The sequence below is a fragment of the Peromyscus californicus genome, unplaced genomic scaffold (genome assembly GCF_007827085.1).
Source record: "Peromyscus californicus insignis strain IS unplaced genomic scaffold, ASM782708v3 Scaffold_3__1_contigs__length_106647218, whole genome shotgun sequence".
NCBI classification, from domain to species: domain Eukaryota; kingdom Metazoa; phylum Chordata; class Mammalia; order Rodentia; family Cricetidae; genus Peromyscus; species Peromyscus californicus.
In genome coordinates, this window is record NW_026294551.1 from 39,338,194 (window position 1) to 39,399,141 (window position 60,948).

At 45.0% G+C, this 60,948-nt stretch overlaps 3 protein-coding genes across 3 annotated transcripts; all 3 read left to right on the top strand.

The window, feature by feature from the left end:
* Positions 1-17,503: 17,503 nt before the first annotated feature.
* On the top strand, positions 17,504-22,860 carry LOC128122424 (C-C motif chemokine 6-like). The gene is made up of 4 exons (XM_052757984.1): positions 17,504-17,692; positions 21,486-21,548; positions 21,853-21,961; positions 22,293-22,860. The coding sequence occupies exons 1-4, from the start codon at positions 17,617-17,619 to the stop codon at positions 22,405-22,407; spliced, it is 363 nt and encodes a 120-aa protein (XP_052613944.1). The 5' UTR covers positions 17,504-17,616; the 3' UTR covers positions 22,408-22,860.
* Positions 22,861-24,886: 2,026 nt separating this feature from the next.
* On the top strand, positions 24,887-30,259 carry LOC128122548 (C-C motif chemokine 9-like). Its single transcript, XM_052758203.1, has 5 exons — positions 24,887-25,052; positions 26,664-26,696; positions 28,807-28,869; positions 29,306-29,414; positions 29,741-30,259. The coding sequence occupies exons 1-5, from the start codon at positions 24,887-24,889 to the stop codon at positions 29,853-29,855; spliced, it is 486 nt and encodes a 161-aa protein (XP_052614163.1). The 3' UTR covers positions 29,856-30,259.
* A 7,756-nt stretch (positions 30,260-38,015) lies between these two features.
* Ccl16 (C-C motif chemokine ligand 16) lies at positions 38,016-41,746 on the top strand. The gene is made up of 3 exons (XM_052759546.1): positions 38,016-38,091; positions 41,123-41,243; positions 41,635-41,746. Exons 1-3 carry the CDS (start codon positions 38,016-38,018, stop codon positions 41,744-41,746), a joined length of 309 nt encoding a protein of 102 aa, XP_052615506.1.
* Positions 41,747-60,948: the final 19,202 nt, after the last annotated feature.

The window sequence follows — 60,948 nt, forward strand, 5'->3', positions numbered from 1 at the left end:
TTCCGCTTTCTGCCGCCTGACCCGGTCTCCTCAGCCCAAGAGAGCGCTGGCTGGCATGTCTCCTGGCTGCTCCCTTCTTCATATCAGTATACTCAGTCTGATTACCCCGCCTAACTTTATCCTGCCTTGCTATGGACTAATCAGCTTCTTTATTAACCAATGATAGCAACGCGTATTCACAATGTACAGAAGGATTATTCCACAGCAAAAATGGATGAATATTCCTACAGGAATTGGTGTTTCCTTTTGCCTCAAGTTCTTGTACGGCTCAGAATAGAACTGCTAGTGATTCACTCTTACCTTAAAACTTTGTTCATTATTTAAATTATTTATTTTTATTATTTAAATAATTTAAAAGTTCATTATTTGCCGGGCAGCGGTGGCACACACCTTTAATCCCAGCACTCGAGAGGCATAGCCAGGCAGATCTCTGTGAGTTCGAGGCCAGCCTGGTCTACAGAGTGAGATCCAGGACAGGCTCCAAAACTACACATAGAAACCCTGTCTCGAAAAAACAAAAAACAAAAAAAGTTCATTATTTAACAAAATATTAAACTATTTAAATATTTTGTTCACCATGAATTTATAGCAATGATTTTTATACTTTTAAAATGTTGCATTTAATTATCACTTTGCAATAAACTATTGCTTATCTGGATTACCAATAATCTGTTTTATTTTTGTTTTGTTTTTTGGTTTTTTTTTTGTGTGTGTCCAACACTACTGATTCACACCACACCCTGGTTCTGACCTTTGCAGAGTGAGAACTTAATAAGTGACACTATCACTAAAATAATTGCTGTATCAAGAACAAGATATGATATCAGGACAATGACCGTCTTTAGAGAGGTAAGTTTGGCTTTGCAAGCTGTCCTCAGGGACTGATAAGGGACTGATAATAGGATCTGGGGACAGCAGGGAGTGCTGGGTACTTTCCAGGGGGTGTACAGACTTCTGAACACCTGTCAGGCATGGACAAAGTGAGAGGCAGGGCAGCTTTTAGCTTGGGCAAAGCCTGCATGGAGAAGAAGGGACCTGGAACCATGGCAAGGAGGGATGATGAAAAGAATGATACCGAGTTGGGTGTGTCTAGGTCCTGGGGAGCAGGGAACAGCCCTCTCAAAAGAGACCCAGTCCAAGTGGTCAATTTCCAGGACCCCTTAAGGAACATGGGAACCCTGGTGTAGTTCAACTAATCTTCTCTCACTCCGCAGCTTCATCACCCAAGACCAACACATGGACGCCTCCTCCATGGCACTTGTATCCATGACTACACATTGATCTGAAGCAGGACCCAGGGGAAAATGACAGCATGGAGCCCCCTTTCAAATACTATTAAGAATTTCAAGACAATGGTTAACCATGCTATGAAGCCGAGAGCAGAACACAGGCAGCTGCATAGCTCACATGCACACAAGTGCAACTCAAATGCCAGTAGCTACATCACAGCTGGAACCCCAGCTTAGGATGCAGCAAGAGAGGGAAACTGAGTCTCCTATCCCCACTCCTCACCTCTGTTGGACCTTGGGGATTGCCCTGCCTTGAATTTTACTCTAAACATCTCCCCTCTTTGCTCTTACCCATGTTCCTGGATTCTGTTCTCGTCTGAGCTCTGCTTTGACTTCCAACTGTCCAGAACGCAAGGAGGCCATGGGGCTCCAGGCCTCAGCATAGACTCAATATTGGAGTCTCAGAACTAATGGAAGCATCAGAACCCTGAGCAGGGACCAGGAGAGAGTCCAGGAATGGGAAACGGGAGCTCCTTGAGTTTTAATTTCATACCCCATAAAGCACCCTCAAAATGCACTAAGGGAAAAACAATTTATGGGTTCATACTCTCAGAATGACAGGGGTGTCATGGGGGTGGGAAGCTCAAGGCAAGCTCTCCATAGAACTCTGGGGTCAGCTTCGTTTGTGCATCTGTAGGTTGATCAGGATACCATCGTTATCAACAAACCTTCACTGCCTCAAACAATGCAGCTCTCCCTTTATGACAATCTGAAAAAACTACCCTCCAAAGCATCCCCTACCATCCAGCTTGGGAAGTGGGTCCACGCCACAGCAAAGAAGCAGGCATTGTGACTGGCTGGGGTGGGGCTGTGGCTTTGGAAAATAATTACTGCATGGGCAGTTTTCCTCAGGAAAGGGAACCACATCTCTTCAGAGTAAAGAGGGTACCGGAAGAAACAAACACAGACCCACCACTTCACAAAACAGCTCTTCAAGAGTTGTGATCATGTCAAGTGTTAATTGCCTTCTAAACATTTATCCCAGAGAAATGGAGGCTTGCACACACACACACACACACACACACACACACACACACACACACACACACACACACACACACACACACACACACACACACACACACGTACTGGACACAAATGCTCCCCAGTTTTGGATGCAGAGACGTCCTTTTTCCTCTCCATCTCTACCTGAATTAGAATAAAGCATCTTTGCTAACATTTGTGTGGTCCCACTGTAGCAAGCCCTGGCTTCATTTAAAGCAGAAATCGACTTCTTGAATGAGAAACCATCATTTTCGCCAACCTACAGATAAGACAAATCCATTTTCCACAGCCACCAAAGAGGATGATCAGTTCGCCGCGGCTACAAAATACATCACCTTGAAGTCTGGTGGCTTAAAGGTGATGAACATCTATTCTTCTCAGGCCAGCTCAGCCAGTGTGGGCCTTTGTTGTGAGAGTCTGCTTACATTTATTTGATTGTTTGTTGTTTGGTTTGTTTTGGCTTTAGTTTTTTTGAGGCAGGGTTGATTTCTCTGTGTAGCCCTGGCTGTCCTGGAACTCCTTCTGTAGATCAGACTGGCCCAGAACTCACAGATCTGCTTGCCTCTGCCTCCCAAGTGCTGGGATTAAAAGCAGGCACCACCACGCCCTGCTTGGATTTGTTTTGCTTCTCTCTAAGGAAGGCCTGAGCCCAGACTTACAGATAGCAAGAGAAACAAGAAGATGGCTTGATTAGCTCCATGATTCCCCTTAGTACTAAAGAAAGCTTTCCTTAGGCAACGGTCCGGTCACTTAAGATCACAGCCAAGGAAGAAATGGCACCTGATGACTTCTAACCACTAGGGTTTGTGGTAAGGACAGATGGGAAGTGGTGTGGCCCAAGGATTCTCCTCACCAGCCACCCTAACTTTATAGGTCCTGGCCAGGTCTGTTCCCATCTTTACATGGTTCAGGGCAAGAATCCATAAGGAGGCTCCCAGATTAAATGAAGCTAATGCACAATTTAAGAGCAAAAAATGATTGCTTAATATTGCGACCTCTGCATGTACATTCCTGATTTGTGAGTTTCTCTGCATAGATTGGAACACGGAAAGAAGATAACTGAGCAGAGAGCGCCCCAAGGGAACAAGTCTCCAGTGAGCAAGGAGAGACTGCGTACCTGCCTTTTGGAAGGTGAGACTTTGGCAGCTTCCTTGGCAACCTTCCCATCCCAGGTTTTCAGCTCCTCCCTACTGTAGCATGAATTGTTAGAAAGTCTTGTTAGTAAAATCAAACCTGAGGCCAGGTATTGGGGTGAAATGCTGGAAGATCAGAACAAGCCACAGCTTCCTCACCTTGCCAGTTTCTCAGCTGATCCTGTTTCCTCTGACTGGAAGCCTCCGTGTCCTCATATCCGAAAGACTCTCAGCTGAACTGTGCTGCTCAAAAGCCTGAATGCTTAACCAGCCAAATGCTTAACTAGGCCAAATGCTTCTAGTTTCTGCTCCTCACGCTTTATATACCTTTCTGCTTTCTACCACCACTCCCTGGGATTAAAGGCTCGCTTTCTGGGATTAAAGGCGTGAGTCACCAAGCTTGGCTGTATCCTTGAACAGATGGATTTCTGCCTCTGGAATGCTAGGATTAAAGGTGTGTGCTACCACTGCCTATCCTCTATGTTTAATACTGTGGCTGTTCTATCTCTGACCCCAGATAAGTTTATTAGGGTGCACAATATTTTGGGGAACGCAATACCACCACACCCTACAGCCGCACATGTAGCCATGCATCGCCACCACCCAGAAACTCTGGCAGCATCCATCAGGCATTTCCACTGATGGTCAAGGTGCTAGCATTTCCTTGTTTATCCCAGGAGAGGATGAGTGGACACTGAGCCCTGCTGTGACAGACCTGAGTGCTGGGTCCTTTGTGCTCCCTGACACATTTGTTATGCATGGGTGTGTGTGGGGGGGAGGCTATGAGGAGTCCCTCCAAAAGTTCATATGATGAAAGCTTGGTCTACAGCAAGTCATGCTGGGCACTAACCTCATCAATCATTAAAGAATTCATAGATTAATGGACAATTAGGAGGTAGGGCTTCACTGGAGGGAGTCACTGGGGTGTCTTTGAAGAGTATAGTTTGTCCTCAGGCCACTCCTCATAACCTCTCCACCTACTGTCCACCATGAGGTGAGCAGCATCCTCTGGGACATGCTTCAGCTGCCATTGATGGCCTGCTTCACCACAGACTCACAGCCATGGAGCCAGCTGAGCATGGGCTGAAGCCTATGAGACTGTGAGCCCAGGAACCTTCGCTCCTTTAAGTTGCTTTTCTCAGATACTTTGTTACAATATCTGGCTGTATGTTTGTGATAGGAGGAGTTCCCTAAGGCCTGGGGCCCAGCACAGAAGGGAACTGCAGTCTCAGGATGTCTACCCACTCTAGAATTTATAGCTGTTGGGACTGTCAAGAAAAACATTGCTTCTGCAGGCCCTGGACAGAACAGCACTTCACTCACTCGAAGACGGACAGGAGGATCAACTTCAGTAGTGAAGTTTGGTGACCCATGGCTAGTGGACCCATCTAGAAGAATAGAGGGTGATGCTCCATTCTTCCTCATCAGTAATAGACACGGTCACGGGGTTGGCCTGTTGTTGAATGACACAGGTATGTAGAAAGAACAAAGGACTAATCCTTCAGTCTGTGAGGGTTCTTCACCTGTTGGTAAGGAAGGGTTTTAGAACCAAGACCCTTATGTGTCCTGCTGTACAGAGTTCCAAAGCCTGCATGCTTATGGCTCCTTTCCCATAGAGTGTGACAATGGCTCATGGCGAGAGAGAGAGAGAGAGAGAGAGAGAGAGAGAGAGAGAGAGAGAGAGAGAGAGAGAGAGAGAGAGAGAGAGATCCTTGTCTTGTTTTGGGACAACATTCTGAGCTCAAGGGAACTTTTCTCACCAGCATTTTTGACTTCACAGCTGGAAGAATTGTTTGGGCTACAGTGTCACTGTTTAATACAGGTAATGCCTAGTAGGGAGAGCTCTTGCTACGTCATCTCAGAGGATCTGGCTTGACTTCCATCCAACTCGACCTTTCACGGGCATCTTTGGCGGCCTCTGTATAATTCCTGATTCCTCCAGTGAGCTCAGGCACCTGAAGTAGCTCCACTGGAAACTTGAGGAACAGCAGCTTATACAGGGAAGACCCAGTGCCAGCCAGCCCCTTTCCTTTGCAGGGAGCTGTACTTGTGACAGCCATTCTGGGGCTTGGTGACAAATCAGTGACACAGACACATGCTGTATGGACCAATAATAAAGGAATGAGAGGTGAAATTGAAAATAATAATATAAAGGACTAATATATATATATAAAATAAAATAATATAAAGAGGAGGCTCAGCAGTTAAGAGCACTTGTTGCTCTTGCAAGAGACCTAGGTTCGGTTCTCAGCTCCCACACAGTGACTCACAACCATCTGTAACTCCATTTCTAGGGATTTTAAGGTCTTCTTTTGACCTCCACAGGCATCAGACACACACATGGTTCACATACATACACACAAGCAAAACACTCACACACATAAATAAATCTTTTTTAGAAGAAAAATTCTAGATTAACAGCAGGTCTGACAGTAGGCTACCCAAGGAGGGGACATTTTGATTCACATACTCTGACCCTTGCCCTGTACTCCCATGCAATGTTATAAGATCACTTTCTGTGCAGGATCACGTCATGGGATGTTGTAAGGGCTATGTTGACAGGATATTTGGTATTTCTGTAAAGGCAGAAGTTGCGGGGTGTGCTAGGCAACGTTATGAAACAAGTACAGTAAACAACTAGTACTGGGATGTCTAGAAGGCCTGCAGCATCGATTCAAAGGTCCCAATGACAAGCCAAAGTACAATTCCACCACAGTTTACCCTGGGGAACCAGTGAGTTTATTGGGCTTACTCGGAAAGCAGGGGTGAGGGGTTACTGGCAGGAGTGTGGGTGACCCCAAAGCAGCCACACTGGGAAGTCTTCACTCAGCATGGATGATGGCTTCCCCACATCCTCATAGACGGATGTCCCTTCCCCTAGTCTACAGAATTGCATACAAATGGCTAAGAGGAGTATCTGGATACTCGGGTGAGGGTCCAATGACCCTCCCTGCCCCCTCCTTCTAGGAAGGAATGTTAACAGTCCACAGGTTCTGTCATGATGAAGTCTTGAAAGTAGGCACAGCTGATCTCGTAAGGATGGTGGTAGTTTGGTTGGGAGGGTAGTACCTTGCAACACAGTGTTGGTAACTTAGCTAATAACATAAGTTTCAGAATGGGAGCTTATAGTTTGGGATGCAGTACATGCTCCAAAGAAAGGCTGGCAAATTGTATTATATCTCCAATTGTTAACACACATAGGATGTAAGAGTGACATGGAATTAGCCCTTCTCTTTCCAGTGGTTGATTTGCAGTTTTTTTCCTCATGGCATTAGGTCATACTGGATTAGAGCTCTTGGGCTGGGCAGTGGACAGGCAAGTCCACTATTTGGTTCCCCCAGAACATGGTAGAACTAATGTATCCAACCTGACGGAGGCTTAGGGAAAGATCGGACATAATAAAGACGGTAACCTATCAAAGGGAAGCAGGGTGGGTTGCAGTCATGAATACCTCCCAGTTGATACCACAGCCAATGCCTCAGTCATCCGTATTCTTTGACTCAGATGACCCTCCTAGAGATGCCTTGCCTCAGCCTGTGATTCCTAACTCTTCCTTCCTGTTCCAGGGCTTCTCTGATACTGAGATATAAAACCTTCAGAAACATGCCCAACATCCATGTGTGAACAAACCAGAAGTATGGAGAACTTAAGGTGGGGGATCCGTTATCCTTCTCCACGGAACAAGTCACCCAAAGGGCAGTGGTGCCGAGCATCACCTGCTTCATTATGCTCATGCTCATCCATTCAGTGGGAAAGAAGTTCCCACAGGGCACAGCGGGATGGACCTTGTCTCTGCTTCATGATTATCGGGTCCCAACTTAAGGCACAAGTAGCAAGAAACGACTCAAATGATTGGCAACTGGAATTATCTAGACCAGTGCTGCCCAGTAAAACTTTAAGGCAAATCACACGAGTAATTGTTGTAGGTTCTTTGTGTGTGTGAGAGAGAGAAAGGTCTCATGAGTTCTGGATTGGGCTGGAATTTGTTATATAGCAGAAGCTAGCCTTGAACTTTTGATCTTCCTAACTCTACCTCCTGAGTGCCGGCACTACAGGCATGGACTACCATGTCAGTTTTACCTGATGCTGAAGTGTCAATCCTGCACATCCTACCAACTGAGCCACATACTCAGACTTCCTGCAGCTGTAGTTTAAAAAGTAAAAAGAAACAGATGAAATTCATTTTTAATAATATTGTATTTAATGTAGTGTATTCAATATATTGCCACTTCAGCATATGATCAGTGTGCCGAATTATTGAGATATTTTACATTTTACGTGAGGTACTAAGTCTTTGACACCCAGTGTGTATGTAGGTCACACTTTCAGTGAAATTTGATCTAGACTGCACCATTCAAGTGTTCAGTAGCCACATTAGGCTCCTCATCAAAATGTTGGACCTGTAGATCTAGAGTCTTCCCCACTCACAGTTTTAGAAGATAGATTGAGATGACTTGAAGGCCACATTCATTTAGAACTACCTTCTACCAAGCATGTGACTTCTCCAAGCTAGGCAGCCTCCTCGCCTAGTAGGTGAATGCATCAAAAGCGAGTATTCCAGTGACAGAGGCTGATGTTCCAGGGCTTTCTATGAATGAGCCTTAGAGGCCATGTGATATTCTCTGATGATTAAACAGGTCATAAGTCTTCTTGATTTCAAGGGGAAAGACACAAGCTCTATTGCTCAATACGAGGTGTGTCTAAGAATTTGTAGTCATACTTTACAATTTTTAAAGTATTTTATTTATTTTATGTGTGTGTGTGTGTGTGTGTGTGTGTGTGTGTGTGTGTGTGTGTGTGTATGTGTGTGTGTGTATACAAGAATGCAGTGCCAATGGAGACCAGGGGCATCAGATTCCCTGGAGCTGGAGTCACAGGCAGTTATGAACCACCCAGCATGGATGCTGGAAATCACACTAGGCACCCCTGCAAGGCTGTATGCTCTCTTACCCATGGAGCCATCTCTCTAGCCCCTGGAGCTATGTTTTTAAAGTACCACATGTGTAAAACAAAACAAAACAAACAAACAAACAAAAAGGTGCTAAATGTGTTCCTTTTCATTCTCCCAGGTGAAACTTCATAGTCCTCTTTTTAAAAACCCAGCTAGGCATGGTGGCCCCTGAGGATAGTCCCAGCACTTGGATGGCTGGTATCAGGAGGATATCAGTTCAAGTCCAGTCTGGCACAAATCCCCAAACTGGTCTAGTCCTCCATCCCTGCTCCCTGAAATATTTCCCACATCAACGAAGTGCACCTAATAGTTATTGTGCTCTGCTTTCAGGGATACCCAGAGTACAGAGAGCCAGGGGAACTGCAGAGAGTCATGCAGGAGAGGCAGCCATTAGAAGCTTCAGAAGTAAAATACGTAGCACATTAGAGAGTGTTAAATATATAGGGAAATTTGGTAGCTAGGCAGGGGAGCTGATAGTTAGATGGCTTGGTTAAGTAATGACTAACTAAAATGATGGTGAGATGAGCAGGCAAGCAGGCATGCCTGAGAGTATTTGAGAGAGAATCAAGCAATATAGCCAGGGAAAATGGAAAGTCACAGACTAGAGCAGCCTGCATGATCGGGACCCTCTGAAGGCAGGGAAGGGTGACAGGTTGTGAAAACAGACCAAACAGGGATGGCTAGGGATGTTAGCTTATCATAAAGACTGGGCTGCACAATGATGAGTGTTTTTTTGTTTTTGTTTCTTAAGTCCATTGCAGGATTTCACACAGGATTCATTTGATCTGTGACTCTAACAGGATCTCTGTGGCCACAATGCTGATAAGAGAGAAAGAAGAAGAGGTGGAGACAAGGTGGAGGACTTTTGCAATAATTCTGGTGACAGACAAGGGTGGTTCATGCCAAGGGGAGGAAGAGGCAGTGCTGAGGAGTGTGACATTATGAGCAATAAGAAATGCATATTTGGGGATTTTTTTTAGGGTGTTAATCTACTATCTTCTCAGATTGTCTGAATAAGGCACTGTTTTAAAAATATTTCTTAAATTTATGTGTGTGTATGTATGGAGGGGTGGGGTGCCACATGTATGCAGTACCCACGGAGGCCAGAAAAGGGAGTCAGATCCCCTGAAGCTAGAGTTACGGGCAGTTGTGAGCCACCGAATGTGGGTTCTGAGACCAAACTCCAGTCCTCAACAAAAGCAACAGGTACTCTTAGCGGCCGAGTCAACTCTTGAGCCCCACAAAGCACAGTTTTAAAGATTAGGTTCTTGTCTCTGTTGACTGGAATCTGCAAGTGACAGGCAGTGATGTGCTCTGGCATTCCAGTTACAGAAGAAACAGCTTTTCTTTCAAGGAGAAATAAAATTTTAGATATGTTCTTGAGGGCCAAGTCAGAATTTGTTTATGAATCAGATGTGGAATATAGACAAAAGGAGAAACAATATAATCTACAGACAGTGTGAGAAGAACCACAAGGCCAGGTCTACAAATGAGAGAGTCCCTGTGGTGGCCTCCCTAGGCGTACTGGCTGCTGGGAACGTGGGGTTGGTCAAGTCTTAAAGAAGTGAAAAGAACTACTCAGGCTAAATGAACCTCTGAGAAGGGAATCCTCCTTAAAATATCTCCTCTGCCTGTACCCATTAGGACAGTTGAGGAACTCCAAACAGACCGTCAAGTCATCTTCATACAAGCCGTGAAAGTGGAAGCCAGGGACACAAGCCTGAGTCTTCAGATGCTGACTCAGTGCGGAGGAGCGGTCTTATTGATATTTGTTCCTTTTGTTTTTTGTGTGTTTCTTTTCTTTTTGTTTTTTATTTTGTTTCTTGTTTGTTTTGAAAGAGATAGAAAAAACATAAAGTTGAATGGGTAGGAAGGTGAAGAGGATTCTGGGAGGAACTGGGGGAGGGGATAACATGGTCAAAATATATAGTGTAGATTTATTTTTTAAAAAAATGTATGGAGGAAAAAAAAGAAGTTTAACATCAATTTAAGCCTGGTTGTTAACGGGAAGATGAACATGTAGAAGGATAGTACACTCTCAAGTGTGGGCAGACACTTCTCCAGTGAGTCAGGCTTGCGTGGCTTAGAGTAGTAATGAGATGTCTATCTGTGGTAGCTTCTGAGGTTACATATCAAAGCGTTGCTAAGGAACTCCTTCTCCACTGAATGAGATCATTGGTCAGTACCTGGGGAACACTGGGTAGGATTTCAGTAGATAAAGTAAAGCTTTGGGTCACAGGGTCCGTAAGACACGTTTTTATTTGAAGTATCTCTATACACAGGGAATATTGCCTTTGTGTAGGCAGTCTTCACGACAACTTTCAATGGCGCTGGAATTCTTGCCTCTCTGCTGGCAAAAGTCTCAACCAGACTCCACCGTGAGGTTCTCTTTTCCTCTTCTATTTCTCCTTAAATTACCTTGTCTATCCTGACTCAGTTTCCCCTGTGAGACTTTGAGCTTTCAATCTTAGCAGTTGATGACAAAGAACCATTTTCCTAGCTTCTTCACTGCTGAACAGGGATGTAGAACCTGCCTATTAAGAGTTCAAAAGTCGGGGCTGGAGAGATGGCTCAGAGGTTAAGAGCACTGGCTGTTCTTCCAGAGGTCCTGAGTTCAATTCCCAGCAACCATATGGTGGCTCACAACCATCTGTAATGAGATCTGGTGCCCTCTTCTGGGCTGCAGGGATACATGCAAACAGAACACTGTATACATACTGTATACATAATAAATAAAAAATTAAAAAAAAAAAAAAAAAGCCGGGCGGTGGTGGCGCACGCCTTTAATCCCAGCACTCGGGAGGCAGAGCCAGGCGGATCTCTGTGAGTTCGAGGCCAGCCTGGTCTACAGTGCGAGATCCAGGAAAGGCGCAAAGCTACACAGGGAAACCCTGTCTCGAAAAACCAAAAAAAAAAAAAAAAAGAGTTCAAAAGTCTCAACCGGGGAGCTGGAGAGACGGCTCGGCAGTTAAGAATGCTTGCTGCTCTTCCAAAGGATGGAAGCTAGGTTCTTGGCACTCACATCAGGTGGTTCATAATCACCTGTGTCTCCAGCTCCAGGAGACACAATGACCTCTGTGAGCACAGTCATGTTCACACACACACACACACACACACACACACACACACACACACGATCTTTTTTTTAAGTCTCAGCCTGTGTGGTATAAAGTGGAAGGGAATACAGGAAGGACCTGGGCTTGCAGATTTGGATTGTCCTTCCATGGGAATCTGGAAGAGAGGGTATTAGCTGGATATCAAGCCATATAAACAATAAGTGATTGTTATGCCTGATCCCAAAATTAGCACCGAGAACAGCAGGGCCTTAATTTGAGTGTGTGAATCTCAGAGGACTGAGGACCTACTACCCCCATTATCCTGTGTTCACTATATACTGAGACACTAATACTGAGACAAGAAGGAATCCCATGGCGGGGTTGATCAAAGGGGAAAATTGTGTGAGACTGCAATCACCAAGTGTGCACTGAGCGCCTAAGAGAAAAACATCAACGTGAGTCCAAGCAACGCACAGTGAGGCTGCCGTAACAAATGGGGCTCCCTTTGCATTTAAGAGGTTAGCGTGTCTTTTTCTCTTGCTTGAGAAGAATTTTTAAGTTTCTTTGAACAGTTTTCAAGATAAGTAGCCTTATCTCCAAGACACATTTGAGACTGTGGAGACTCAATGGATTGGATTCCTTGCTAGCCTTTCAGTTCCTCACGGCTTGACGGAGGGGTGGGGTGGGGGGAGTGGGGGTTGAGGGGGTGGAGGGAAGCGCGGTAAGGCCTGTATCCAGCCTGAAAAAGCACCAGCCTCCATCAGAAGATATCTGTACCCTTGACAGGGAAGTATCTAAGTGAAATCTGCTTGTCAACCTTTTCCTTGGAATGTTCCTGTCCTCTGTCCTAGGTTATGTAAAGGTGGTAATTTTGCTTAAGCTCTTGGGTTATTAAAGAGAAGGAAAGCATAGGCCCATATGACATTTTTGGACTGTGGAATTTTGGTTTTTTTTCCTCAAAGGCACAAGTGAGTAGGACAGTTAATGACTGTCTTTTGAGATGCTATGAGTCATGAAGTCTCTCAATAGTTGTTTAGGAAGATCCTCTTGCTCTCTTAAGTGGGCCCACGAGCCATTCATAGTGAGTGGATCTCGTGTTTCCTGTTTCTGTGTTTAATGATTATGGATGAGAGGTCGCAGAACCCATGCGTGGCCCCAAAGCATAGTGCAGTTGTCACAGTTTGTAAGCATCCCAGCTACCATACAGTTTATTTGGAATTTTACATTTATTATTATTACCACTATTATTATTATGCATGTGTGTGTGTGCATTCCATGGCACATTATGTGGAGGTCAGCGGACAACTCTGTAAAATGGGTTTTCTCCTTCCAGCTTTACATGCGATCTGGGAGTCACACTCGGGTCATCAGACTGGAGTGGCAAGGGCCTCTGCCTGCTAAGCCACCTTTGCTGGCTCTGGGTGGGACTCTTAGGGGTCATGTTTTAGGGCAATCCCAAGGCCAGGACTGACACTAATGACACCTTTGACTTTGATGTCTGTCCACTGACACTAGTTACTGCACATGCTTCCTTGGGGTCCTGAGTAACAGTGGAGGGACACAACAAAGGCCAGTGTTGAAAAGAAAAATCACATTTTAATTCCATGTAGGTGGAGAGGTAAGGGCAGGTGCCCCAGACTCCAGAAGAGGGTGTCCAGTCTCTTGAAACTGGAGTGCCAGGTGGTTGTAGGGAACCAGATTCAGGTCCACGACTGAGCCACCTCTCCAACTCCAGAAAATTAATATTTTTGTCCACCGTATCAGGAGTCACCTGACGCCCCTCAGTGTTTGCTGGCAGGGGCTTGGAGAGGAATTCACTTTGGACACTTTCAGAAGGTCCACCCTCCCTTTGGGGAGTGGGACAGCCCCCTCCCTTACCATAGTTGCCTGCTTAATAGAGGAGGTAATGCCCTGGGATTCTTAGACCCTTGCAGTGCCCAGGCTAACAACAGCTGTGGCACCCATGGGTCTGTTAGAATCCTCTTGGCCTGGGGCTTCTCTAAGGGGGCAGGTTCTTATCTGCCTGGGGAAGTGTAGTATTCTCCAGGGCTAAAGCCGACAACCGGTGTGGCTGCAGTTGCTTCCCCCGGGCATTTTGCACTGCAAATAAAATTTTCTCTGTGGTTGAAAACTTCAAAAGACAAATTTAAAAGTTAATTTGGGGTCCCATTGTCTGCCTGCAGAGCAACTGACAAAATAGATTTTTTAAAAAAGGTCCTTTCATTACACTTACTTAAACTTACTTCTGCAATGTGCTTACACTTTCTGGTTTTGTCCACACTCCTTTCTATTTCATTTTGGAACAATCCTTTTATTTTAGGTCGAAGTTACTACCTAAAATCCTCGTTTACCTAAAGCATTTCCTTTTTTTTAAGGTTTCTTTACCCAACATACATTTCTAAACCTACAGCCTTCCAACTCTCTCTTTCATACTTGATAATTCTGCTTTTTTCTTTTCTTTTTACAAAGTTTAGAAAATATTTCTTTCTTAATAACTATATTTTTGTGAAAACCCATGAAGCCATATCTGTAACATAGGCAGAACGTGTTAATAACTTAAAGACACTTATGTTTTTCCTTCTAACAAATGTAAGTTAATGGATTTGTCAGGGACTTTAATGCTACTGCCACAGGCACTTAGGAACTGCTTTTGTCAAAAAGCATCAGCTTTATTTGGGCCCAGAAGGCAGCCCGCAGCAGGACAAAGCCTTCCTTTTGTGTATCTGTCCCCCTTTCTCTCTGTGACCTACTTATCTCACAGGGGAGCACCTTAACCACCCCAGGAAGACTGAAAGTACAAAGAGGAGCTATTGTTCAAAGCCTCGGATTCCAGGAAGAATAAAACCCAACAGGCCCAGCTCCAGATGAGAGCAATCATCTGTGAAAGTGGGCCACACCCTGGAGCACGAGCAATTACCCCCTGAACGCCAGCTGTCCCTCCAAGCAATAAGGAGTTATTTTAACCACACTGCAGGACCAGAACAGGGGAAAACCAACAAGGTCACAGCTTGACGGGGACTGCCGAGTTACACACACCTTTTTGTCTAGTGTTTTAATCCCTTCTCTATTTAAATCTAAAGTTCACCATAACTCATCTCTTTAACTGGTGAATGAGAAACAGTAGCCAAGCTAAACCTGCCGGGGCTGCCAAGGCCAGGACTTGTGTTCTTCTAAAAGTCCTGTCATATTACGAGCTAAAAAGAGTTTGACCTAATTGAACATTTCTGTTTACACGGACAAGCATTTATCTTCTAAGACAGTTTGGTGCCATGTAAATAATACATGAACACAGCACACACGCAGACGGCACACATGATCAGCTGTACATAAAAATAGACCAAAGATTCCGTAGCTTTCATGGACGTTTATCATCTGTGAGGTCTGATTATTTCCTCCACGGCACTAAACAGTCCTTAGTCTAAAGTCTGTGCCTCCACATGTACAACCCTTAATAACAAAAGCTAGAAAGAATGCGTCTCAATGGCATGGAGCTTGAGCTCATTACCGACGGGGCTCGGGTAGACAGCCAGTGAAAGCTAAAATGTGACACTTGAGCGGAACTTAATACCTTTTTCCTGTTCTAAATGCTGAACTACAGAGGGAGAGGTGACGCCTTTACAGCGTAAAATTTACTGAATATTATTTTGAGCCACAGTCCCCCACTTTTTAACTTACTCCGAGACTAAACTATGTCCCTGTGCTCGTGTTTCTAAAGGAAATCAGCCTGGACTGGACAGTCTAACAACCTGTCTCTCAGGGTCGTGAACAGACTAAAGCGCAGGTGAAGAATTTCTGCCCAGGCTTCCCTGGAGACCTTCTCTGAACTGTGTCTCTTCGCAGTTACATTCAACAGATGGGGTTTTAACCTTCTCAGGAAAGGAGAATTACGGAGTCTAAAATTGCCTGTTAGGGCACTGATAGGTTCTAGAAGCCTCAAAGCATCCTCTGGTGAGACTCTGGAATTAAAATGGGATCAGAATCTTCAGCAGAAGAACATTTTGGCTGTAAAACACTGGTGAGGAGATTGCCCAGTTCCCTTTATCTGAGGTGACTAGGCTCACAGAAAATAGCAACATCTGAGAGGACTAGTGGGAAGATTTCAGGATCCAAAAGAGAGGGGCTAGAGCATGTCACACACAGAAACAGCCTTTCCTGGTGTGTTTCGGATACAGCACACACTGTTTAACGAGGTTTGGGACTCTGGGTGTCACACCATGGTCAGTTCACACCAACAGGGTCTCCAATGGCTCTCCCAGAGGCCAAACAGTGGTGCAAGTTACCGGTAGAACAGTCCTTAGAGTGGTGTCCTTTTGAACCTCCCTGATTATTCCATCTGACCAGGAGAGCAGTACGGACGGTTCCTAGGAGATTCTTGTCTTCAAGGCCAGTGTTACTCATCAAACACTGTGTGAGTCTCTGGCCAGAAACAGAGAGAAAGAAATGAGAGCGATGTGTAAGCCGAAAGGGTAGAGCAGAGGAGCTAAGTGGTTGTCAAGGAAATTCACCACCACTGCTTCAGACATGGTCCCTTTGCAGTCACCAGGAAAGATGTCAGTAGCAGTAGGTAGTAGGGTATGAATTGGACACACAGCTCCCTGCTGCTACCTGTACCAGCCTGGGGAGTTTTTTGGCTCTTTTGTTTTTTGTTTGTTTTGATTTGGCTTTTTGAAACAGAGTTTCTCGATGTAACATCCCTGACTGTCCTGGAACTCACTCTGTAGACCAGGCTGGCCTCAAACTCAGAGATCCACCTGCCTCTGCCCCCCCCCCCCCCCAGTGCTGGGATTAAAGGTGTGTGCCACTACCCAGCTGTCTGGAGAGTTCTTTTTGGAGACCTTAGCACAGGAGAAGCTTAAATGCATCTCATAAAAGAATTTCAGAGGCAGGCAATATGAAGCAGAGTTGGAGGTTTGTTTTTTTTTAAGATTTGTTTACTATTATTAATCATGTATCTATATTGTGTCTTGTGTGGGTGAGGTGCACACTTGTGCAAGCTCCCACAGGGGCCAGAGGTATTAGTCAAATCCTTCTGGAGCTGGAGTTATAGGCAATTGTAAATTCCCCATTGTGGGTGCTGAGAACTGAACTCTGGTCCTCGGTAGCAGCAGTTTATGCTCTTAACAATTACGCCATCTCTCCGGCCCTAGGATTGGAGTTTATTAAGAAGAGAATTTTTTAAGCATAAACTTAAATATGAGTATGAACAGAGACACTTAGGAAATATGAGTATGAACAGTACACACTCAGGTGTAGCCTGGGCTTCCTAAGAGAGTCACCGTTAAGTTAGAGTTAAGTTATTACGACAGCCACACATAATTTTGTCGGCCTCTGAAGTTACATCCCAAAGGGCTGCTAAGAGTTTTATTTTCTCTTTTTCAGTAAATGAGATCACAGAGCGGCTCTTGGGGTACACTGGGTAGGATTGCAGCTGGTACGGTAATGCCCTAGGTCATGAGGATCTGACAAGGAAGTTAAGATACATTTTCACTATAATGAAATTTATAGTCTTATTTCTAAGATTCTCAGAAAAATTCCACATTCACATCTGAGAAGGGAATTAGTCCATACTTAAATGTCAAATATTACTGAACACAGTTCATTGCTATTTAATAAGTATATAAGCAGCATAATCCATTGCTATAGTAACATTCTTATTTAAAATATCTCTGTATACAAGGAGTGTTGTCTCTATAGGCAACTTTTTTTGTTGCTAATTATGCTGGAATTCTTGACTCTCAGCTTGTACATGCTTCACATGTTCTGGGTGGAGTTTGCAAAAACCAGAAAGATCCCAAATGATCATGTTTTTCCATACTCACTTCCAGGCTAGCTCCTACCCTGATTCCACCACTTACTAGCTGTGGTCACCAGCAGGCCTCAATCTTCAAGAAGACTTCTGAGTAAGAAGTCCCACATCCCTTTCTTTTCCCTGGCTTTCTAGCCCACCGTAACCTTTGCACCCACTTCCTGTTGCATTCTTGGTCTTCTACTTCCTGTTGCAATTTCAGTCTTGTTCCCTCTTTTAGAACTAGCATGTCGAGTATTATATAGGCAGGAACAGCATTCTCAGTTCTACCCTGGGACTTCCTGATCCTCCTAGCATATAAATACCAGGGCAGGCCAGTGCATCAGGGAGCAGTGAGCAGAAATCCTCAGAACAGCTGGGCCTGCCTTTCAGGAGGATGAGGAACTCGGCGACTGTCATTTCATTCTTTATACTTGTGGCTGTCATTGGATCCCAGGCTGGGATCATACACGGTGAGTTCATTGAGCCTGCTCACCCAGTGGGCAAGTCTGTGGGAGCTTCAGAACTGGGGAGGGGACAGAGAAGGAGACCCCTGCCCTCCTGGAAATACTTTACATCCTTGACATAGTGATGGGATTTACTTATAAACAGCATCAGGTTACAGACCTGCCTCTGTCTGCAGCCTTTAGACCCTGGAGGAAACTAGGCACAGAAGCTGGGTCTCATTTGGGGAAGCAATTATGTTTGATACGTTTCGCTAGCTGACTGTGCTAACTCCAAAGAACTGGAATGAAATTCTAAGTCTGAGGGAAGCAGACTTACAAAATAAAGTATCAGACACCACCTCCAATAACTCTATCATTTTGGAGACGTGAGATGGGCAGGTGATCAACTCTACCCCAAATCGTTTAGCCATGCTAGTCTTTTATTTGACAAATGCACATCCAGCACTTCTTGTGTGTTGGACAGCTACCGTTCTGTTTGTCTTATGGCTGTTAGCACATTGATTCCTCCTAACAAGCCTGTGGGATTAAACAATGGAAATTTGCCTTTTTCATAGGGGAAAACAGCAGACTATCGGTGATTTTATATTTTTTTCTCTATTGCTGTGACTGCTGTCACTTTATAAATGAGAAAACTGAATCATAGAAGTCAAAGCCTTAAGATGAAGGCTGGTAAGCGGTGGAACTGGAGTAGAAGCTATCCTAGAATGGGATATAAAAAGGTGGGGTCAGTCATTTAGGATCTTTCCTGGGTTTTGCAAGCTCCACCTAGAACAGGTGAAACACGTAACAATGTATCCACATGGCCTCCTTTATGTAAGCCAAGCTGACTACACCATCTCTTGGTGTCCTGGCGTCATGATTCCTCCACCCCATGTAAATATCAAAATCCACAGATTTCCTGTCCCATGCACATACTCATCTGTGCATAAAAAACTCGAGCCATTCATAAGACTTCAAACAAGTTAAATGCCAGTGAATACTCATTATATTGTTGCTTAGGGGATGATGACAAGAAGGAGTCTCTAGTGCTTCAGTTGTATTTCAGGACATTTTTCCATGGTTGACTCTGTTTCCACTCCACTCTGCTTCTGCTCCAAATGTGGTAGACCAACTCAACAAAAGGAATAAGCTAAGAACACTGGAAAACAATTGTTGGATGAGTTGCTGCCAAAAGCATTTATTTATGTTTTGATATAAGAAATGAATACCAATTTTTTAGTTAGATTTGTTTTATTTTCATGCATGTTTTATTTTGTCTGAGTGTGGGCATGCACATATGTGGGCAGATACCTTCAGAGGCTAGGTGTTGGATCCCCTGGAGTTGGAGTTACATGCAATATGAGCCCCCTGCCGTGGGTGCTGAGAACTGAACTCTGGTCCTCTGTAAAAGCAGAGGCATCTCTCCAGCCACTAAATATCAACTTTCTTTTGGAGGGGGGGGGCAACTCAAGACAGGGTTTCTCTGTGTAGCCTTGGGGGTCCTGGAACTGGCTCTGTAGACAGGCTGCCCTCGAATTCAGAGAGATCTGCCTGCCTCTGCCTCCCAAGTGCTGGGATTAAAGGTGCACACCACCACACACAGCTTAAATATCAACTTTCAAAGCTACCTTTTCGGCCAGGCATTGGTGGCGCACGCCTTTAATCCCAGCACTTGGGAGGCAGAGGCAGGAGGATCTCTGTGAGTTCAAGGCCAGCCTGGTCTACAAAGCGAGTTCCAGGAAAGGCGCAAAGCTACACAGAGAAACCCTGTTTTGAAAAACAAACAAAAGCTACCTTTTCGGCTATGATACACAGAGAAACCCTGTCTCGAAAAACAACAACAACAACAACAACAACAACAAAAAGCTACCTTTTCGGCTAGGATAACGTAACTTCAAGTTAGCAAAGAGAGCAGTGAAGGAGAGAGAAAAGAAAGGAGAAAGAAGGAGGGAGGGAGGGAAGGAGGGAGGGAGGGAGGGAGAAGAAGGCAGAAAGGGAGGAAGGAAGGGCTGGTTGAGGTGCATCTGCCTAATAAGGCAGGTTTAGAAATCTTGATCTGGAATCTCTGGCGCTACATGAGCTTTGCAATGCAGAAGTAGAGTTTTAGTAAGTTAATATAACACAACCATTTCACTTCTGGGTATTGACCAAAAAACTTCAGAGTAGATACATGGAAAAATTTTGATACACTCATGTTCATAGTGGAATTATTTACACCACACAGAAGGAGGAGCCATTCTACCTATCCATCAGCAGATGAGTGGATAAGTAAAGTGTAACTGGCATGCTTCTGCAGGGGAATATTACTCAGTGTTGAGAGGGAAGGGCATTCTGGTGTGTGCAACAAAAATGGATGAACACTGAGGAATTGGTATGGTGAGTGGAATATGCCAGTCACGAAGGGCTAGTGCTGCCTGGTTCCATTGCCATGCTTAAAGAAGCTGATTCGTAAAGACAAAAGAGGCATGGTGGTGCACGCCTGTAATTCCAGCTGCTGGGAAGCTGAGGTGGGAGGGTTGAGTTTGAGGTCAGTCTGAGCAACACAGCAACACCTGGTCTTTAAAAAAGAAATCACACAGAGCGAGTAAAGTGATGATTGCTAAGCTGAGAGGGGGAAAGATAGGAGGTAATATTTAATGGGTTCTGAATTTCAGTTTTGCAGGATGGAGAAGTTATGAGTGGGTGGGGTGGTAGTTACACACTAGTTGGAATTACTTGATACCATTAAACTGGACACTTAAAAATTATTTAAATGGTTGAAGAGAAACAGAGGAGGAGTGGATTGTGGGGGAGAGGGTAGATGGGGGAGGGTCTAGGGGAGAGGAGGGAGGGGAAACTTCAGTTGGGATATAAAAACAGGAAAATGCATAAGCAAAAATATAATTAAAAATATATATTTACATGGGGCTGGCATGATGGTTCAGTAGTAAAGAAAGCTTGATGACCTGAGTTAGACCCCAGAACCTACATAAAGGTGGAAGAAGAGAACTAATCCACGAAATTAAATTGTCTTCTGACCTCCACATGCACACCCACATCACACTCTCTCTCTCTCTCTCTCTCTCTCTCTCTCTCTCTCTCTCTCTCTCTCTCTCACACACACACACACACACACACACACACACACACACACACCTGACTGTTCCTTATCCTAGATCTGATCTAGGAAGTGTACTGTAATCAAACAAAGTAATGTTCCTATAATATATGTGTATCTTTGTACTAATGGAACAAAGTAAAAAAAAATAACAAAAAAATCCCTTCACTGCACTATAAAGGACATCATACCACCAAATGGGTTGCTAGAAAATTTGTTTCTAGAGTCCCATAGATTCCAGATGTGTAGACACATGTGACCTATCACACAATGCACTTTCAGTTAACTTACCTGTGTTAGATTTGCAGCTGGTTTTTAGGATTTCAGAATCTATAGAATGTTTTTATTTCTCAAATATTTTTGAAGGATTATAGGGCAGGGAAAAATCTCATAGCAAAAAGACACACTAGCCTGAGGCAGACCTTCAACCCAGATAGGTTAGCAGAGATCCAGTAACAGAGCCTGCCTGCCATCAGATGGGAGAAAGGGAGTAGGGCATGTTGGTACACACAGTACTCTTAGCACTCAAAAGGCCGAGTCTGTATAATTGAGGGTTCAAGGCCGCCCTGGGCAGAATGGCAAGATCATTCCTCATTCACCAAAACCTGAGGGTGGGATATGTGGTGAATGGAGGGGCTAATATAACGCTACCAACCACGAATTTCTTTCCCTCGCCTTGACCAACCACAAATTTCTTTCCCTCGCCTTGTCTGTTTCTTTCAGATACAATACTAGAAGAAGAGAGGAGTGAAATTTATCACTTTAAACCTCCAGTAATTCATCAAGGTAAATGGCCAGATATGACCAATTTTAAAGGATTGGGTGGATAGTGTACTGTAGCTTCACCTCCCCTACTGATGGAACAGGATGGAAGGGCCCTGAGGATGGCAAGCATCTCTGGGAAGAGCAGCATGGCCATGGGGACTCACTCCAGTGACGCCCTCTCTCCATATGACCTGGGTGCCCTAAGTCCAGCTGCTTAGAGCAGAAGCATGTCCTGAATCCTGGGCCTTCTCACCCTCCACAAGACCTCCACAGGACTCTCGAGAGTAACAACTTGGCTCCTGAGTGGCCCTTTGTCTTCCTACAGGCGTTCATGGCTCTTCAGACTGCTGCTTCTCCTATGTCTCACGGATCCCGTGTTCGAGATTTGTGTCCTATTTTCCAACTAGTGGTGGGTGCATCAAGCCAGGCATCATGTAAGTGTCAAACACACTGATTGTGTGGGAGGGAGAGGGGGAGCCTCCAGGATCCTAGATGACCTAGTGGATAGGCTTCCAGAAAAGACCCATCCTTGGATCTCACCAGGTAAGCGGAAGGATACTTCAGGGTGTAGAGAAGGGGACTGCCTGAGTCACTCCATTAGGGAATCTCACAGGCCTAGAAAAGACCCTGGAGAGGAGGTGGTCTGAGTCATCTCCTAGAAAGAACAGATTGTTGAGTGGAGCCTCGGAGGGTCCAGAAGATGGGGTTCCCTTCTCTATTTACTAGAGACCTCTGTTTGTAATCTATCTTCCCCTTTTTCTCCAGCTTTGTTGCCAGGAGGAGGAACCAGATCTGTGCCAACCCCAGTGATCCAAGAGTTCAGGAGTGCATAAAACGCCTGAGGCCAACCATAAGACCTGGGAACCAAGCCATTGCTTGAGAAGGAGGGCATGTATTGCCAGCCACTTTCTTCTGCCTTCCCCAGTGACCACCTAGGAGGCTCTAAGCATTTATTTTTATAGATATTTAAAGGACTTGTCCTGCTGTTCTGGTTAAAATGGCTCATGTAGTCAACAGTATTTATAGGGACTCAGCTTGGCATGGCTAGAACCATCTTGAGTTGTAACCATCATGATTGTCTTTGAGTAACTATTGAGTTTTTCCTGCATAGTTTCTCAGCAGATTATAAGTGGATAAATTATTAGAGCACTCTTTGGGGGCTTTGGAATGTGTCTGGTTCTGATACTAACTTAAGCCAGGTACATCAAGCCGAGATGAAGTCAGTTTTGCCCTAGCCCATACATATGGCCAACTTTGTGGGGACCCAGCTGTTCTTCCTACCACACTAGAGCAGTAAAGCATCACCAAAAAATAAAGTGCATCTGTGTAGCCACAGGTCTGTCAGTCTTTTTCTTCAGATTCACAGACCCACGGGGCAGTCTGAAATTGGACTACTGGGGAGAAATTATCGCACTCACTCACCTTGAATTTCCAGGGCAAGTCATGTAACTTTGGATATTTTCTTCAAAACCAAAGATATCATGGCATAATTTTTAAATTTCTAAGAACACAGTTTATTCCAATGTAGACTTCATATCAAAGAGGTATTTTACCCACTAGTGAGGGAACCATTAAATTGGCTAAAATGTCTTTGGGTTTTGTCTCTGTTTGGTGGGGTTAAGGAATGATAGGGGCCTCTGACAGGCTGAGGAACAAAGGCAACATCAGCCATGAACTCAAGCCTTCCCTTTACCTACTCTGATATTCTTTGTATTGCTACAATATTATGCTCTTATGAAATACACATTTGAGGGTAAAAATGGCTGACTAGAGGCTACCTCTGAATAAGCAAGTCAAGTGGAGGATCAGAATAAGAAAAAATACACTTTATCCCAGAAAGAAAGCTAAGAGGAGCTTCAGAACCCTGGAAGGGAGTGAAAGGAACGGGGGGGGGGGGGGGGGGGCAGAAAATAACCCCTCCCCCATGCAGGGAAGTAACTGATGAATGCAGCCTACCCCACGCTGTTCCCCAGTAGGCGGAGGGGACAGCTTCCAGTCACAGGGCAAGCCTGCACCTCTCATGAGGCTCAGATCCCGTCATAGGCTTTGCTGCGGCAGTAATTTCTCATTTGGATGGGTCAGTGGTGGAGAGAAATACCTTTTGTTCACACACCTGGGTAGAGGGGCAACAGTCAGGCGCCATCCTGAGATAAAATCCGTTATTTTAAAAACTGAGTTACGAGTTATTCAAAACTGGTAGAGGTTCCTGAGGTCAGGGAACCTCTACCAGTTGGGGAGCCATAACTTGGTTCGCCACAACCTCTCGGTGAGGGAAGTGGATGAGCTGTGGAGAGTTGGAGGGCTGGACACTAATGAGCTGAAGGGTCAAGTCACAGCAGGGTTAGCTCAGGCTCAGACGTGCATAAGAGAGATAGCCCCGCCCTCCATGACAGGGAACAGATCCCATCAACTGAGAATAACCCTGGCTTTGATAGTTCGAGCCTGAAGCAGGCGGATGGATCAAATCCTAGAGCCAGAGGTTGTTCACTGCCTCCATAGGCCCAAGGCCTCTGAAGTTCCAAGAATGTACAAAATACTGACAAAAAGCAGCATGGGGAGGGAAATGATCTAGTTTAGCTTACAACCCAAATCACAGGCCATCATAGCAGGGAAGTCGCTGTGGCAGGAGTTTGCACATCCACAGTCAAGAACGGAGAGAAATAAACACATGCGTGTTCCTTCCTCGCTTGCTTAGTTCTCAGCCAGTTTTTTCTATTCACAGTCCAGGGCTCAGTGCCTGAAACGGTGCCACCCACATTCAGGACAGGTCTTCCCACTTTAATTAACAACCAAGACAATCCCCCATACACATGCCCACAGATCAACCCTGTCTAGCTAATTCCTCTTAAGATTCTCTTCCCCAGTGATTCTAAGCTATGGCACATTGCCAGTTAAAGTAACCAACACGATACTCACAGTGGCATTCCCCCAGCAGGGTGATTCATACTCAAGAGGTCTTGAAAGTATGAAGACAGGTCCTCTGCTCAAACCAACCTCGGTGTTGCGGTTTCTTCCCACATTCCCAACACACCTGGGAAACACCCTCCAGATAAAACATAAAGCACCCCAATCTGGCAAGTCTTAGGAGGATGAAAGAATTTGCCCAGAACACAGAAGGAAACCTATGAGGCCCACAGAACCTCTGCTCTGCAACGAATGGGAACTGCAAAAGCAAAAGACCGTGCAGATGGATGTCACACACCTGTCCAGTACAGACTCAATACCAGCACAAACCATAGGAAATACAAGAGTCTACAGCTCAACTGGTCCTCTCCCATCTCTGTGCATAAAAGGAGAATCCCAAGAGAATACAAACAAACATCTGAATTAAATAAGGATAATTAAATAAATTAAATATCATGGTACATGATATGAAAGTGGAATTCAATGAGGGTATAGAAACACTAAAGAAAAACCATAGTGAGCTACTGGAGATCCAAAATATAGTGAATCAAATTAAAAGTTCTGCCGAAAGCCTCACCAGTAGAATCAGCCAATGGAAGAACAGCATATCTGAGCCTGAAGGTAAGGTATAGGGACTAGAATATGACAAGAACAAAGATGAATTCATGGAAATATATGAGTTGGACTTTCCAGCTATTCAGGACACTGGGAGAAGGTAAAATCTAAGAATCACAGGAGTAAACGAGGGTAAAGAACTCCTTTCCAAATGCATAGAAAACATCTCCAATGAAATCATAGCAGAAATTTCCCCCACACCAGGCCAAAAAAAAAAAAAATCTATTCAAACAGAGGAGGCATTTAGAACACCAAATACACAAGAGCTGAACTTCCTCTTATCATATATAATTAAACCACTAAATATTCACAACAAAAAAAAAAAAGGTGTGTGAAAAGCAGCAAGAGACAAGCACCAAGTCACACATCAGGAGAAGCCCATCAGAGTAACAGTTTTCAGCAGAAAATTTAAAGAACAGAAGAGCTCAGTATGGTGTTCTTCAAGTTTTGGGAGACATCAACCTCCAGTCCAGACCACTATCACCTGCAAAGTGCTCAGTCATAACTGAAGACGAATGGAAGAACTTCCCATGATAGGAATAGGCTTATGAACCTCAAAAGGCCAAACCTGGGTCCCCTATAAAAGCAAAAATCACTCTCAACCAATGAGCTTTCTTTCTAGGCTTCCCTTCTTGTTTTATTTGACCACATTGGAATAAAACTACAAACAAACAACAAACATTTACTAACTCACAGAGTTTAAATAACTCACTATGTGGACCAGGCTAGCCTCAAACTAACAGAGACATACCTGCCTCTGGCTCCCAAGTGCTGGAATTAAAGGTGAGCACCACCACATCCAGCCTTAGATGTTTCTCCTGATAGACATTCTAAAGAGATTTTTCTTCTTGAGTTAAAGGATATTAAAAAATATCTAAGGGGACTGAGGAGTAGGCTCAGTGGTTAAGAGCACTTGCTGCTCCTGCAGAAAACCCAGGTTCAGTTTCCAGCACCCACATGGTGGCTCACAAACATCTGTAACTCCAGTTCCAGGGGATCTAACGCCGTCTTCTGACCTCCATGAGCACTGCATGTATGTAGTACACACACATACCTGCAGGCAAAACACTCAAGAATATAGAACAAAATAAATCTCTAAAAAATAATGAAAAAGGACCTGACATCAATTTTTTATATCTCTAGTAAGACATATAAGTTTGCATTTATAATCTATATGTCTCGGTCCACTGGAAATGAGCATAAGTAAGTATCCTCCAAGTTAACCCCTCATCGGAGGTCTGGAAGGACCCCCCACTCCCACCCTGTGGTCAGTGCTGAAGAAATGAATGAATCTCTCGGGGTGGGGGGGGAATCCTCCTGGAAATATTTACTCTCTCTGACTGAATTGATTGGAACGGTTTGGAAAGCCCCGGGTCACCTTTGCCCTCTACTTCCCATTGTACTCCAAGCCTCGTTCCCTTTTCTGGAATTAGCATGTTGAGTATCGTGTAGTTAAAGAACAGCATTATGAGCCCTAACCGGGGACTTCCTGGTCCTCTCACTTTTATAAATAGCCAGGCAAGGCAGGGGACAGCGAGCAGTCTGAAGGCCAGTTGGCTCTGCCCACCGGGAGGATGAAGTCTTTTTCTACTGCTTTCTCTTTCCTCTTTCTTGCAGTTGCTCTTGGATTCCAGGCCCAGATCATACATGGTGAGTACCATGGGAACTGGAAGTCTGGGGAGAAGGGCAGCGTGGACTGCTGTGAATAATCTCTATCCCCGACAGAGCAATGGCGTTTACTTAGAAACTGCACCAAAGTATAGACCTTCCTTTGTCTGTAGCTTCTGGGTCAGTGGTTCTCAACTTGTGAGTAGCGACCCTTTCATGGGAGTCACATATCAGATATTCTTCTATCAGATGTTTACATTATGATTCATAACAGTAGCAAAATTACAGTTATGAAGTAGCAACAAAAATAATTTTGTGGTTGGGGGTCACCACACCATGAGGAACTGTATTAAAGGCCTCAGCATTAGGAAGGTTGAGAACCACTGCTCCGGATCCTGGTACACTGATGATTCGCTTCCATTTGGAGAAACAATATCTTCCTTTTTCATAGCTAGAATTATTTGATGGCTTAAGATCATCTTAGCTAATGTTTTAGCTACCCCAAAATAACTATAATTAAATTGTAAATTTGTGAAAATAAACAGAGTTCTGTGATGCTAGAACTGTTAGATGTCAGTGAGTATAAAACCATCCTTTTTTAAGGCCTTGGGATCAGCAAGGCAAATGGCTCATCCAAGGTCACTGTCTCATTTGAAGCTATGATATTTTAGTTTATGGAGGTAGCTAGGGCTCAACACAGAGAGGTCCTATAAAATAAAAGATGTATTCCTTAACTTTTCCAAGACAGAGGGGTACACCATACCCTACCAAGCCAAGGAGAATACTGGACTTGAGTCAGGAGGTCTAAGCAATAGAAGTCGAGAAACTCGTTTCACGTTCTTTATTAGGGATATTGGGAAAGAGGCAGGGCACAGTGCAGGGTACAGGTGAGACTTCCTAGCCTGAAGAAGTCTGGCAGACTTTGAATATATGGATGGTTTCTGATTGCCCAGGGTCTAACTTAGAGAGTTAGGGCAAGGGAAACACCAGCACGGCGTTGAGGGTGAGATAAAGGTTCAGCCTGAGTTGGTTTGAACCCTCTGTTAAGAAACAGTTAACCTCTCCCCGCTGTCAAGATCTTAAGTATGTCAGAATACATAGGATGCAGAAAACAAATATGCTTAGTAGAGTGGCCTAGCCATCCTATTTCTCTCACAAGGGTTTATTTAGCACTCCCTATGTGCCAGGCAGCTACTGTTCTGTCTTACAGATGCTGATTCGTTTCTCATCCAGCATTCCTGAGGGGTCGGACAAACAGAAATACACCATTCTTGTAGGAAAAAAAAAAGAAATCAGAAGACAAGCAATTTTGCATAGCCTTGTATATTATTATGCCTGTGCTCAATTTACAAATGAGAAAATTGAGACAGAGAAGCCTTTGATAACTTAAGACTATATAAACAGTAAAGGACAAAATTAAGAGGTAGATTAGTAATGATGTGTTTAAGAAAAGGTAATGCTATTTAAGATTTGCTTTGGAAGCCCACCCACATCACATCAAGCATGTTAAAAAAAAAGTAGTCATACACCTTACTACCCATTATTCATATGCAACTATTGAAAACATGATGTAAAGGGTTAGTTGCCTTTTCTTAGTACAATGCAAATTCTCAATCCTTTAGCAATAATCTTTGGGCTTAGATATATTTGGGGATGCAGGATTTTTCTAGATTTTAAAAAGTGATATGTTGCTGGATACCATATGCTGGTAACATCCCTGATGATTTCTGCAGAGCACCCCTTCATCAGACATTTATATAAACTTAGACTATTAGGAGCCTCATTTCACTTCAAGGGTCCTTGTGTCCCCAAAGGAGTTGAGGAAAAACATGCAGTTTCCAAATTCCTAAAGATTGCAGAAAAATGTACCAAGAACTGTGAGTGTTCCACTGTATGTAGACACTTCATTAATGTCACTGTATTACATTTACACTTCACTTTTAGTACTTTATCAGCAGGATGTTTTCAAACAATCTCAGAAAAATCTCGTGTCACCAAAAGGGACGAATGGGCCCAGAGACAGACCTTAGAACCCAAGCATGTGATGGGGGCCCAGCATCGGAGCCTGTCTGCCTTGGCGAGAATGGGGGTGGTGGCAGCAAGTGGAGATGCTGAGACAATGACGCTGCTCTCTGCACTCTGTTTCTTCCAGCAACAGAGACCAAAGAAGTCCTGGAGGCAAAGGAAGGACTTGAACCTGATGTGCTTCCCCTGGGTAAATATTTCATTACAGCTTGTATTGAGAAGGACCAAATGGTTGTCCATCAGCCCTAGAGCATCATTCTCCTTGATGATAGGACAGAACAACGTCATGAGGGTGGTTGAGGATGCTCTCCAGAAATCACTAGGGATGTTAAGGAATTTCCAGCAACATTCCCAGGAAGATCAGGATGGGCCATGAGTATTCCCTCCAGTATTCCCTTCTCTATGCACCGAGTCTGCCCACTTGGAGCAGAAATTGCCCATAGGTGACATGCTCCTAGCCCTACTGTGGTCCACCTTAGGCCCATTACAGAGTGTGAAAGGAGATGACAATGAGGCAGGGTGAGGAGAGAGCATCCCCTGAGTCCTGGTACTGCTCTGGGACCCCCCCCCCCAGCACTCTTAAGAGCAAAGACTTGGCCCTTGAATGGCCCTTTCTCTTCCTACAGGCTTTGGAGAGTCTTCAGACTGCTGCTTCTTCTATACTTCATGGATCAAGTGTTCAAGATTTGTATATTATTTTCCAACCAGTGGTAGTTGTCTCAAGCCAGGCATCATGTAAGTGTCAAGTTCACTCACTGTGTATTGGGAGCAAGGAAGCCTCTGGGATATTAAAAGACTTACTAGATATCCAGGAAAACCCCATCCTTGGACACTGCCAGGTGGTGGAGAGGATACTTCAGAGTGTAGAGAAGGGGACTGCCTGAGTCACTCCATTAGGGAATCTCACAGGCCTAGAAAAGACCCTAGAGAGGAAGTGGTCTGAGTCATCTCCTGGAAAGAACAGATTGTTGAGTGTAAATGGGAGGGTCCAGAGGATGGGGCTCCCCTTCTCTATTTACTAGAGACCTCTGTTTGTAATCTTTCTTCCCCTTTTTCTCCAGCTTTGTCACCAAGAAGAGGAACCAGATCTGTGCCAACCCCAGTGATCCAAGAGTTCAGGAGTGCATAAAACGCCTGACGCAAAACCCAAGACCTGGGGACCAAGTCATTGTTTGAGAAGGAGGGCATGTATTGCCAGCCACTTTCTTCTGCCTTCCCCAGTGACCACCTAGGAGGCTCTCAGCGTTTGTTTTTTATTAATATAAAAACATTTACTTTCCTGTTCCGGTTTAGAGCAACACATCTAGCTTTGTCACCAGGGGAACTTGTCTGTGCCAAGCCCAGTGATCTGAAAACTGAGAAAATGCATGAAAAGCCTGATGCTGACCTCACTGACTACACATAACATTTAATTAAGATAAGAGGGCAAAGGCTGGAAAGATGGCTCAGCGGTTAAGAGCACTGGCTGCTCTTCCAGAGGACCTGGGTTCAATTCCCACTCAGATGGCAGCTCAATCTATCTGTAATTCCAATTCCAGGGGAATTGATACCCTAGTCTGCTCTTTAATTAATAGTATTTATAGTATTTTTATGAATTCAGCTTGACATGACTAGCACCACCTTGAGCTGTAACCATGATTGCCTCAGAATGAATAACTCTTGGGTTTCCTTGCATAGTTTCCCAGCAGATTATAAATGGATAAACTGAGAGTGGTCTGTGGGGCTTGGGAATGTGCCTGGTTCTGACATGAGCTTAAGGCAAGCCGGATACATTCAACCAGGATGAAATAAATCCTGCCTTAACTTATACATATGCCTGTCTTTGTGGGGACCCATCTTCCCGCTACCCCTAGATCAGTAAGCCCCCTAATAAAGATCGTTCATGCAGTCACAGGTCTGCCTGTCTCTTGTTCTTCAGTTTTGTAGGACCATGGGTTGAAACTGGGCTGTTGGGGATGGAGTGTCTCACTCACTTTATTTGAATCTCCAGCAGGGAGAAAACGGGGAATCACACAACTTCGTCTGTTTTCTTCAAAACAAAAGACATCATGGTATAATTTTTAAATTTCTAAGAACACAGCTTATTCCAAGGTAGACTTCATATAAAAGACGTACATTACCCACTACTGAGGGAACCATTACATTGATCTAAGAATCTGTGGGGTTAGTCCTTGTTTGAAGGGGTCCTCAGTTCCATTCCATTGATCAGTTTGTTTTGCACCGGCATCGAGCTGTTTTATTACCATGGCTCTGTAAATGATAATTCCTTCAGCGGTGTTTCTATTGTTCAGAGCTGTTGGGTTATCTAAGATTTTTTTTGTTTCCATATGAATTTTAAGATTGTTATTTTCAAATTCTGTGAAGAATTGCATTGGAATTTGGATGGAAATGGCATTCAATGTGTAGATTGTTTCTGGTAGGATGGCCTACCAAATCACAATATTAAGCCTACAGACCATGAGCATGGGTGGTCTTTCCATCTTCTGGGGTCTTCATCAATTTCTTTCTTCAGGGTTTTGAAGTTTTTACTGCACAGCCCCTTTGCCTTATTGGTTAGGTTTGTCTCCCGTCAGCATGACATTGGCGACAGGCTTGTGTTTATTCCCTCATGACATTGAGATACGTTCCTAGTATTTCCAGTGTCTTCAGGACTTTCATCATGAAGAGCTGATGATTGTGTGGCTTCTGTCATTGAGTCCATTTATGTAGTGGATTACATTTATTGATTTCTGTTGGCTGAGCCATCCCTGCAAGTCTGGGATGAAGTGCTTTAGGATTTCAGAAAACAGCTTTTTCTTAGTCCCCGTTTGCCTAAGCCACACTGTTATAGTTTGTGATCCATCAAAAGTCTCATATAGACTTTGGTTTCCCCATAACTTTTTCTACTAGCCAGCAGAGAATCTGGGTTTTGTTTTAATATTATTCCTTGTTTCCAGTAACACCATGGACTTCATGGTAACTACTTCCCTCTTAGGGAAAGTTCTTTCAGGACCTCCTAACTTTCCATTTGATTCAGAGAGAATATGCTATGCCTGCCAAAAACAAAAGCCTGTCACACTGGAAAGCCTCCTTATCACATGCCAGAGTTCATTCCCCCATGACAGGCAGCTCACAGCATCTCTCCCTTGGGCTCCTTTTTCATTATGTTAGACTATCCCCTTGAACTTCCTCCTTCTGTACAAGATGACAAGGCAAACACTCTCCCTTGTGCCAGTGGGATCCAGGCCAGGAACGTTCAACTCCCTGGGTGGCCATGCTAATACTCCCTTCTAGAGCTTCCAGCCTGGCACCAGTGTCACAGGCAAGTGCAAAAAGAAAGGACTTGCTCTGTGACAGCGGTGATGCACCAGCTTCCAGACGAGGCAGCTCACAAACCTCAAGACCAACAGTACCACTAATTGCAGTGCCCAGCAGAGGGGGCAGCGTCCACACCAGCTGGGGCAGATCAGGCCACTGCACTGGAACTGATCTCTATAGATTTCTATGCCTCTCCCAAGCCTTCCTGACAACTCTGTGCATGACCCCAAATCTTTGAAATATCTTCTTTTTGCTTAAATCAACCAGAGTCAGTTTCTACTGCTTTGCAACAAAAACACCTACAACTGATAGGAAGAATAAGCTTTTGGAGGACTTTGAAATCCCAGCAGTTTTTGTTTACCTTTGAAGAACGACTTGGAAGAATATAAAGGTATACATTCAGACTTCTTAGAATACTGCAGACACCTCTAGTTGTAGTCTAGCATCTAATACAAGGGCCAAATTCCAAAGCCAATTGTTTTATTATTATTATTATTCCTTTGAAAATACAGTTTTAGACATTTTAGGAATTCGGAGGGATTGAGTCCTTATCCTTGAGGTATGTGTGTCTGTGTGTATGTGAATTTATTAAGTGAGCTTTAAAATAGTAACGATGTAGTGGCCCACACCTTTAATCAGGAGGTAGAGACAGGTGGATCTCTGAGTTTGAGGCCAGCCTGGTCTATATCAAGAGCTCCAGGACAGCCAAGGCTACACAGAGGAACCCTGTGGTGGTGGTGGTGGTGGTGGTGGTGGTGGTGGTGGTGGTGGTGGTGGTGGTGGTGGTGGCGGCGGCGGGGGGTGGGGGTGGGGGTGGGGGGGGTGGGGGGGGCAGTAACAACAGCTAAATACACATTAGATGCTCAGAACCTGGTAGTTACTTGGTCCTTGAAGTTGGGTGACAGACAGAGTAGTCCCACAATAGCTGTCTCTCTCTTGGGGACAATTCCTTGATAACTCAGTCTACAAGGCAGGTGATTTAGTAGTCCAAATCTGGTGCTAGAATCCCGGAAATTTCCTGGAGGGCCACTGATACCTAGTCCACAACGAAAGCTTGGAAACACTGGTTCTGCCACCAGCGAAGGGATCACCAGCATCAGCAACAGAGCAAACCAACTGGCGTGGAAATAAGAGGGAAGCCAAGCCATGGAAAGGCAAAATAATCTTGAGCTCCGGAGCCTCCTACCTCCGCCTTCTTATTGCTGGGATGGCAGGCATGTGCCACCACGTGTGTGTGCAATGCTAGTGACCAAAGCCAGGGCTTTCATGAGGTCCCATTGGTCAATAATCAGCCTTATTTCCTGAGCAATTAGAGTCCTAATCAGAAAGTCCTCACCTATCCCTATGTCTTGAAGTGTATCCCATATTTCCTCCAGCAGACTCATGTCTATGTTAAAGTCTTTGAACCATTTGGAGTTGATTTTTGTGCATGGTGAGAGATGAGGACCTAGTTTCATTCTTCTATATGCAGTTATCAGTTTTCCAGGTACCATTTGCTGAAGATGCTGTCTTCTTTCCAACATGTATACTATATATAAATATATTTACATATAACTAGCATGTTATCTGTAGTTCTGTGGACTTATATCTGGGTCTTCTATTCTATTCCATTGACCTGCTTGTCTGTTTTTGTGCCAGTACTGAGCCATTTTTACTGCTATACTACAGAGTTGGATATAGTAATAACCCCAGCATTATGCTTTTTGCTAGCCAGGGTCTTTTGTGCTTCCATATCAGTCCTCCCTTGTGACTCTCAATATGCTTTCTTTGTTTTGTATCTCTGGTGGTTTGACTGTGAAGTGATGTGGGGTTTTCTCTGTTTGTCTACTTGGTGTTTTGTTTGTCTCTTGTACCTGGCCAGGCTTCTCCCTAGTTGGTTACCAAGAATTTGGGAAATTTCCTTTTACAGTTTTACTGAAAATGTTTTCTATGCCTCTGACATGACTCCTTCTCCAGTGCCCATAATTCATAGATTTGTTTTTTCTATGGAATCCCAAAGACCTCACATGTGCCATTCTTACACTAAACAAACAAACAAACAAAAACTATCATTAACTTTGAGTGAGTAATCCAATCCTCTACTTTAGCTCTCCTACCCTCTATATGATCTGGTCTGTTGACGAAGCTTTCCGATGAGCTTTTTGAATTATCAAGTTTTTCGTCTCCTGCATTGTTTCCATTTGATTTTCCTTTTCTACCCCTTTTTCTAATTATATTTTTTTATATCCTGAAATTACTTCCTTATTTCATTCATTCTGTAAGTACAGACTTCTTCCGACTAGAGTTTCCTGGCCTGGGTTCCTTTCTCCCATCAGGAGATAAAAACCTGACACCTGTGACTAAGAATGTGGACTTCCCACAAGCAGGGCTTTGAAGGGATGTGGTAGACCTACCCAACTGTCTTTTTTCTATGTGCAGGAAGAGCACTGCCCTCCCCTATCACAGCCTGAACTGTAGGGGAGGGAAACTGTCTTCTCTGACTGGTAGATTCCTGCTCAGGTTTCTTATCCTCATTTTCTGTTTTGTTGTGTTGCTGTCTCTTGTTTGTTTGTTTGTTTGTTTGTTTGTTTGTTTTGAGACAAGATCTCACTATAGATCCCTGGCTGTTCCAGAACTTCTCACTATGTAGACCAGACTGGCCTCAAACTCACAGAGATCCACCTACCTGTCTCCTAAATGCTGGGATTAAAGGTGTGCGCCACCATGCTCAGCTACCTGTTCACAGCCCTGTACTCAGTGCTTACCCTGCTTGGGTCTGCACTCTACAGTCTACATCTAGTTTTCAGTCGTGGAGGCTTCGTGCCCAGATTCCCAGAGCTGCGCCTTCACCCCGTCATGGAGATGACTGGTGGTGATTCACAGGAAGGGTGGCTGACACCTTGGTCTGGAACAGGCTTCTGCCACTCAGGCAGGGTTAGCAGTGGATGTACGTCAGGCCACCTTGTGCATCAGCATTGTCAGCTGTGAGGTGGCTGTAAGTGGGCAGTCCCTAGAAACAGTGGTCCCCAAGAATCCCTATGAGATAGAAATGTACTTAGGGTGCATCTAATGGCATCTTTTGTAGGCCATTAGACAAAGGAGGCACCAGGTTAGGTTAGAGAGTGTCTATGCGGGCAATTAGCCAGACGGACCCCCCGTGATTGTAACTGCTGTGGCTACAGCAGTAGGTTCCTAGTGAGGTCATGGAGGAAAGGTCACTGGTGGCGTGAAGAAGTATTTGATAGTGTAGCATGACAGAAGTAGCTTGACTGGTAGTGCAGTAGTCGTGGACCCTCTGCTTCACTAATATAAATAATCCTCTATTTGTTCACACGAGGCTTCTATGTCTATCGCCTTACCCAAGAGTCTCTTCAGCCCTATTCCTTCTCTTAAAAACATGTATTTAGGGCAGGAGTTGTAGTTCAGTGGCAAATTCTCACCTGTAATGCATGAAGCCTTTGGTTTGATTCCCAGCATTGATACACACACACACACACATACACACACACACACACACACACACACACACACACACACACACACACACATACACACACACACACTGGGGCGGGGAGGGAAGAGAAAGAGAGGGGTGGGGGAGGACAGTCTACTATATGCTAGATTCTGTGAGAATGATAAAGAATAGATTTTCCATCACTAATTATTCCAGGTAAGGAGGGGAAACTAATCAACCCCCTAACTGCAGTGGCCCCAAGAACAGCATGATAAAGGCCACTAGACTCAGAGTCTGTAGAGGTAGAGCCTGTCCTGCATCCAAATCATTGTATGGACAGGAACAATTCACTGTTCCTATCGGAGACCCACCCCCACCCTGCTTCATTCAATAAATGGCCAGTTTAATACACAGCACATAAGCTACCCTGTAACAGAAACCATACATCAGCTATAGGGTTTCTACCCCAGTAAGGACATAGACTTAGGTACTTCAAACATAGAGCTTTAGGCCATCACCATTCATTGAAACCAGATATCCATCCTTATTAGGCATTCTCTATGGTTCCAAACAAAGTCTCTCTATGACAAAGTCAGAAGCAGGAAAAGACCCTAAAGGTCCCCATTCCCTAAGCTCAGGAAGAGCTACAACTAAGGACTAGCTGTAGAGAATCCAAGCCAACCTGGGGCTCCCATATTTCTTTAAAACTCATAGACTTCAAACTGCCTGACTTTGAACCCCAGTTTCACTTACCAACTATTAAAACAAAGGCTTTGCATCTGAGCCTCAGTCTCCCCAGCTGCTATTGTAAAGATTAAACGGGCTGATAATCATAAACCATTAGGAGCAGTGGCAAGTATATACCACAGCCATTACAGAAGGAACCCTCTCCTGAGCATCATGCGTTTCTTCATTCTGTGGTGTGGCTGGGAACTAGAGGGCCTACTTCAGGGTTTCAATGAGCATTTCCTGGGCCTGGCTGATGAGACCTGACCTGGGGGGATTCCAGACCTCATCTCACTAGATCCCAGATGAGCAGATCAAGTCATCAAGCTCCACGTGGCCTTGCTTCCAGGCTTAGAGCAAGAATTGAGCACAGAATACACAGCAGCCTTGAGATCTCTGGCTAAGTCTGAGCCACTGTCCTCCGCCCTACAGACACAGTAAACACCTAGAGACGAAAGGGATTGCTACAGAGGGGTTATTGCCGCGGGAAATGGGGAGCAACGTCTTCTTTAAATCTTGCCTCTCTGAGCTTTGTTCAAGCCACCCTTAGCAAGCAGACAGGATGTAAAATTGCTAAGGTATCACCGCTTTTCTGCCTCTTACTTACAAAAATGTCTAGTCTCTGTGATCAGTTCTCAACATTCCCTCACCTTGAGAGCCTCAGAATCCCTAGCAGACCAGCAATCCTCCTGTAGCTGCTCCTTTCCGCGTTCCTGGACTGGAGACGGGGGATAGTCTCCTCACTGGCCACTAGACCTTGTCCCTGTCTTAGTCTCCACTCTCTCTAACCCACTTTCTGCCCTTCCCAAAGGCCAATCGCCGAGGGGAAACTGAGGCGCCCCTCAGTCCTCCCCTCACCTCCACAGAGACGGTGGTAGGAAACATAGTGAAAATCAATGGCTCTTCGTCCAGGGACTGATGGGGGCAGATGCAGAGATCCACGGCCAGGCGCCAGGCTGAGCTCCGGGAATCCAATCGATGAGAGAGAGGAGGGATTCTGCAGGCTGGGGGGACGTCAAGATCATGGTGGGAAGACGTGTAGAGATGACCGGCCACACTAGTGGAAGCCCGTGAACTGTATTAGATTAGTGGCTGTGGAGCCCCCATGGGACTGGACTAGGCCCTCTGGATACGGAAGACGGTTGTTTGGCTCAAACTGTTTGGGGGGCATCCAGGCAGGGGGATCAGGATCCATCCCTGGTGCATGGGCAGGCTTTTGGGAGCCCAGTGCCTGCGGTGTGATGCCTTGTGCAGCCTTGGTGCAGTGTGTGTGTGTGTGGGGGGGGGGGGGGGGTTGGACCTGCCTAGGCTCAGTGTGCCGGGCTCTGCTGACTCCCCATGGGAGACCTTGATTTGGGGGATGTGGGGATGTGGGGTGGCTTGGGAGGGAGGGCTAGGGGGTGGGAGGAGGGAGGATCTGTGGGTGGTATGTAGAGTGAGTAGAAAATTTCTTAATAAAGAAAAATGAAAAAAAAAGAAAGAAAGAAAATCAAAGGCTCTGTTCTAGGTACAACCTATCCACCTCCTACTATGGCCCTGACAACTCACTTACCCTCTCTAAATGTCTGTGGCCTCAGTGGATGGTCATCCCACCACACTGCTAAACAAGGAAGGGCATGCAAGTTCGCTGACAGAACATCCTTGTCACACAGACCTCCGTTCACCTTCTGACGCAGCAGACGCCAATCCTACGGCCCTGAACCGTGCACCAGCTCTGGACGCCACACATTCTCTTTCAGCCAGCACCACCTCCTCCTCCACCACCCGTTCCGAAGTGGTCAGAGTCCAGAGACCTGAGCAGTCAGAGTGAGGACGGCCTGCTGGGTAGGCATTTCCTTTCAGCTCTGCCCTGGCGCTGCACTACCCACCCCGCCGAGAAGATGAAGGTCTCCTTGGCCTGCCTCCTCCTCCTCCTCCTCGCCATCCTCAGTACAGCCTCCCGGCCGAGTGAGTCACGTGTCTCTGTAAGGCAGAGATGAGAAGGGAGAACAGGCCGGTGGCAGCGGGGTGGTGCTAAAGGGGCTGTCAGGTCTCTGGTCGCATTAGTCTTGGGGCCCCTTCGAGCCCAGCAGCTGTCCTCCATTTCTCCTTGTTAGTAGAGCTGGGCTTGGTCGAGACCAGAGATTCTAAAGGTGGGTGAGTCTAGGAAACCAAGGCACGTCTCCTTAGGGGATCTTGCGATCAGAAGGAATCATTTGGGAGGAAAATAAGAAAGTATTAGGGAAGCCGGGCGGTGGTGGCGCACGCCTTTAATCCCAGCACTCGGGAGGCAGAGCCAGGTGGATCTCTGTGAGTTCGAGGCCAGCCTGGTCTACAGAGCAAGATCCAGGAAAAGGCGCAAAGCTACACAGAGAAACCCTGTCTCAAAAAACCAAAAAAAAAAAAAAAAAAAAAAGTATTAGGGAAATAATTGTAAATGCATATGATAAAAGGGGATGGGGAAAGCCGGGTGGTGGTGCACGCCTTCAAACCCAGCACTCGGGAGGCAGAGCCAGGCGGATTTCTGTGAGTTCGAGGCCAGCCTGGTCTAAAGAGCAAGATCCAGGATAGGTACCAAAAGCACACAGAGAAACCCTGTCTCTTTAAAAAAAAAAAAAAAAAAGACAAAGCTATCCCTGGTTCTAAGTCTAGGAATGAGATGTCTGAACCTAGATAGCCTTGCCTCTCGGTGCTGGCATTCATTGCTGGAGCTATTGGGCAATCAAACTGAGTCCCAAAGGAGTGATCAAGTGTACTGTTTGAGGATCTATACTCCCTTCTCTACCCCACCATTTTCCCCCCACCGCCAAGATGAAATGAAGCCTGCAGAAAAAAATGAAAAGCGTTAACAGTGGTGGAGCTGTGGAAAGAGAGGGAACTGGGACCTACAGAGAATAGCGTTTGGTCACTCCTACCCTTGGCCTCTGCCATCACTGGTGGGTCCCTGGTGACAAAGGAGGCACAAAAATACTAAGCCCTTCTACGCAGCTACTGCTTTAGGCCGCCATAGCCTTTACTTTCGCCTTTAAGGTTGCCCTAAGCACAGACTCTGGCCTGGCTCCACCTGTGCAGACACACAGAGGAACAAAGGTCAAGTGCAATGTGCAGTGTGTCCATGGACTCTCAGGATGACCCCGCCTTTGCAAACCTTGATTTGATAAGCAAAGCCATGAGGATCACTGACGGGAACTAGGTGCAGTCATTTATGCAGGAATTAAGTGTGTCTGGTGGTTGGGAAGAGGCCACGGTGGCCTTTGGGAAAGTCAGTCATCTCAGAGCAGCGGGTCCAGGCTCGGAGGAAGAGACAATGGCCTGACAAAAGCCCGAGTCAGTCAGATGGGGCTCCCGACTCTAGTCATCAGCCCCAGGCATGAGATAAGATGACAAAAAGATTTGTGTTCTGAATGTCTGGGTGCAAGGGAAGGTCTCCGGCTTGACTTCCTAGATAGCATCCTCAGCTGGTGAGTAGTTAGAAATGGTTAAGAACAGCAACCACTAGCCAAGGCCAGTACCCACCCAGCCTCACAGAGGAGGGAAACAGCCACTTCCAAGGCAAGTAGTCACCACCATTTTTTTCTCAAATATGTGAGTCATGGATTGAGTTTCTCTATATTTCAGGCTCTTGAGTTGGGCATCTTCTCAAACATTTTCATCATGATTCTAGGATAAAAGTATCTTTGTGCTGTCTTTGGCATACATACATACATATATACATACATATATATCTTTTTATGCCAGGCGGTGGTTGCACACGACTTTAATCCTAGCACTTGGGAGAAAAAAACAAAACAAAACACATGTATCGTTTTGCACCATTTAAGGGAAAAGCTAAAACCCAGAGAAATTAAGAAATTACCCATGATTAAAATCCTTTATTCCATGCCGGGTGGTGGTGGTGCATGCCTTCAATCCCAGCACTTGGTAGGCAGAGGCAGGTGGATCACTGAGCTCAAGGCCAGCCTGGTCTACAGAGGACAGCCAGGACTATTACACAGAAAAACCCTGTGTCAAAAAAAAAAAAATCCTTTACTCGAGACTCTGATCCGAGCTGACCTGAGGCCTGGATCACGTGCCCTCTACCTGCTCTTCCTGCGTGCCCCACTTTCTCACGATCTCCCAGACCTCAGGTTCTCTAACGCTTACAGGATGGGGTCCAGACTCCACCATAGCTCGGCTGGAGTGTAACTTGTCCTCCCCCACCCCATTTTCATTTCTTCTCACTCCCTCTTTCTTTCTTGTTTTCTAGCTACTCTAGTTGCTCAGCACTCACTAGACACACACCTTCAGGCCTTCCCCGATTGCTTTCTTCCAGATCCTACAAACCCTCTGTCTAGCTCCTATTCATCCTCTGGGAACCCACTTAGGCTCCCACCACCTGCTTGGAGATTTCCCCTCAGCTCCAACCCTGGGTTAGGTGCCCTCACTCTGTTCCCATGGCATCTCCTGCCCATCTGTTCTCTAGTGGACCCCATGCAGTTGTAGTTAACTTTTTGCTTCCTTTACCCTATAACTGGTCTATAGTATCAAAGGGTAGAGGCAGGGAGAACAGTCGTCCTGAGTAAGAGATGGAAGAGACACAGGTTGATGTGTTTGTGTCTTTCTACGATGCCAGAATTAGTTAAATAATAAGCTGCACCCATTTCATTGGCTACAATTTCCAGCCTCTTCGTGTTTTAACCCCATAGAGCCTGGCATGTAACACGATCTCAGTTCCTATTTGCTTAATCTGGTCACCAGGAAACAGAAGTGAGCCAGCTCCTCCCGGTTCCTTGGCAAATATGAACGTCTGAGTTGCTCGCTGCACCTGATAACACTCAGTTCAGAGGCTAAAGGTGCCACATGCATGTCCCTGCACATCCGTCCTTTTCAGTTTCCCCATTACCCATCACACTATCATCAGTCCCTGCGACTGGGCATTTTCTTCATCATATAACGGATGGAAGAGGGAGGTGAGCACCATGGCTTCCTTTTCTGCTCCTTGACTCAACTCACAATGTGACTCCTTCAGGAATGCCTGAGTCGATAAAACCTGTGCCCAACTGCTGCCATAAGTACTATGAGAAAGTACTGCCAAAGAAACGGGTGGCTGGATACAAAGAGGCCCTCAGCTGCCACCTGCCAGGAATCATGTAAGCATTTCCCACATATATTTCCACGGAGATGGGAGGGGGAAATGGAGCAGGAATGGGATGCACAAGAAAGAAGTCTCCATCCTAGACTCCTTTGAATTGTGGCTAAGGGATTGGGCTTCAGCTCTCTGGGGTCTGGGTTTAATCCTTGGTTTTGCCACTTAAAATTATGTCACTCAATAAATTACCACCATTATAAAACCCAAGCCTGGGTGTCCAGTCTAAATGGGTAAGGTCCGGAAGAAGGGAAGGTCAGGTCTAAAGGCCACAGAGGCCTTGGGGGACCCATACAGAGAAGCAAAGAAGGGCTCTAGAAAACATGAGCTATGAGAGTTGCAGGAACATCCCATCCTGTACCACAGCTCATGACAGTCTAACTCTGTCTCCACAGCTTTGTCACCAAGAAGAACCTAGAAGTCTGTGCCAACCCTAATGAGGACTGGGTCAAAGAGTACATCAAGGATCCCAAAATACCTTTGATGCCTCACAAGAATTTAGCCTAGTCTGCGATTATCAGAGGTCAGTCCCAGCTCCTCAGTTCTTGATGATTATGTTTCTATGGAAGCCTAGGTTTGGGGGAGGGAGGAGAAAGCCTGTGAGAACATGGCCATGCAACGTCACAGCCAGGGGCAGAGGAGCAGACTATTTTAACCAATGGCCAAAGCAAAGAGCAATTCTTTGAATTGTCTCAGTCCTGAAAAGAAATGTCAAAGTTAGGGGAAGTAGAAAGTAGATTCATATTCTTTCTCTCCCTCTCTCTCTTTCTCTGATAGGATTTTCTGTCCTTCAAGTCCCTATGTAGCCCATATTGGCCTCAAACACAGTAATCCTCCTACCTTGGCCTCCTAAAGGCTGGGATCACAGGTATGTGCCCCCATATCTAGCTAAAACATACTCTTTTTATCCCTCTTTTCCTGTGTGTGTGTGTGTGTGTGTGTGTGTGTGTGTGCGTGCGTGCGTGCGTGTGTGTGTGTGTGTGTGTGTGTGTGTGTGTGTAAGCCCAAGGATAAGGAATCATCCTCACCACTCTCCCACCTTACTCACTGAGGCAAGGTTTCTCAATCAAACCCAGAGAGTCTGATATGCTAGTCTTGCTAGCCGGATTTCTCATGATCCACCAACTGTCTCCACCAACTGAGGCTGGAATTATATTTGGGCCACCACACCAACTGGGCATTTGTGTGGGTTCTAGGGATCCAAACACCTGTCCACATGCTTGGGTGGCAAGCACTTTAACCACTGGGCCATATCCAGACCTTCTACAACATATTCTACCTTTCTCATCTCTTGCTTCTCTGAGCTCAGTTCCTTGCCTCACATCAATCCACCAGTTTTCCATATGTTCCAGTTCCCAAACAGACAGACAGCCTCTGTACCTTGACCCATTAAAAGCCTCAAAGAACTCTTGAATTTTCTATCTATCTTATTCTTTTCCTGGCTCTGTTTTCTCCCATTATTATTTGCTGTTTTTTGATCTTCAATTTATTTACTTAATGTGTGTGAGAGTTTTGCTTGCATGTATGTGTGTGTCTGGTGGCCTGAGGAGGTCTGAAGAGAGCCTTGGGTCCCCTGAAACTGGAATTATATGGCTGTGAGTCACCGTGTAGGTGCTGGGAACTGAGCCTGGGTCCTCTACAAGAGCAGCAAGTGCTTTTTAACCACTCAACTATCTCTCCAGGCCCCATAATTCCTGTCTTTAAAAAGATATAACTTAGCCAGGCGGTGGTGGGGCACTCCTTTAGTCCCAGCACTTGGGAGGCAGAGCCAGGTGGATCTCTATGAGTTCGAGGCCATCCTGTTCTACAGAGAGAAATTCAGGACAGGCACCAAAACTACACAGAGAAACCCTGTCTCAAAAAAAATGTGTGTGTGTGTGTGTGTGTGTGTGTGTGTGTGTGTGTGTGTGTGTGTGTGTAATTTTTATTTTAGCAGGCTAGGATGAGACTACTCACATTAGCAGTTTTCACCTTTGTAGAAGCCTTGCTGTACCCTCCTTACTCAATCTTCCTGGGGTGGAATGCACACAGAGGCTGGCAGACTCAGAAGAGGCACAGATCCACCTTCCACCAATGCAGAACAGGAAAAGTGCATTAAGTCAGGTTGGGGATAAACACTTCATGCTTGCAATAAATGTCCTTGGTTGCTGATTTGATTCTTAACATTTTTGCTAACTCAAGAGAGATTTAATCTCAAGTTTTTTTTTTCCGGGGGTTTCTTTACAATGCCTTAATAACTTTGTCAAGGTCAAAGACTAGGGAGTTCCATTGCACAAGGACAGACACTAGATTTCCCTTTCTCTTTCCTCTTCTGTCTTCAGCTCAACAGTAGCGACCTGACTCCAACAGAATTCAACATTCCTCCCAAAATGCTGTTGTGCAGGCAAACAAAACAAATCAGCTAAAGTTAAATGATTAAGAAACAAATAATGCAGTGAAGTAATGATTCTAAGAACTGACCAAGAAACTGAATTCTGCTAAACAACTCATAACTGCTTCGAAGGGGCGGTGCTAGAAGACTCGGCCACACCTCCTAGGTCAAGCTCATCCACCTGACCCAGCTGGCCAATCAGACTCTCCCAGAAAGAATGGAAATTCAGAGGCTAGAAGCACTGAGTGGTTTCTGGAGACATCCTACAGGAAGAGTCTAACAGTGCTTCTCAACCTTTCTCATGCTGCAGCCCTTTACTACACACAGTTCCTCATATTATGGTGACCACCAATCATAAAATTGCTTCATTGCTACTTCATAACTGCAATTTTGCTACTGTTATGAATCATAATGCAAATATCTGATATGATATGCAGGCTATCTGATTGTTTGACCCCCCAGGTTGAGAACCACTGGCCTATGAGCTCTTACCCTGCGGTTCCTGAGTTGTCCTGCCTCCTGACCTTGCTCCAAGCTGGGGATTCAGCTCCTCTTTTAGTTCCACGATATTCTCCCAGCATCTTAACAATTATCCCTCCAAACAAAAAAAATAAAAATAAAAATCCTATGAGGCCTTGGTGGCATTTTGCATCTCTGGAGTAACATTCATTGGTTTGGGTTGGTTTTGCATGTGTATTCAAATACATATAAGATTCTCTGTCTTAATCATTTTTGCATGTACATTCCAGTATATTCACATGTTTGTGTAGCCATTACTTCTACTCATCTCAGAATTGTCTCATCATCTCACTCGGAAGCTCTGTACCCATTGATTACCAAGTCACTAGTCTTGCCTCCCCAGCCCTGGTAACCATCCTTCTACCTTGTGTCTTTATGAACCTCACTGTTCCAGGAAGTGGATTTACATAGTAGTTTTCCTTTTGTGACTGCCTTATGTCAAGCAATTTCCCACCTTCAAAGTTCATCCATGTTGTAGCATTCATCAGAATGTCACTCTCTTTTAAAGCTGAAAATACTCTATGGTGTGTATCTTCTACGGTCTGTTTCTCCAGCCTGTCCATCAATGGACATGCAGCCTCTGTTAATCCCAGGGGGTGAGAATAAGACCCCTGCCACAATGTTGAGTCAAATTTTCAGCAAGCTTTAATTAAATATTGGCCAGGATGATGGACTCTTGTAGCTGGAGTTATCTCCAGTCCCACCTGGGCTGGCAGCCACTCAGACTCAAATAAACACACAGACACTTATCTTAGTGTCTAATGGCTCAGGCTTCTTGCTATCTAGTTCTTATATCTTAAATTAACCCATTTCTATTAAGCTATACCTTGTCACGTGGCTCGTGGCTTACTGGTACTTTACATCCTGCTCCTCATGGTGGCAGCTGGCAGCGTCTCCCTGACTTAGCCTTCCACCTCCCAGAATTCTCCTCCTCCTTGTCCCACCTACCCTATCCTTCCTGCCTGGCTACTGGCCAATCAGCGTTTTATTTATAATCAATCATAGCAACATATATTTACAGCATACAGGATATCCCACAACAGACTGGCCAGGTTCATTCCTGGGTTCTCAAAAAGTGCTCACAAGTCAGTTTTGCCAAGGCTTACAAAGGCACACTCATAAGGCCATTTATTTCCCACCAGGTCCAATCAGGGGCAAGCATGCATCTTGACATATTTCCTGCCCATGTACCTCCCACCTACATGTGGTCAAGTACATCCAGTGCAGTTGAATCAAACAAACTCATGTAAAGAAGTGAAAACATGTGGCTTGTTATCTCCCATAAACAACAGCCTCCAGCATTTCAGGAGGTATCTGTCCTTGGGCAAGGGACTTACAGGTTAGAGGAATTTTTACTTCATGGATCCCTTAGGCACAGTAATTAAAATCCAGGAAAGGTGCAAAGCTACACAGAGAAACCCTGTCTCGAAAAACAAAAAAACAAAAAAACAAAAAAACAAAAAAACAACAACAACAACAAAAAAACTTAAAACATGACTTCAACTCTCACACATCACCTTTTTATTTTTTATTTATTTATTTGATTTTTTAAGACAGGGTTTCTCTATGGAGTCCTGACTGTCCTGGAACTCGCCCTGTAGACCAGGCTGGTTTCGAACTCATAGAAATCCAACTGCCTTTACCTCCTGAGTTCTGGGATTAAAGGCATGTGCGGCCACCACCTGGCTCACATCTCCCTTCCCCCCCCTTTTTAAAATACTACTCATAGTTCATCAGTGAATCTTAGTTTCTATCATTGTAGCAAAAGCATCTTAGTGTGTATAATGGCCCATTAGTTACCACTACACCCAGGTGGGGACACAGAGACAGGTAAAGTGGATGACTCTACCCTCAACCCTTATCCAAGGACCAGCACTGACTGCTTCTGTCCCTCCCTGAGATGTGAGCTCCTGCATCTTGTCCTAGGAACTTATCTATCTCTGCTCTATGCTCTATCAGACCTCAAGGGTTATAGCTACTTGTCATCCAGCCCCTGCCCCAGCTCACAACCTGATAGTTACATAATCACCAGCAAAATCAATATATAGTCAGGTCTGGCTGCTTGTTTGCAGAGTTAGGCATGGGGTGAGGGCCAGTAGCAGAGGGGCCAATACAGTATGAGAGTCTACACCCAAGGCAGGAAAAGTACCAGAGTCCTTAGCCAGTACCAGGGTCAAACTCAGGGAACTAAAGTTCAAAGTCCTGTAGAATATGAAGGAACTGAAAACAGGAAGCGCAGGGCCGTGACTGGCAGATTGGTACTGAAATAGCCTTGACTTTTTCCCCTGTTCACTGAAGGAATTCAAAGTTAGCTATCAACCTGGAGACCTAATTGAGACTGTACATATATATAAAGGCAAATCCCCACCCGGAATAGAATATAAAGCTTGCCAGAAACTCCCAGGCCAGAAGGACTTTGGTTAGTTATGTGTTTTGAAGAGTTATTCCTCATCTTTTCAACTCACACATTTCCTCATTTCTATAACAGGGTTATTTAAGCCCTATTCATTCTAAAGACCTCACTCATATAAACCTATTTGCAAATATCTTATACAACTACCAGCTTTGTGGAACACAGGAGGCCAGTTGTCCTGGAGTAGAATATAAAATCTATATTGTTGATTTTTTTTCTACTTTCATGTGACCCAAAGGATTGACCCTAAGTGAGTAAAGTTCACACATAAAAACAAGATCAATAAGTTGGGACAGAAAGAAAGTAGGAAAGTAACTGAGTAAAGGTCACACATAAAAACAGTCGGGCAATAGTAGCACATGTCTTTAATCCCAGCACTCTGGGAGGCAGAGGCAGATGTATCTCTGTGAGTTCAAGACCAGCCTGGTCTACAGAGTGAGTTCCAGGACAGTCAAGGCTACACAGAGAAACCCTGTCTCGGGAGGCGAGGGGCAGACACACACACACACACACACACACACACACACACACACACACACACAAAAGCCTCACAAAAACAAGAGTTATAAGTTGGGACAGAAAGAAAGTAGGAAAGTAACTCTGGATAATATAAAGAACAGTTTCTGGTCAACTGTTCCCTCTCTGCCACCATGAAGATTTAGGGTGGAGAACCGGGTATCCCAAGGATATCTTTACAAATGTTAGTGGCCTTCAGAGAGGCCATGTGAACACACATTTGCTTCTGAGGAGAGTCCGTATAACATACACATGACTAACTATTGCCAACAGACTGAGCTGGACTTCAGGGACATGGTTTTAAATCACTGTCTCCAGTTAACCCAGGAGATGGTCTCTATTTCCTCTTCCCAGTGAGATCCATGAGTACTCCTTGGACCTTCCTTATTACCTAGCCTCTCTGGGTCTGTGGATAGTAGCGTGGTTATCCTTTACAGTTAATATCTACACATTGGTGAGTACATGCCATGTTTATCTTTCTTGGTTTGGGTTGCTGCAGGCCGCAGGAATATATCATAAGAACTCAGCCGGTTATGGCAAAGTCACTACCTGGAGGAATCAGGGAATTCCTCCAGAGGAAGCCAAATCCCAAGGAGTTTTTGGTGTTCCTTGGCTTGTTATATATCAGCTGTCTTCTGTTATGAAAATCATGTGTGCCTTCATAGTTTTCCCAATCGACTTTTCCCTTAGAAGGGCTAACAATGTGGACTGATCACTCTCTAGACATATACATTCCAGGCATTTGGAGAACAGCCTCAGGAAAGGCTTTCTCTGGAATCAGATATCTCCCTTAGCCACTTTCAAGGACTAAAGGAGACACCACCCAGGTGGTTGCCCAACTTCCGAGGACTAACAGTGATAACCACCCACAGGCGAGTCTCCTGACTTAAGGTAAATTCCACAAGGAGACACCGCCCAGGTGGTCGCCCAATTTCCGAGGACTAACAGTGATAACAGCCCACATACAAGTCTCCTGACTTAAGGTAAATTCCACAAGGAGACACCGCCTAGGTCAGGTGGACGTTAAGTAATAGCTTTACACAATTTAGTTCGGACCCTCCTTTTATATACCGGGACTTCCAGGGCAGAGGTCAGAAAAGAGAAAAGAGAATGGAAGAACTAGATGGGTAAGAACTTGAGAGGAACAAACTGAGATGGGGAAGAACTAGACTGAAGGGCTAGAAGAGAGTACTAGAGGAAAGAGATGGAAGATGAGGAAGAGCCAGATGGGGAACAACAAGATGAGGAAGAACGAGATGAGGAGAGAGAAGGAGATGGGAGAAAAGATGATTTGGGAAGGAACAAGATGGATGAGAACCTAGAAGGGGCAGAACAAGATGAAGGAATTAAGATAGAACCCAGAGGGGACCGCGGACAAGTGTAGAGAGAAATCAGGCAAGAAAAGACCTAAATATGAGAGCAGAATATAAGCTTGTAACTGACACAGAATAATAAAGTATATGGACTAAGGAGTTTCGTGTACATAGATTCATTTCTTCTCATCAAAGATTAATTATCAGCTGGTTGTAGATTCTTCCCGGACCCTGGGAGGGGACTATCGAGGGGCTGGACCCCTTTAGTCCCCGATACTGGGTTACTTCACTCATGATTTTTTCTAGTTCCATCCATTTGCCTTCAAATTTCCTGGTGTCCTATTTTTAACAGCTGAGTAGTACTCCATTGTGTGAATGTACCACATTTTCTTTATCCATTCCTTGGCTTAGGGATGTCTGGGTTGTTTCCAGGTTCTGATTGTTACAAATAAAGCTGCTCTGAACACAGTTGAGCAAGTGTCCTTGTGGTACGCTTGAGCATCCTTTGGGTATATGCCCAAGAGTGGTATATCTGGGTCTTGAGGTAGATTGATTCCCAGTTTTCTGAGAAACTGCCACACTGACTTCCAAAGTGTTTGTACAAGTTTGTACTCCCACCAGCAACGGAGGAGTGTTCCCCTTGCTCCATATCCTTTGTGCTCTGCTCTTAGCTATTCTGACAAAATCTCAGAGTCATTTCAATTTGCATTTCCCTGATGGCTAAGGATGTTGAATATCTCCTTAAGTGTTTCTTGACCATTTGAGATTCTTCTGTTGAGCATTCTCTATTTAGATCTGTACCCTGTAGTAGAAAGGTTTCTTGGATCCTGCCTGACCCCCGCAGATCCACAACCGCTTATAAAATAATCACTCAGAGACTTAATATTACTTGTAACTGCTTGGCCATTAGCTCAGGCTTATTACTGACTAGCTCCTACACTTAAATTAAATTAACCCATAATTCTTATCTATATTTAGCCATGTGGCTTGGTACTTTTTCTCAGTTCTGCCTTGTCATCTTACCTCCTCTGTTTCTGGCTGGTGACTCCCCTCTGCCTGTGCTTCTCCTTGTCCTATCTCTGTCCTGGATTTCCTACCTGCCTATAAGCTGCCTTGCCATAGGCCAAAGCAGTCCATTTATTAACCAATGGGAACAACACACATTCACAGCATACAGAAAGACATCCCACAGCAGTACCCCATTTTTTTATTGGAGTATTTCGTTTGTTGAGATCTAGTTTCTTGAGTTCCTTACATATTTTGGAAATCATCCCTCTGTCAGAGGTGGATTTGGATGGGAACTTGAGGGATCAGGTGTGTGGGGGTGTGTGTATGAATGGATGGGGAGAGTACTTGAAAGAGACTACTGGAAAGAGGTGGCATTTCAGAGTCAGGTAAAAACCTGGTGCAAGGAATCTACAAGGATGAGCCCAGCTAAGACTCCTAGCAATGGTGGATATGTAGCCTGAACTGGCCATCTCCTGTGACCAGATAGATGCCTAGCTCAATTGTTGTCAGAGAGGCTTCATCCAGCAACTGATGGAAACAGATGCAGACCCAAGCTAAACATTAGGCAGAGTTAAGGGAATCCTGCAGAAGATGGGGGAAAAGGATAGTAGGAGCCAGAGGGGTCAAGTACACCACAAGAAAACTCACAGAATCAGCTAGCCTGGGCTCATAGGAGCTCACAGAGACTGAACAGACAACTAGGAAGTCTGCACGGGACTGACCTAGACACTCTACATATATGTTATAGTTGTGTAGCTTAGTCCCCTGTGAGACTCCTAACAGGGGGAATGGGCCTGTCTCTGACTCTTTTACTGGCTTTTGGGACCCTACTGCCCATCCTGGGTCACCTTGCCCGGCCTCAATACATGGGGAGGTACTTAGTCTTACTGCAACTCGATATGCCGTGTGTTGTTGGTACTTAAAGGAGAACTGCCCTTTCCTAAACAGAAAGAGGAAGAGTGGCTTGGGAGGTGGGAACAGGGTGGGGTGACAGGAGGGGATGGGAGGAGAGGAGGAAGGGGAAACTGTGGTCTGATGTAAACTAAATACATTTATAAAAAAAATAAATCACTGTCTCATCAGGACAGTAGTGGCACATGTCTTTAACCCAACACTCAGGAGGCAGAGGCAGGTGGATCTCTGTGAGTTCAAGGCTAGTCTGGTCTACAGGAGGAGTTCCAGGACAGCTAGGGCTACACAGAGAAACCCTGTCTCAAAAAACCAAAATAAAATATAACCACTGTCTCTAGGGGCTGGAGAGGTAACTCAGTGGTTGAGAGCACCAAGGTTGTGGGTTCAATATCCAGAAGACGGCTCCAGTCTCAGAGGATCCAACACCTGCTTCTGTCTTCTGTGGATACTAGGCATGCATATGGTACACAGACATAGATGAAGGCAAAACATCTATACACATAAAAACAGAATGGTAAATAAATACAAAGCAATTAAAATCACTGGCTCCAAACTCACGTAGGCAAATCCAGATTCAAATTCCAGCTCTGCAACTGTCAGTGAGGCCTTAGAAATATACTAAGTCCTTTGAAGGCCTGGTTTCCTAATCTTTAAAATGGACCAATAATAACCTGCCTCTCAGTGTTGGAGGGAGTAAGAAGCCACGTGAAGAAGTACTTAGTAGGTGCTCAGCAAATAGGCCTTATTATTCTAGTGTGACTTCCTTTTAGGGCACAGACTCCAGGTCAGTGTGACAGTTACTGTTCATTGTCAGTTTGACAGAATCTAAAATCCTCTGAACATGGGCCTCTGAGCATGCTGGTGGGGTTTTGTGTTTGGTTTGGTTGGTTGGTTTGGACTACTTTAATTGATGTGGGAAGACTCTGTTGTAGGTGGGTATCATTCCTTCGGCAGGGCTCTGGGCAGCAGCACACTCTTCTCTCTCTGCTCCCTGATGATGGATGTGATGTGAGCAGCTGCATCAGGCTCCTGCTGTCCTTGACTTCCCTGCCATTACTGACTGTACCTTTAACTGTGGGTGAAAACAAAGTCTTCCTTCCATAAATTGCTTTTGTCTGAGTATCTTATTAGTGTCCTAGTTAGGGTTGCTGTGAAGAGACACGATGGCCACGGCAACTCTTAAAAGGAAAACATTTAATTGGGGTGGCTCACTTACAGTTTCAGTCCATTATCATCATGGTGGGGAGCATGGTAGCATGTAGGCAGATGTGGTGCTGGAGGATTAGCTGAGAGTCCTACATCTTGCAGGCAACAGGAAGTCGGCTGACACACTGGTGGTATCCTGAGCATAGGAAACCTCAAAGTCCACCCCCAGAGTGACACACTTCCTCCAACAAGGCCATACCCACTCCAACAAAACCACACCTCCTGATAGTGCCACTCCCCATAAGCTTATGGGGGCCAATTACATTCAAACTATCACACTCACCAACAAGAGAAGAAACTAAGAAAATGAGGATGGAGTTTTCTCTCATTGCAAAAGGAACCTGACCAAGGACACACTGTAAGTCATTGGTACATGTATTAGTTACTTTTCTGTTGCTGTGATAAAAAAACACCATGACTATTGCAACTTATAGAAAGAAGAAATTATTTGGGGGATTTATGGTTCCAGAGGACCCATGATAGCTTGGTGGAGGTGGCAGGGCAGCAGCTGAGAGCTCACATCTCAAACCACAAACAAGAAGTGGAGAGAATTAACTGTGAATGGTGTGTGGCTTTTGAAAGCTCAAATCCTACCCCCAGTGACACACCTCCTCCTGTAAGGCCACATCTCCTAAGCTTCCCCCAAACAACACCAAGAACTGGGGACCCAGTATTCAAATGCTGAGACTCACGGAGGACATCTCATTCAAACTACCACAGTACATCTGATACTAGAAGGCTGGACATTTTTAAAAATTCATTCTTTGGGAATTGCAAACATATATACGGTTTGTTTGATCATATCAGTCCCCATCCTTCTCCAACTCTGAGATCATATTTTATTTTATTTTTTAAAGATTTATTTATTTATGTACTTTATGTATATGAGTGTTTTGTCTGCATGTACATCTCCACATCAGAAGAGAGCATCAGATCCCATTATAGACAGTTGTGAGCCAGCATGTGGTTGCTGGGGATTGAAACTCAGAACGTCTGGGAGAGCAGCCAGTGCGCTTAACCACTGAACCATCTCTCCAGCTCCTGAAAGCATATTTTAAACAAATGAAATCTCAAATCTATGCAAACCTGAGCCTCATCTGAGTATGAAAGAGACTGGGTTCATCTGGCTAAAGGAAGGGACGCCTGAACTTGAGCCTGAGGCCTCCTGGCCCATGGTGTGGGCTGCCTGAGGCTTGGCCTCTACTCAGCTATTTTCCAATTCCTGTTGAAAGGCTGTAGCTGGAGTTTTCCTGCCTGGCCCACAGTCAGGACAAATCTCTGTCACCCGCCAGTCCCACAGCCACTCAGACCCGACCAAGTAAACACAGAGACTTATACTGGGTACAAACTGTATGGCCGTGGCAGGCTTCTTGCTAACTGTTCTTACAGCTAAAATTAATCCATTTCCATTAATCTATACCTTGCCACATGGCTCGTGGCTTACCGGTATCTTCACATTCTGTTTCTCATCGTGGCGGCTGGCAGCGTCTCTCTGGCTCAGCCTTCCACTTCCCAGCTTTATTCTCCTCCTTGTCCCGCCTACACTTCCTGCCTAGCCAATGGCCAATCAGTGTTTTATTTATTGACTAATTAGCAACACATTTGCCATACAGAACATCCCACAGCACTTCCCCCATTTTTTTTTTCAAAAAGGAAGGTTTTAACCTTAACAAAGTAAAATTACATATAATTTGGGAATTTGGGCGTAGCTTCTCTTACTACTTCCTGCTGGAGGGGGGCGCTGTATCTTATGGGGATACAAAAAAATTTTAGGATTATGGAATAGTCCGTGAGGCTGTATCATCTGAGCCAGTTGCCTTGAAACCATTCTGGATGTTGAATCATCTGGGCCATAGTGTCATCGGAGACCTTTCAGGGGGTCTTGGCTGGTCAAACCTGATGTATCTTAACCTGGAACAAATCCATAGCCTCTGGCTTTCTGTGGGAACAAAAGCAGAGACTCTTTTCCAAAGCAACATATCCTTATATCCAAATTTTGAAGTCAAGGTACCTTTAAAATATACATTTTGGCATAACTCAACAGCTTTTACAATCAAATGTTTTTCTGCAGTTAAAAATCCCAAAGACAACACAATCCAGATTCTCTGTGTAATATTCATCTTTACGTGGCTTATTTTCTATATTAATTTTACTGTCTCTTTAAAGACTTTATTTTTTTAAAACTATGTATTTGTTTCTATAACTCTATATATCACCTTTTTTGTCTCTTTCAAGCCTACGTATCTTTTACACACATTGTAAACTATTACATCTGAATCTGTCTTATTGTGAATCTATTGCCTTAAACTGCAGCAGCTGTGGCTGCTGGCTCCACCCACCTTACCTTCCCAACATGGCGTGGTACTTTACCACCAGCTCTGGGAGCTGTCGTGGGTCTATGCTTTTAGCTAAGCATCGTGTAGTCCAGAAACCTCTTTTTTTTTTTTTTTTTTTTGTACTAGAAAAGGCTAAATCCACCATGCAGCTTAATGTGCCATTTGCAGAAGCCTCATTCAGGCCATACTGCAGGTCGGGCGCACACTCCAGGAACCCACCAGTAGCTCATTTGAGAGAGACAATTAGGAACTGTTTTTAGCTCCGTTTTAGAATCTTTTTTCTCAGTTTTTAGATGGAAACTCTTGCCACCACGTTGGACGCCATTTGTAGCTGGAGTTTTCCTGCCTGGCCCACAGTCAGGACAAATCTCTGTCACCCGCCAGTCCCACAGCCACTCAGACCCGACCAAGTAAACACAGAGACTTATACTGGGTACAAACTGTATGGCCGTGGCAGGCTTCTTGCTAACTGTTCTTATAGCTAAAATTAATCCATTTCCATTAATCTATACCTTGCCACATGGCTCGTGGCTTACCGGTATCTTCACATTCTGTTTCTCATCGTGGCGGCTGGCAGCGTCTCTCTGACTCAGCCTTCCACTTCCCAGCTTTATTCTCCTCCTTGTCCCGCCTACACTTCCTGCCTAGCCAATGGCCAATCAGTGTTTTATTTATTGACTAATTAGCAACACATTTGCCATACAGAACATCCCACAGCACTAAAGGCTTTGAAGAAGCAATGTACAAAAATACAAGGGGAAAGTACTTTTACTTTTCCCCAGAGTGCAGCACTTATGAGCAATGGTCTTCAACCCCCTGAGCCTGGTTTTCTCATCTGACAAAACTGGAGTTGAAGCATCATCGAGGTGTCTGGAACATGGGGTCTGGAACAGTCATTACAAGCAAGTAGAAAACACTGCCATCCTCTTAAAAACCCAAACAAGATCCTATGTGTGAAACAAACACCGTCAAGAAAGCACGCTGGCAACCACACTTAAGAAACTCCCCTCCCAGGATGTGGGTATTGACTAGGGCAGAAACTTCTGAAGGCTTCCTGAGTCGACTTAGAGAAGAAACTGGTTAGCCCTAGGATCTAAGGGGAAGGAGAGAAAAGGTCAAGGAAAGAAACTGGAGACTGTGTAGCGACCAGCAAGGACACCTTGCTCCCTGGGACCCTCAGAGATCCCATCAATTCTCTGGTCCCGGCATACTTGACAGGAGAGGTTTAGAGGAAGGAGGCAAGAGAGATAACTCTGACCTACAGCACCACATGATCTGAGATATGGCCGGCACCCAAAGCAGGGAATTAGAAACTGAGAACTATGATGTAAGTCCTTGAAGACTGACAGGCATGGTGTGGAAGATTTGGGTTCTGTAACTGGGAAAATGAAAAGAATTACAAACGGGTCTCAAAAGCCAGGGATGAGATTGGTGAACTTCGTAAGAGGGTGGTAACAAGGGCCTTCCTGAAGAGATGATCTTTAACCTAAGGGCTAAATGAGATGAGGGAAAATATCACTGAGAGAACTGAGGGAAGAAAGCTTTCTTGGCAGAGGGTGGAGCCAGTGCAAAGGCCCTGGAGCAGAAGTATTAACTTGGTACTTAGGAGTACAATGAGTAGGGCATGAAAAAGCAGCAGTATAGTACTGAGGAGGGCGGAGGAGAGGTGGTGGAGCTGTGTGAGTGAGAGGAAGGTGTGAGTAATTTATCTCCAGCGCGCTGGAAAGCCACTGCCGTATCACCTGATACAACTGTCTACGGCAGCACTGACTGCCATGCTGAGATGGATTGATGCAGAACCTGGAGACCAGTTAGGAGACTCCTGTAGCCATCCAGGCTACAGGGGATGGTGCTTGGACCAAAGAGGAACAGATGATGTAAAAGGATGTGAGGAAATCAGGGAAATGGTTGAGGGGCACAACTGGAAACACACACTGAGAAAGACAGGTTTAATCAACTAGGTGGGTGTTGGTGTCCTTTAGAGAAATGAGGGGAAAGCCCTTTAGGGGATGGCGTTAGGAACTTTGCCCAGACAGTGTTAATTTGGAAATGCTTGACCATGCAGCTATGTTGAGTAGAGAGTGGACTACGTGAGCCTGAAGGGCCAGGAAAGAGTCAAGCTGGAACAAGAGAGTATGGGAGCAAAGGGTGGGGTCATTGAAGAAGGATGTGTCATGAGTAAGAGACCCTGGAGCATCTGAACATGTCATGATGGAGAGCAGGGTTCAGCAAAAGAATAGAGTGGGTGAGTGGCCAGGGAGACAGGAATATCAGGAGTGTATGATGGTGTGGGAACTAAGGGAGGGGTGGTATGAGGCACAGAACCTTGGAGTCTCATGAACACTACCTTGACCTATGGAAGAAGAGAGACACGGTCACTGGAAGTGACTTGAAACTCACCAGTGACCTTGATGAGATGGTTCAGCAGTGTTGACAGAAGCCCAACCAACCGAAGGGGTGGGAAAGAGAATGAGGTTGTGGAAGCTGGGCCAGTGTTACAAACAACACTAAGATGTTCTTACAAAATGAAGCAAAACTTCAGCAAGAGCCAGAAGCAGACACAGGTTCAAAGGGGGTTGTTTGATTGGTATGGGTTGTTGAGATAGACTGTTGCTACACAGCCCAGGCTGGCCTTGGTGATCCTCCTGCCTCATTCAGTGCTCCTTCTGAGTGCTAGAATTGCAGGCTCATGGCACCACACCAGGGAGGATTTTAAAGATGTGAGAATGTAGAGCATGCATGTACATTGATGTGTAAAGTACTCTGCCTCTCTAGGCTTCAGGGGCCTTGATGTAAAATGGAGCCTGAGACACTCTCAGTTGTGGGTTTATGGAGAATAGTACCGGTTCACATGTGTGAAGTGCCTAGTCCCATGGCCCACTCACAGCAGATTCCATACTCCCAGGCACCCTCCCCAGAGAAAGGCTGCTTATTAGCAGGTACTCGCTGGTAAGGGAAGACAGAGGCACAGGGTGGTTTATGTTCCCCACATTGTCTATAACAACAGAGAAGCTGGTGGAAAAGGAGTCATGTCATGAGCAGCACACACCCTGGTGCTCTGAACACACTCTCAGAACTTGACCCTTCCCGACAGGAAGTCTTTGCCTCTGGACCCTAAACATGGGGTTTCTCTTGGGCATCACAGAGCACAGAAATTTTGAGTTGATAATTTTCTCAGTTCTTCTAAGGATAATGTGGGACCTGTCTCCATTCTTAAATGCACAGGAGAGAAGTGAATCCATTGCATTCAGGGCACAGTTCAAGGCAGCTGAACCCAGCTGCCCAGTTCCCTTGGTCGGGACAAACTGCTTCTTTTCATTTGACTGCTCCTATCTAAAGCCCTAGGTATTTGGCAGGCTCACTAAACATCTATCATGAGATTCAAAGCTTTGGGGTGGGGCATGGGAGTCATTGTTATGCTGCCATTTGGGCTGCAAGCCAGGGGTTGGGGTCTAGATGTGCCACCACACGATTTTAAGTTTTGTCTTGGAGGACGGGAAGGATTTGGAGCTGATTTAGTACGAACTCAATCCTGGGGAATTTGGTGAGTTACTGCCACCCAGTGGTTAAAAGCCATGACGATTCGTTTCTTTTTATTTTATTTAATTTTATTTATTTATTTATTAGCTCTGCCACCTTTTACTAAAAGTATTTGCATATTTTGAGTATCAGTTATAGTAAGTTCACACTTTTATATTAAATTCTTGTCAATAAAATTCTAAACATTTTTAAAACGGGATTAATTTCTATCACTTCTTTAACATCATTATTAAATATGAAATAGTACAGATGAAAAATAATAATTGTTTACTTAACATTCCTACTGTTGTCACAAAATCCTTAGGAATTCCAGGTTAATCTCAACCCCTACACCCTCCCCATTTGCTTCTATGTTTGAACTAAAATTTTGAATTTCAAGAGCCACACATAACGCTGTCAAAATACAATTGAAATCCACACTCCTCTATGCAGTGATTTTCCTTATTCATCCTAACATGAATAACACTGAATGTGAAAACTTGTTGATACAATCAGGAGAGTAACACAGTCAGGTTTCATCCACTCGTTTCCTTTTAAAGGGCTCGCAAACTCATGTTACAGAACACCAGTGTGTCTGTATGTCCGGTTACCCGGGCATCTCCTCTTACCCACACCTTCCCTCCTCTCTTTGCGTTCGCTCCTTGTCGGGGAACTGAGGCTTTTGGTCTAAACTGAGGACATGGATTGAACCTTGCTCTCATAGAGCCAGCTTTGAGTGAGTAGACAGACCATACACTGACATATGAGCTTCCGTAAAACCTAATGAAGCTGAGTGGGAGTGATGGTGAAGATCGCAGAAGGGCAGTTTTGTACCATCTGATAAGACCCTCCAAGAAAGGTAACGCTAGTGGAGCCTCATTAAGGTCCTGATTCACCAGTCGCCCGTGGATTAGGTTTCCCAGCCCAGAGACCCAAGCACCTAAAATGCCTCACTAACTGATCGTTACACAAGGAAAGGCAATAAACTCTGAAGAGCAGTTTTGAAAATATGACTGAGAAACTTGAAATACAGAAGCAGTTAGACTTTGGAAGGTCATTGAAAGTAGAAGTTAACGACAGACAGCAATTCCTCTGTGTGTGTGTGTGTGTGTGTGTGTGTGTGTGTGTGTGTGTGTGTGTGTGTATGTGTTTAGTGTGCCGGCAGAAGTGAAAATGATCTAAGGAGACACTTCTGTGAATGCTAACCTACTTTTAGTAAAATTTTAAAGGAACTAACTTTAAATAACAGTAATTTAAAGCCTTGTTTACTATTAATTTTGTCATGATTTTGACATGAGGGATAACTAACACTAAATATCTTTTTTAAAGCCACATGGAGCCAGATGTGGTGGTGCAGGCCTTTAATCCCAGCACTCAGGAGGCAGAGGCAGGCAGATCTCTGTGAGTTCGAAGCCAACCTGGTCTACAGAGTACAGAGGGAGTTCCCGGACAGCCAGGCTGTTATACAGAGAAAACCTGTCTCGAAAAACAAAACAAAACAAAAAAGAGGCCATATGGAAACTCACTACTATAGAATCTTCCATATATATATATATATATACATACATACATATATATATGTGTGTGTGTGTGTGTGTGTGTGTGTGTGTGTGTGTGTGTGTGTGTGTGTGTGGAAGTGGAGATACCATATAATGGAGGAGATAGCACCCCAACCAGGCATCACATGCTACCAAATAAAAACCCCGGAGTCAAGAATGGGTTGCATCTTTTTGAGCAGTTGGCCAAAGGGATCCCATAAATTACAGGCTAATGCCAATGCTATTGATTACCCTTTACAATAGTAAGGTGCCATTGCTGAGGACCCCACATATTTATGGCATAGAACATGGAGAGATGAAACTGGTACTCATCTGGAAGCTTCACCCCTCTGGCTAGCATTCATAGCTGAAAGGTGCTAGCCATGTTACTGGAGGAGAAAAGTAATCATTGATCTCGCCCAGCTACGAATCCTGCGAGCTATAATAACGACCTGCCTGCAAGATACGCCGACTGGTGCAATAGGGCATAAAAGTTATGGAAGGGTCCAGCCACCTTTTACAGACTGGATTTAAGGCCCACTCCATGGGATGGAAGCCATACCTGACACTGTTAATGAGGCTAAGAACTTGAGACCAGATAGCTCATGGACTTACGGGAAAACCTATTACTGCCCTTCCGTTAAATAAACAGAAAGAAAATTAGTCCTAATGACATATTGCTATACCCATTGATTAGAGCATCACTCAGTTCTCATCAGAGAAGCTTCTTCTCACAGTAGATGGTAATTAGCACGGAGACCCACATCTAGACAACGTGCACACAGTGAAAAGACTGGAGTCGGCACAGGACACACCACGACCGAGTTCTCAGCACAAAGGTGTGTCTGCCCCAGAGGGACAGAGGGCAGAGACTAAGGGACAAAGATGGGAGGCAGAGGATGAGAGAGAAGGGAAAAGGGACAAGGGAGAGGGGGAGGGGTATTTGCCCTGGAGGGACAAAGGACCGCCTCTGCATAACAGATGTGGCTCACAGGAAAAATGACAGTTAGTGAAGGGAAAAGGGGAAACCCCGTGTTAGGACGAGTTGGCTTGTTTTGATTGGGCATGTTAACTAGTCAAAAGGAGGCTTTTGATCGCTGACTTCAATACTTCAATAGCTGGACCTTGGTGGTCAGACTTTGGAGGAGGAAGCGGCCAAATAAGAGAACAGACCTTGGTGGCTAGCTTTAGGAATGTAAGGGGGAGAAGGTAAAAGGCAAAACCGGTCAGTGTTGTGTTTGCCATGCTTGGACCTTCTAGAGCCTTTCAGACAGGAAGAGACTTTGGAGTGCTCAGCCTTCCACAGGATGTCTTTATCATGCTCCTCCCCTCAAGGCTCAGGGACCTATGGGAAAGAGGGAGCAGACGGATTGGGAGAGCCAGAGGTGGGGGATGGCTTCAGGGAAATAGCATTTTCCAGACACGACAGAGTAGGTGCACCTAGGAATTCACAAGGACTGGGATGGCATTCACAAGACCAGATGAAAATCCCAACACAGGGAAGGGAAAGTGGCCACGAAGTCCCACCCCTAGCCAAGAAATTACTCACAATTGATAGCCCCTGGGAGAGGGAAAGTCAGTTTCCCTCAGAGGAGTGACACTGAGTATGTCAGCCACACTCCAGGGCAGGCCCCATGCTTGAGAGTATTTGTTCAATGGAAATCAGACTCTGTGGGAGATGAGGGAAGAGCTGAGAGGGGCTGGGGGAGGGGAAAGAATATGATCAAAATATATTGTATGAAACTCTCAAAGAATAAATAAAAACATTTTAAAAATAGAATAATAAGACTTATTTTATGCATATGAGTACTTTGCTGTTAATCCCATTGGGTGAGAATAAGACCATTACCATAATTTTGAGTCAAATTTGAAGCAAGCTTTAATTAAATATTGGCCAGGATGATGGCCAGGTCCATTCCTGGGTTCCCAGAAAATGACGATAAGTCACATTTTGCAGAGGCTTAAAAAGACAAAACCATGAGGCCACCGTATTTTCCATCAGGTCCAATCAGGGGCAAGCATGTATCCTGACGTACTTGCCTATGTACCTCCCTTCTA

What these genes read in the sequence shown, in the direction of transcription:
- LOC128122424 (XM_052757984.1), top strand. Translation starts at nt 17,617, where the DNA reads ATGAGGAACTCGGCGACTGTCATTTCATTCTTTATACTTGTGGCTGTC. An exon ending in ACCTCCAGTAATTCATCAAG is followed by an intron (nt 21,549 to 21,852) that starts GTAAATGGCCAG and finishes GTCTTCCTACAG; the next exon opens with GCGTTCATGGCTCTTCAGAC. An exon ending in TGCATCAAGCCAGGCATCAT is followed by an intron (nt 21,962 to 22,292) that starts GTAAGTGTCAAA and finishes CTTTTTCTCCAG; the next exon opens with CTTTGTTGCCAGGAGGAGGA.
- LOC128122548 (XM_052758203.1), top strand. Translation starts at nt 24,887, where the DNA reads ATGGTACATGATATGAAAGTGGAATTCAATGAGGGTATAGAAACACTA. An exon ending in CAGCATATCTGAGCCTGAAG is followed by an intron (nt 25,053 to 26,663) that starts GTAAGGTATAGG and finishes TCTTTCTTGCAG; the next exon opens with TTGCTCTTGGATTCCAGGCC. An exon ending in TGTCTCAAGCCAGGCATCAT is followed by an intron (nt 29,415 to 29,740) that starts GTAAGTGTCAAG and finishes CTTTTTCTCCAG; the next exon opens with CTTTGTCACCAAGAAGAGGA.
- Ccl16 (XM_052759546.1), top strand. Translation starts at nt 38,016, where the DNA reads ATGAAGGTCTCCTTGGCCTGCCTCCTCCTCCTCCTCCTCGCCATCCTC. An exon ending in CTCCCGGCCGAGTGAGTCAC is followed by an intron (nt 38,092 to 41,122) that starts GTGTCTCTGTAA and finishes TGACTCCTTCAG; the next exon opens with GAATGCCTGAGTCGATAAAA. An exon ending in TGCCACCTGCCAGGAATCAT is followed by an intron (nt 41,244 to 41,634) that starts GTAAGCATTTCC and finishes CTGTCTCCACAG; the next exon opens with CTTTGTCACCAAGAAGAACC.